Genomic DNA, 72,089 nt, shown 5'->3' with positions numbered 1-72,089 from the left:
CTCTCACTGCCTGCTTGCCTTCCTGCAGCACCTGCCATATAGTGCCTTTCACATCTATCTATCTATCTATCTATCTATCTATCTATCTATCTATCTATCTATCTATCTATCTATCTATCTATCTATCTATCTATCTATCTATTATATTGTGCCTTTCCTATCTATCTATCTATCTATCTATCTATCTATCTATCTATCTATCTATCTATCTATCTATCCCTCTAGCTGTTTTTTTCTCCTGACAGTTTTATATGTAATATTATACAGTGCCTTCCCAATTTATCTATCTAGTAACCTCTGTCTGTGCATTTTTCAGTGATCTGTCTGACAGTGTGTGTCTTACAGAACTTAAAAATAAGAACAGTTATAAGGACACTTGTTCATGTTAATTGCAGTCTCAAATTTTCATTTTTTAAAAAGAGCATCCCACATCTATTATACAGTGACTTTCCTATTTATCTTCAGATCTATATGTACTCTAACAGCCTTCTTGCTTTCCTGCAGCATGTGTTGAATAAATAAATAGACTGAATCATTTTAGATTTATTTTATTGACATAAATCTCAGGTACACACACACACACATACAGTATTCCCTCCTCGATCGCGGGGGTTTCATTCCAGAACCCCCCACGATAGATGAAAATCTGCGAAGTAGAAACCATATTTTTGTATGGTTATTTTTAGATATTTTAAGCCCTTATAAACTCTCCCACACTGTTAACATTATTGGAGCCCTCTAGACATGAAATAACACCCTTTAGTCAAAAGTTTAAACTGTGTTCCATGACAAAGACAGAGATGACAGATCTTTCTCAAAATTAAAAGAATGCAAACATATCTTCCTCTTCAAAGAATGCGTGTCAGGAGCAGAGAATGTCAGAGAGAGAGAGAGAAAAGCAAACAATCAAAAAATCAATATGTGCTTTTGGGCTTTTAAGTATGCTGAAGCACCGCGATAAAGCTGCATTTTTTAGAGGAGCGTCCGTATCCTCTAGGCAAACAGCCTCTGTGCAATTATTTACTGAATACCCTGTTTTTTCTGACAGTTTTGTATCTGTTATACAGTGCCTTCCGTATCTATCTGTCTGTCTAGTGATTTTCACATCTTCTTCTACTCTCACTATCTGCTTGCCTTCCTAAAGTATCTGTTGATTAATTAAGAGGCTGTACCATTTTTTATTTAGTAGTGCTTTCTCTGTCTGTCTTTTATACAGTGAACTCCCTGTCTATCTATATAGTAATAACAGTCATTTTATTATTATATAGCAGATTCCCTCTCTGCCTATCAAATAGAGACTTTCCTTCCTATCTATCTATATACCTATCCCCTGTTCCACTCTAAAACTCCAGCAGTTCACTCACTCAAACAAGGCATGAGTTTTGAAAACTTAGTGAACATTCTGCGATGGTGGGGGGATGGAATAGCCGGCTGCTTGCTGCTTGTCTTAATTGGCACATTTACAGGACAAAAGACCCTGGCGGAGAGGTGCGAATGGATTTAAGGTGGTCCGTATTTATTAGCTTTCTCGTAGGCTCTATTAATTCTAGTGTTAATCAATTATGCCACAAGATTCCCAGAAGTAACAGTGCTGCAACAGGCACATGCCTAACTATTACAAAAGCACTCTTGGAAATGTTCACACGTATTGGTATCCCTCGCAAGATTCTCACTGATCATGGCACACCCTTTATATATCGCATCATGAAACAGCTATGCGAAAGTTTCGGAATTAAGCAGTTACACTACACGGTTTATCATCTGCAGATGAATGGCCTGACTGAACAATTTAATAAAACCCTAAAACAGATGATTTGGTGGGTTGTCCTCTATTGCGGTGGAACATCAGCAGTGTGAGCAGGAGGCACAAAAACGTAATTATGACAAGACGAGTAAACTCCATGAATTTAAGAAGGGGTATCACATGCTGGTGTTGATCCCATCTAATCCACATAAATTTTGGGCCAAATGGCAAGGGCCAGCAGTGATAGAAGAGCGTATGTCTCCAGTGAATTACAAAATCATAGAACATGTTGCATATTAATCTTTAAAGGAGTGACACAACCATCACGAAGTCCTGGACATGGCTTCAGCGGTTCCCAGACTGAAGTCGCCTTTGAGGATGATTTAACTTACATCCAGAAAGACGCCTGGCAGGATGACGGTTGCAGAACACAAGATTGTCACTCCACCCAATGTTACTATACAGGTGCCCCCATATTGCCTACCAGGAGCAACAAGGAAAGTGATACACGAAAAAGTCCAACAGATGCTCCAATTAGGCATTATTTGGCCAAGCAAAAGTGAATGACGAAGCCCAGTTGTACTTGTCTCAAAGTCTGATGGTTCGGTTCGGTTCTGTATTGATTTTAGGTGTTTTAATAAGATGTCCAAGTTTGATGCATACCCGATGCCGCGTGTGGAAGCACTGTTGGAAAAGCTTGGGCAGACTTCATATATCTCCACCCTTGACCTCATGAAGGGTTATTGGCAGCTCCCCTTGGAGGAGTCTTGTTGTGAGAAGACCACGTTCACCACTCCAGACGGGTTGTTTGAATTTACTGCACTCCCTTTTGGTCTCCATGGTGCACCGCTGACCTTTCAGCGAATGATGGACCAGATCCTGTGTCCCCATTCTGCATACGCAGGAGCCTATCTTGACGATGTAGTCATTTTCAGTAATGACTGGGAATCCCATCTCGTCCGCCTTTGGGTGGTGCTTGATAGTTTACAGCTGGTGGGGTTGATGGCCAGCCCTAAGAAATGCAAGCTAGGTATGTCGGAAACCCACTATCTGGGATATTCCATGGGGAAGGGTTTACTCAAACCTCAAATGGATAAGGTGGAGCAGGTGCTTGCACATCCCCAACCCGAAACACAGAGGAAGGTTTGTGCCTTCCTTGGGCTTGCGTGGTATTGCAGACAGTTCATTCCCAATTTTGCACATCAGGCTTACCTCCTTACTGACTTGACAATGGGCAGAAAGAATTGTAGTGTTGTCTGGACTGACGCCTGTGAGAGAGCTTTCGCGAACCTAAAAGCTGTTTTATCATCATTCCTGATTCTGCGCAATTCAGACTTTTCAAAGGATTTTATTCTGCAAACAGATGCTAGCGCTTTCAGGTACAGAACATCAGTCTTAAGGTGGAAGAACATTACGTTTCTCAGCAGAAAGCTGCTACCCAGGAAACAACTATTGAAAAAGAATACTTGATGATTAAGTGGGCAGTAGAGGACCTCCATTACTTTCACTGGGGACAATGGTTTACCCTGGTGACTGACCACACCCCGCTACAATGGGTGTATAAACAGAAGGATATGAATGCCCGGCTCACTCGGTGGTCTATTAGTTTGCAAGCTTTGGCTTTTGATGTTCGCCACTGTCCCAGGGCTGCACAAAACTTTGATGGTCGCTTTGCCCACACTGGTGAGCAGATGTAAAGTTTCTAAACTCTTTTGGGTCTCTCCCCAATGGGACGACATGCCGAAGAGCATCCCAAAGCACGATTGCCGCGTCTTTGGAAGACAGCTTCTCCATTGCCGGGGCAACCACAGGCTCCTAGTGCTGTAGTGGCTCACCACGAAAGCAAATCCGAGCTGACCGGAGTCGTGGAATAAGTGCCTGCTGTTGATGGGTAATGCAAAGAACATTATAAATGCTGGCAACAGTATTACATGGCCACTAACCTGGTCATGACCCTGCCTGATTGCTGTGACTGTGTATAATAAAATGGTAAATCCACAAAATAACGTGCTGTTCCTGTTTCAAGCTGATTTTGCTAAAGTACTGAGACTCAGCCTCGTGTTTTGGGGTGGAAGACAGGGACTCAACGTCACACTATAAACCAATATTTTTTGTTTTAGTTCATTGGATCAGTAGCCAAAGGAAATACACTCAGGCACTAGTCAAAAACTATTCCCAGAAATAAAAAAGAGGCCTGGTATGCAAAAGCAAGGAGATAATACATGATTTTCTTGAAAGACATTTAACACTAGAAGTACCAGAGCCTACGAATAAACTCGTAAATTCATCCCACCTAAAATTGCTTCTTAAAATCGTTCACAACTCTCCACCAGCGTCTTTTTCATTTAAATGTGCTGATAAAAATCAGGCTGCAAGCAGCTGGCTATTCCATCCCCCCACTGACTTAGAACGTGCACAAACATCTCCCAGCTCATGCCTTGATTGATTTTCGGCGACATTGACACCAGTTTATTATGACTGCCTCCGTGGCGCAATAGAATCAGCTGCCGACTGGGAATCAAAAGGTTGCGAGTTTGATCCTGCACCCCTCTGTTTTGAGAAGTAAATTGCTCTTAGTTTTACTATTTTAGAATAAAAACATACATTTGATTTCAGTCTGTAACAGCCGGTGTAATTTATGATACTTGTAAAGGTTAGCTTTGGTTTTTTTTTTTTGGTGTCAATGTCGTATGTTAAGGCGGCTTTTTGTTTCTGCAGTTGTATTTTTGAATAAAAGCGCAATTGTTGTGTTAGATTTGTACCTTTTGTGAAAGTATTTCTTAGATACTTCAGGCTTCATACATTATATAGTTTATGCCTACATTTTGTCATCTACTAGTCGAATATAAAAAATGTTTCTGTTTTAACAATGTGCTTACACAGATTACTGTAGAAACGGAACAGACATGAAATGCGTGTGTTCCAAACAACAATCTATTATTTCCACTCCAAAACTCCACTTCACTCCCAGATAATCAATCAAGGCATGAGCTGGGGGAAGTTTGTGCACGTTCTAAGTCGGTGGGGGGATGGAATAGCCGGCTGCTTGCAGACTGATTTTTATCAGCACATTTAGATGACAAAAGACGCTGGTGGAGAGCTGTGAACAATTTTAAGAAGCGATTTAAGGTGGGACGGATTTACAAATTTATTTCGTAGGCTCTGGTAATTCTAGTGTTAAAAGACCCACGACACAAAAAAGGCTTGTCACGGAGCATCTCGCGGGGACCGTAAACATGAGACTTGGTGCCAAGAGACAGTGCCAGGGCCGTCTCATGGGGACATGGAACATGACATTCTTGCAAGACACGCCCTACTCACAAATGATATCATACAAGAGCACATGCATCAAAAAACAGTCAGTCGTGTAAAAGCATGTAGTGCACACACATACTGTGCTCCAAATCATATAAAAAGTATCAGGACAATATGGAGAATAGACACCCAAAGGCGTTGGAGAGAAAAAAAGGCAGATAAGAGATTATGAAACCAGTAAAATTGGAAAGTATTGCAGCGTCCCAGCCTGGTTGCGGCCTTTTTGGTTTTAAGTGACTGTTCGGCCCAATTGAGCGAGTCGAGTACAGCACGGAAGACTGATAACAGGGTATTGATTGATACGGTATAGGGGCAAGACACGGGGATGAGGGATTGGAGAGGGTGCTAGAAAGTTGTGTTCGTGGTTACAAAGTCAGTGATTGTTCAAGTAAAACTTTTGTGACACTTCATATCAGTTGCTACAGTACCAAAGAAAAGATAGAAAAGATCGCATTACTGCAAAACAAAAGGTGATTAATCATCAAAACCAGGTGTAATTGAAAAAAGAGCAGGACAAATCGAGGTCAGAAATAAAAGGCAAAGAGTAGAGTCTTTTCGAATTCGCATCATTCTTATGCACATAACGTGGATTTACACAATAATAGACCATACGCTATGAGAATCTGTGGTCCCGAACAGTTAAAGCAACAAGTTGAATTTGAAAGAATACACAGTTCGGTCAGTTGTATATTTATGATCACGGAGAAGCGATGCAAATTTTAACAGGCAAAAAGAAAGGTAATGTATATATTCCGCGAATAACATTACACACCAAAGGAAATCATGACATGCCATTCGTATTAAAATGTTTACTGTTTACTGTGAGAATAGCTTTTGCTATGACAATCAATAAATCACAGGGACAAACATTAGAAAAAGTCAGATTATTTATTAGAGAAACAGAAACAATATTCACTCACAGGCAGTTATACATTTCATTGTCATAAATAATATACTCTAATATACTAATTAATAATATTACAAATTAAATCACTCTAATATTTAAATAACCACAGGCTACAGATAATAATCAATTATATATTTCTTTACATACATACAAGTATTATCCCAAGGATGAGCATTAAATGTGAAAGAAAAACAGAGTGCAAAAAAACTGTAGAGGAATTTGCTTGTCAGAATCTTTATTTCTTTACTCTTGCAAGCATATCTGGTTGAGTCAATGCCCGCCATTTCCACTAATGTCCAGTAGGTGACAGCAAAAACCATAAAATAAAAAGACTATGTAAATGGAACTTAAAATTGTGAATTCCAATTTTAACACACTAAATGCCCAAAGCCAGTTAGGTAACTCAATGTTTTATTTAAATAAAACAAAAGTGATGACCAAAAATTGAAGCCTGCAGCTCAGCTGTGCACCTTCAGGCCTGCAGTACAGATATGAAATTCAGTGCTAAGGCTGAAACCACCTTTGGTGGACAGAGAAGACAGCCATCTCATTTGCTTATCAGTTATCTGATCACAAATTTAATCTCTGTACCACGTTACAGTTAGGAAGAAAATTATGTTTTATAGTTTGACGTGACTATTTCATTGCAATAATCAGATACATTTAATGAAAACTCCAAAATCAAATTAAAAGCACTAGTAGTAAAATTCAATTCAGTTTATTTTTGTATTATGTTGCTCCCTATATGCAGGCATAGAGCACTGTGACAAGTTCTCAGTTAAAATGCAAGTATAAATTATTAAATTAAGTACACATAGAGATACAGATTTCCTAAATTTCATATTAAACAAAGTGCCTGACATATAGGGAAACCAACAATGTCTGTCCATTAATTCATTGTTGAACAATGGTCAGTTGACAATGCAGGGAAAATATAAACTGTGGTCAGCAGTATCTCTGAAGAAAATAAACCTCTTGGAGTGTTCACAGTTAGCTATAACAGAAAACATCAAACACAATCGCAGTCATGGAGACCTCGGTCAACTAGCCACTCGGCAGAGAGCCAAGAATAGAATGTTGAACCTGAAGGGTTTAGCAACACTGTATATCCTTTTTAGACCCATATACAGTACTTTCTAGAAGAAAATAAATGGACAAAAATGACATTTGGAAATTTGGACATTTGGAAATTCAATATGCACAAACACAGCACACAATGTAAAAAAATGACATACTGTTTGAGAGAAGCTGTAATCCAGGAAGACACAAAATTTGTTATCGAGATAAGATGTGAAGAAACATTGTACCTGTGGACTTAGATGAGAATAGATGAGATTCTACTTTGAACTTATATAAAACATTGCACACGCTGATAATGGTGTCCTTAAAACAGCCCCAGCTGAAGTCTTAGCCAGACATTTGAGGCAAGTTTGGATTTCTCCATCTATCTTCAGTAAATCCTACAGGTGTACAATGTAGTTCATTCTTACTGACTGCATAACATCCTGGTATTTATATATACTTATATGCATATCTCTCTCTATATATATATGTATATATGCCACCCGTATAATTGGTATCATGGCTGCAAAATTGTAAAAATGTTACACAGCACTGATGTGCAGAAAACCAAGTCCAAAACAGAACTGAGGGAATAGGAAAAAGGTGTAGGCTTTTAAAGGAGAAAACAGGAAGTGAGGTCAAAGGGGTCAGATTCATAAGTGTCATCAGCCATAGGTTTGAGCCCGGACGTGACATCACAGGGGCCGGAGCCAGCAAGGTCTTCTTCCATAGGCTCGGACCCGGAAGTGACGTCAAGAGGGCCAGGTGGAATCTCCTGTGAATGGTCTCAAGGGAGAAAAAGAGACAGTGCACTCTGCCACATCCCGGTCTGGTTGGAATTGCCGGCCCTTGCTGTATCCCATGCACACATGCTATATATATATATATATATATATATATATATTCTGTTACTGAAGCCCTTTAGCTGTATCCCATGCACACATGTGTGACTATATATATATATATATATATATATATATTCTGGAAATGCTTTTCACAAGATAGTGGAGTGTGTCTGTGAAAATGTGTACCCATTCAGCCAAAACAGCATTATGGTACTGGTACTGATGCACTACAAAAAGACATGACTCAAAATCGGCGTTCAAATTCACCCCAAAGGTGTCTAGTAGGGTTGAGGTTGAGGCCACTGAAGTTCATCCAAGTGTTTGTGGACCTGGCTTTGTGTACAAGGGCACAGTCGTGCTGGAATAGAAAAGGGCCTTCCCGAAATTGTTGCCACAAAGGTGGACATTCACAGTTATCTAAATTTTATGTTGTAGTATTAGTAATACCCTCCACTGGAACCAAGGCTAACCCAAACGCTAAAAATAGCGCCAGACCATTATCCTTCCCCTATCAGTCTTTCCAGAAGGTACTGTTCTCCTGGCATTTGCCAAATCCATATTCATCCATTAGAATAAATACCTTTGACCTGAAAAACACCAACTTTCATTTAAGTAAATATGATGATACCAATAATTTTAATGTACAGTGAGTAATACGTGCAACCTGTTACCTTGCCATTTGGTTGAAAATGTCACCTTGAAGACCTTCAGCTCTCATCATGACATTTTAAAAAACTGTTGAAGATATCATAAAGCCATATATCTTAGAGACCCATTTCACTTCTAAACATTGACAAAAGGGTTTTGGCAAAAACACTCTTCAGTATGTTGAACTGAATAGCCCTTCAAAACAATTCTCATGTTTACATCTTATATACTTTCTATACTTTCTTGACTTTATTATCTCCGATCCTCTTTAGGTCAAATTATTTTTAAATATATCATTTACATGCATATCATTTTGAAGGTAATTTATATTTTTAATTTCTACTATATTTTGCAGAATGATCAAAGGAGTTTCAAAATCAAGCAGACAATTTTTTACCAAACTTTAATGGAAAAGATGTATTTAAGAACAGAATTTCATTTTAACTTTTAGGTAAGTCCCTTTCCATACTGTTAATGGAATTCTTGGTATTTTGTGGAAAAAGAGTTTTGAGCTGAATGTATCTTTTTGCTGCATCTTTCATCTTTTCATTTCTTAAACTATAAATCATAGGGTTCACCATTGGCATTAAAAAATAATTCAAACCTCCAATAAAAATACGTCCGTCATATGAGAGTCCATCAATTTTCATCCCTGCGTACACAATTGAAGCAGACACATAATACATCAGCACCACTGTCACATGCGAAGAGCACATTGAAAAGGCTTTTGCTCGGCTCTCCGTTGTTTTAAGTTTTAAAACAGAAACTATAATTCTGATATATGTCCACAGTACAAAAAGTAAGGGTACATAGTTCACAAATAATGCAAGACCAAAAGCTCCATTGGCATGATCAGTAATGTCAGCACAAGCCAGGGAAAGTACAGCTGGATAGTCACAAAAACAGTGCATGATTTTATTTGAAGCACAGTATGGCAGTTTTGAAGCTAATATAATAGAAACTGCTGGAATTAGAAACCCAAGTATCCACACGGTGGTCATTATGACCATGCATTTTTTCAGATTTATTATGACATTATAATGTAAAGGCTTAACAACTGCAACGTATCTGTCATATGCCATCGCTGCCACCAAGCAGTTTTCTGCTGAACCAATAGAGATTATGAAATACATTTGTCCAAAGCAAGTAGCAACCAAAATAGTACTTTCATACCCAGAAAGAACTGCAAGTAGTTTGGGAATAATTGATATTGCCGTTAGCAAGTCTAAAAGGGATAAATTACAAAGGAAAAAGTACATAGGTGTATGAAGCCTGTGATCCAGTGACACTAGGAAGAGAATAAGAAAATTTGCAGTAACCGTAATTAACAGGAGTATGAGGAATCCTATGAAGAGTAACACCTTGTAGTCCTGCAGACCCGGAAAACCCACAAGTTCAAAGTGTGTGAAAGATGCAGCTTTGGATCCATTCATTTGCATATCACTGAGATCATACTGAAAGACAAAGAAAGATAAAAGTGTACAGCATGTTATATAAGACAACCCTTTTAATTTAAAATGTGTTTTTAGAAATACAGTGTAACCTGTGCACCTGCCTAATTTTAATATGCGGTAATGGTGCATGCATACTCAAATTATATTACTTTATTATGCCATGTATACTCAAATGAAATCAGATTTTTTATATGTAATGCTGGTGCACATACTGAATCACATACAGACACAGTGGTTTATTCAGAGATATGCACTCAAATCATGCAATGATTTTTTTCTCTGAACCACCTACTTTTTGCCTCTTACATTCTGAGTTGTTATTTTATGTAGCCTACAGAGCCAGGTTCACACCAAATGGCAGCATGGTGCAAATCTGGTTAAAGGTGAACATAAGAGTTTAATTGTACTTCGTACACATAACAATACATATGAACTGCACTGATTGCACTGCATTGTATTGTTAATAAAATCCATTGATTTCTGAAAGAGCCAAGGTGGCACAGCAATACTAAGTTCACAGTGCCAATCAACACTCCTCACAGTGCACTTTCTGTGGGGTGTCATGTGTATAGATGCTAAAAAAAAAATTACTGAGAAAACAAAAAAGGCAGATTATAAGATGAAGCGAGATGAAACAGACAGAAGCACCACAAACCAATTATTAAAATTTATAGCAAATGGTGATTATAAGTGTGGCATTCTTTCAGTGATGTAGAACAGAGACATTGATTCACCTCTGGGCATCAACCTTCAATAATGTCAATTCTACCAACATTTGAAGACGCCTTTTTGAAGTAAAGCCATAGCTGTGGGACTAAAAGTAATAATAATAATAATAAATTTTATTTATTTGTAGGCACCCTTCTAAACGCCTAAGGACGCTGAACAATAGATAAAACACAGATTATAAACAAAAGTAAAATACAAAAGTTAAAATCAGACAGAGCAATTGTAATTGTAGCCGCTTTGCGTAAGGTGAAGTCAGGCACGGGTAAGACGCGTGTCAAAGAAATCTCTCAGTCCAAAAGTTTGTTTTAAAAATATTTAGTGAAAGTTAAAGGCAAGTAATCCATACAAGAATAAAAAGAAAAATAGTTACACACAAAGAATAAAGGCAAAAAAAAGGGAAAAATGTATCTTCTATAAACTTAGTTTTTCTTATGAAGCTTTGGTTACTTCTGTACTTAAAGGTTATTTATTTCTTCTTCTGTATGCTTTAAACATACGGTTCAAAACTTACATCTTTTAATTTACGAGTTACTTTACACTCAAAAGACCCTTAGGCCGTTGGCACTTAGATATGCGCCAGGCTCAGTACCGTGCATAAGCACTAACGCAGCATAAAAAGAATTCTTTCAAGGACACGGTTAAAAAACCGTATGCCTCTGTACCTTACACAAGGTAAGGCAAAACACTTACTAAAGAACATTGTTTACTCAAAAACTGTTAAGAAATGACAGGAAAATACCAACTTAATTCTATTCACGGAGTTTTAGGAACCTCCCATATTTTATGCATTATCATCTAATAAATATTCATACATTTTATAGAACTAGGAAAATGGCTCTTACAGTAATCAAAGAGATAAAGCAGTCTTAAACAGATGAGTTTTAAGTTTAAATTTAAAAAAGTGAAAATGATTTCATATTTCTAAGCTCAGGTGGTATTGAGTTCCAAACCCGGGGAGCAGAGCAACTGAATGCTCTGCTCCCCATAGTGGTAAGACGGATGAAGGGGACAGTCAAGTGGATGGAGGAAGAGGATCTAAGGGTATGGGAGGGAATGGCAACATGGAGGAGGTCAGACAGATGTGGAGGGGCAAGGTTGTGGATTGCCTTAAAGGTTAGTACGAGAATTTTGAATTGAATTCAGAACTGAACTGGAAGCCAATGAAGGATGACACCCAGACTCTTAACCTGTGGGGAAGGGGAGACAGAGGAATCATCAATAACAAATGCAAAATGATCAGTTTTGGATAATGTTGATTTTGTACCAATGAGGAGAACTTCAGTTTTGTCACTATTTAATTTAAGAAAATTTGAAGAAAACCAGGATTTGATTTCTGCTATTCAATCAATAAGTGAGGAGGGTGGAAAGGAAGCAATAGGTTTGCTAGTGAGGTAGAGCTGGGTGTCATCAGCATAACAGTGGAAGCTAATGTTATATTTATGAAAGATGTTACCAAGGGGAAGGAGGTAAATAATGAAAAGGAGCAGCCCCAGGACAGAGGTCACCTAAAGTAAAGTGGTGGGATGGGATGTGGAAGTTTCAAGCTGAACAAACTGATTGTGGCCTGAGAGGTAGGATCTGAACCAATCTAGAGGAATGTGAGTAATGCCAATCGAAGATAATCTATTCAGAAGAGTCGTGTGACAAATAGTGTCAAAGGCCACACTCAGATCAAGGAGGATGAGAATAGTAATTAAACCAGAATCAGCTGCCATAAGGAGGTCATTAGTAATTTTTATAAGTACCGTTTCTGTACTGTGGAGGGACAAAACCAGACTGGAACTGTTCATAAGGTTATTTTGAGATAAATGAGAATGAAGTTGAATAGCCACTATTTTTTCAAGAATTTTGAAAATTAAGGGTAGATTAGAAATAAGACGAAAATTACTGAAATTAGTCGGATCGGCACCAGGTTTTTTCAGTATTGGGGTTATTGTAGCAGTTTTAAAAGATAATGGAACAGTACTAGTAGTGAGAGAAGAGTGGATTATAGCAGAGATAAGGGGGACCGGAGAGGGGAGGCAGGCTTTGACCAGAACTGTATGGAGGGGGTCCAGTTGACAGGTGGATGGCTTAGACTTACAGACAAGATCTGAGATTTCTGAGAAAGTAGGAGGCTGAAAAGAGGAAAATGAGTGAGTTGGTGGATGAAATTCAAATGAAGTACTGGAGGAATCCGTACCAAGAGACTGATGAATCTTCTGGATTTTTTTCATTAAAAAAGGACATAAGGGAATTGCAAAATACAGTTGAGTAAAGATGAGAAGGTAAAGAATCCAGGGGTGTTGTAATATTATTAAGTAGTGAAAACAATGACTTGGTGTTGCCTTCATTAGAAGAAATAATGTGAGTATAACAGTTAGATTTAATTTGGGCAATACAGTCCTTGTAATAAAGTATATGGTTTTTGTACATTTCTTTGTGAACAAAGAGTCCAGTTTTTTTACATAACCGTTCAAATTGCCAGCCTTTGGTTTTCAGAAGCCGAAGTTCAGGCTTGAACCAGGGAGCAGAAAAGGATCTAGTTTTTAATGGAGTGACAGAGTTAAGAATACCATTAAGTCCAGTGTTATAGTGTGAGACCAGTTCTTCAGGAGTGGATAAATGATGAATGTCCATAAGAGAATCAATACTAGAGGAAAGAGAGTCTAAGTTAATCTATATAATAAAAGCCCAGCGCGGTGTCCGTGTCCGGGTCCGCGTTCCTTTTGGCTGTATAGCCGCCCCGTAGAAAAGCCCCAGTCCGTCCCCTCTCAGAATTCCTGCTTACCCCCCTCCGTTCTTTCCCCTTTGCTTTTATTTTTCCTGTTTCCGAAAATCTTTTCAAAACAAAAGTAAAGAAATAGAGCATCACATTAACGTCTTCTCCCCTCTGCCTATTAAATAATCAATAAAATGAAATAAAAAAATCACAAAAGAAACAGAAACCACAACCTACCCTTACAGCGTCCACCGCGCTTCTGGCGTTACAGCCAAACACGTGGTGTTTGCAGGTTATGAGGTGTGATGCTAATTAACGCCCGTACTACAACAGATTATATTGTTCATATACTATTAACTATTTACAGGGATCAACTCTTTTGGGGAAGTTCATAACAAAAAAAAAAAAAATTATAAATAACATGTGCACTTGAGTATTTCGAGCCCCGCGTCTGAGTCGGATGGTTCCCCTGGTCACCAATTCGTGTGTTTCACTATGCCCACTATGCCTTTCTGTCTTCAGCTACCCATGTGCACTTGTACGGAGGAGACCTTACGGAACAATGCCGAAACGAAACGCAACTAAACCTGCTGCTGCGAGAGAGGACACATTACAGCGTGATCACGAAGCAAAGAGGCAAAGGCGTGACAGTCGCTCGCAAGAAACGGACACTCAACATTCACACAGATTAGCTCAACGACGCGTCTCTGCCGCACAATGAAAGGCAACTGAAACCCCTACAGAGAGAGAAGACAGATTACGCCATCATCGCGAAAGAAAGAGGCAAAAGCGTGCCAATGAGACACCCGACAAGAGGTCCTTACGATTGAGTCCTTCAACTGTGGTCATTCAAAGCGCAGCGTAGCGCGCGGCAAGTTGCTAGTATACTTAATATTACGGGTCAGGTGAGCGTTGAGATCTAAAAATATTTATTTAACCAAAGTAAGGAATACAAAAAAGGGAGAAATTTTTTAAATAGTGAAAGAATTGGGTGACTTTTTCAGTTATTACTTTTTAAATATCTACAGAACAGTGACAGCAATTCACATCTGGACATCAACATTCAGTAATGTCTATAACAATGCTTGGTGATTGTTTTCCGAGGTGAATCAACGCCTTTGATCGTGAAGGTTGCCACGCAGAAAGACAAGCAGCAAGATGAAGCACACAGATTGTCCACTTTTAAAATGGCTGAATCTCACAAAAATGTTTTCCTTTTTGCTTTTTGTTTCCTAAAATGACATGGATACCCTGTATGACAGCATATGTGCAATCTCAAGACGCGGATCCAGTGGCCTTGTCTGGCATAGCCACTCATAGGCAATTTCTTAGGATAGCTTATTCTTGGGCCCCGCCAAAGCCCAACTCCCACCCCTGTCTTGATGGGGCATTCACTCAGTGGGCAGTAATAATAGATTATAATAATCTGTGTATTTTCCTTCCGAGGCAAAGACATATTATGGAACTACAAAATGCAAATACAACATTTTCATTGTGCAATTTGAAAAAATCCAGTCAAGCTGTTATACTCTTTCTTAGAAGAGAGCGTGCGTGCGTCTTCCTCCTACACTGCACCGACTGAAGTGAGGAGGGTAGGCTTAAATTATTAATTACAAAGAGGTAAAGAACTGTTTATCATGAAAACGATAAAGCCTTCAGCATGAAAGCTTCAAAAGAAAGAAAATGAAGAAGGTGAGAAGTGTGCTAAAATTAAAAGTATTCCATCATGTCATCTATCATGAACATTTTATGTTACATTTGTAGAATAGTTCTCCATTGTGTCAATATACAGTATACTGAAAGTTACTATGTAAGTAACACAAAGCCTATATATGCAGCTGAGTTTCTTAAAACATTTTGAGAACCACATAAACTGTCAAGTTTTTTCTTGTTTTTATCACACCATAATTGTAAAAACATACAGCACTTATAATAACTTCCCAGCTTCTGCTGTTTTGCTGTAAACACTAAATCACATGAATATTATGCTGTGCAAAATGACATTATTTAATAACCTAATTAAAAACAAAGCAACTATGCTTTCATCAAAACATCTTCTTTCTAAATCAATTCTGATGTGCTTCTAAAATATTTAGGAGCACCAACCTCTAACCAATATTCGATAAAGTAACTTTTAAAAGTAACATTAGTTACATTACTCGTTATTTACTAAAAAAGGAACTATGTTCTATAATTACTTATTATAAAATGTAATGTGTTACTGGGAGTTACTTTTGCATTAATATTTTTGCATGAAATACTGCACATTTCACTTCCCAGCATTTGTTATTAAACCCTAAATTTATATATGAACCTTCATGAAACATGGAACAGACATCCATTATCCACCTGCTATATCCTAACACAGGGTCACGGGGGTCTGCTAGAGCCAATCCCAGCCAACAAGGCAGGAAACAAACCCCAGGCAGGGTGCCAGTCCACCACAGGGCACACACACCCCCCAGGGACAATTTAGAATCACCAATACACCTAACCTGCATGTCTTCGGACTGTGGGAGGAAACCCACGGAGAGATGGGGAGAACATGCAAACTCTAAGCACGGAGGACCCAGGAAGCAAACCTGGGTCTCCTAACTGCAAGGCAGCAGCACTACCCACTGCACCACCATGCCGCCCTCTGACACAGCCAAATTTGATTATTTTCTTGTGTTTTAAAATTATGTTTAGTATTTAATATGTGCTGTGAAGTAAATAACATCTATCCCTGTATTTATGGCCTAATCAAGGCCAAAATTAGTTTTATGAACTGGCCACTCTGCTTCCAGTTCACACTGTTTCAGCATATCAGTAGCATATTAACTGGATGAAAACTAAACAGACACTTTATCAGCAGGCTTCTGTTATCAGACAGCCATTGACCCCTGTAAAGGACTGGTGTACTGTCCACCACATTTATTTCTTCCCTTACACTCAGTGATGCTGCGATAATCATTGATTCCCTGTGACCCTAAAGTGAGCTGATTAAATTTACCACTCAACACATGCAGGATTAAATAGAAACTTGTGACTTTTGTTCAGTTCTTTTAACTTGATTGCATGCTACACTCACTGAATAAATACAATACTTCTGTGAATTAATGCAGTATTGTTTATTTTCAGCAATAAGTTTCGGCTGTAATACAGTAATGCGTATTTATAACTACATTTTTGACACTTTGTAAAGAACTTTGAGCTACATCATTTGTATGAAGATGTGCTATAGAAACAAATGTTGTTCTTCTTCTTCTTAAAGTTACGTTACTGTTAATGCGTTACCCCCAACATTGCTTCTCACCCCTTGAATGAAGGATCATCTGCCTTTGCAAGTCACACTGTGACAGAAGAATCCAAGAGTTCTGTTTGTGCCATGTGGGTCACATACATTAAATCTTGTTGATGACGCTGCTATATGTATATATATTCATATATACACACTAGCATTTACAATTTTGGAATAACTCAGAAATTTTCATGTTTTTGATAGAAATGTGTACCTTTTCTATCAAAATTCCATTAAAACTGATTTTAAAAAATAGCCAAGACATCACTAGTGTTTCTAAAGGCAATTACTGCTTGAAATGATTGATTTTTTATGTACTATTCACACAGGACTGCAAAGTCTCATTTTTAGCAACCATTCCTTCATTTTCATAATGGTCCAGTACCTTACAACCCATAGAAAAACAATTCCCTCACTTTTTAAAACAGAATAACAGGTTTCAGTGGTGCTAATACAATTACAGAGGTTTCTATAATAACCAATTAGCATGTAAACTAACTAATTAGGGGTGAGCTAAACAAATTTACCATTAGGACACTGTTGAAAATAGGATAGTCATATGTGAAAAATAAATTAAAAATTGGTTTAAGCTATATTAGCCATTGGCAACACTAGTAATGTTTTTGTTGCAATTTGAAATCATTTTAAGATAGATAGATAGACAGATAGATAGATACTTTATTAATCCCAAGGGGAAATTCACATAATCCAGCAGCAGCAGCAATGATATTGAAAGATTTATGAACACTGGCCACTCTGCTTCCAGTTCACACTGTTTCAGCATATCAGTAGCATATTAACTGGATGAAAACTAAACAGACACTTTATCAGCAGGCTTCTGTTACCAGACAGCCATTGACCCCTGTAAAGGACTGGCGTACTGTCCACCACATTTATTTCTTCCATTACACTCAGTGATAATAGCTAATAAGCTATCCTAAGAAATTGCCTATGAGTGGCTATGCCAGACAAGGCCACTGGATCCGCGTCTTGAGATTGCACATATGCTGTCATACAGTGTATCCATGTCATTTTAGGAAACAAAAAGCAAAAAGGAAAACATTTTTGTGAGATTCAGCCATTTTAAAAGTGGACAATCTGTGTGCTTCATCTTGCTGCTTGTCTTTCTGCGTGGCAACCTTCACGATCAAAGGCGTTGATTCACCTCGGAAAACAATCACCAAGCATTGTTATAGACATTACTGAATGTTGATGTCCAGATGTGAATTGCTGTCACTGTTCTGTAGATATTTAAAAATGGTATTTTGATAAGAAAATGTATTAATTTCTATCAGAAACATGAAAACTTCTGGGTGATGACAAATTGTTGAATGTTAATGTATATATATATATATATATATATATATATATATATATATATATATATAACTGAAATAATAATAGTTCAACAAAATACACACGAGTATAAAGTAATAGGAAATGATAACAACAAAGCCAACACCTCCACATACCTGACTCATTTTTATTGTCCACTCGTTCCTGAGAGTGTGATGATCATCAGTCACACACAAGGCAGTATTTATTCTTGTAATGGTTTGGGTGTTTTAAGCTTTCACAGAAGTCTCATTGGTATTCAGTAAATCTCCACCAGACAGCAATATTTGCTTTTACGTCTCCTCAACAGCATCAACAACAACAGAAAGAAGGTCTCCAGACATGAATACATACTCAGTAGAGAATTAACACCAGACAAGAGTGTAATAAATAAAAAAAGTATTTTTTGCCTGCTGAAATGCTATTTTATATTAATGATTAAAAAGTCTGTATGGAATTTGGAAAGATGAACATTTAGCAGAACATCTATAAGTACTTATCTGAGAACCTTCATCATACAATATAAGGTTAGTTTAGTTTTTAAATGCAGCATCTTGGCTTTTCAGCTACAGCTATAAACCAATATTCTTTCATATTTTATGATAAATTTTGAAGAAAAATAAAGACTACTTTTTGATTTAGTCAGCCGTATCATCTGATTAATTTTGAGTAGCCACATATGAGCACTTAGGTACTAGTCAATATCATTTCGAGAAACAAGGAATAGACTATTTAATAAACTGATTTTTGTTTCTAAATGCTAAAAGCCAGATGGGTAATCAAATGTCATATTCAAATAAAACAAAAGTAATAACAAAAAAGCCTGCAGAACAGCTGTGCACCTTCAAGCCTATGTGTGAAATTCAGAGCTAAGTTTGAAGCCATCTTTCCCATTTGGCTGGCAGGGCAGGCAAGACAATCTGGTCATTTGCTTGTCATTTGGCTGAACACAAAGTTGATGAAGTTGACCTCCTAAAGCACCAGTGCACTCCTGGCACTGGTTTTTGAGTTGCTATCAACCCCCCCTTTATAGCCCCTCACTTCTTCCTCTTCCCAGTTGACCATATAGCCTACATTATAGCTTGGCCCACAGCAACACACATGTAAAATTTGTAGCATCCCACCCCTAGTTTTACAACTGCTAAACTGTGTTGTCATTTAAACATCAGATAATTTAGAAAGGGCAAAGAACCACTAAAAAATATGTCACAGCACATGTCTTCCTGGATGTGCAATGTTACAGCGTTTTTATGTTCTCAATACTTAACACTAGAATCCCTGAAGCCTATGAAAATATTCATAATGCTGGGCCACCTTAAATTCTCTCCACCTCTTCAGCAGGGTCTTTGTTTTGTTATAGTAATAATTGACAAAATGTTGACATGAAATGTATAATGTGTGAAGACTGAAGTCCAAATATCCAATAAGCACTTTCACAAAAGGTATAACAAAATTGGTGTGCTTTTATTCAAGAATTACATTTTCTTTTATTTTGTACAGACTGATAGTTGGGGTTCAGCAACATGTCAATTGACCAATTTATTTTTTATTGGTTTTATTCTTGAATAAAAACATACTTGTTTTATTACACCTTTGTGAAAGTGTTTCTTGGTTATTTGGGCTTTACAAATCCTATTCTTCACGTCAAAATTATGTCATTATTATCTATAACATATGAAAGCATTTTCTGTTTTAGCTGTGTGCTCAGCATTTCTTGCCTTGCAATTCCTCTGTCATTTCATTTTTACACAGATTGTTGTAGACATGGAACACACATGAAATGTATGTATATCAAATCATAATATTTCATTTCCTTAATTCCTTACAAACACATCTCCAGATAAAAACTTCAACACAGACTTAAGCTGTGAGGATTGCAGCAGGGTGATGCCTTCATCTGACTGAATTGGTAGCGGTTGTGTTCGGCTGAACCACACATTTGCAAAACAAAAATGGGCTATTAGCGCATTGATAAGGAGCTACTAGCTTCTTGACGTATGTTAAGAAAATTTAAGAAAGTCATGGACAACGAAAAAAATCATAAGCTTCAGGGATTCTAGTGTTAACACTAGAATTACCAGAGCCTACGAAAAAACTCGTTAATCCGTCCCACCTTAAATCGCTTCTTAAAATCGTTCACAGCTCTCCACCAGCGTCTTTTGTCATCTAAATGTGCTGATAAAATCAGGCTGCAAGCAGCCGGCTATTCCATCCTCCCACCGACTTAGAACGTGCACAAACTTCTCCCAGCTCATGCCTTGATTGATTTTCTGGGAGTGAAGTGGAGTTTTAGAGTGGAAATAATAGATCATTATTTGGAATACACGCATTTCATGTCTGTTCCGTTTCTACAGTAATCTGTGTAAACACATTGTTAAAACAGTAGTAGATGACAAAATGTAGGCATAAACTATATAAATGTATGAAGCCTGAAGTCCAAATATCAAATAAATACTTTCACAAAAGGTACAAATCTAAGACAACAATTGCGCTTTTATTCAAAAATATAACTGCAGAAACAAAAAGCCGCCTTAACATGTGACATTGACACCTGTTTATTATGACTGCCTCCGTGGCACAATAGACTCAGCTGCCGACTGGGAATCAAAAGGTCGTAAGTTTGATCCAGCACCTCTCCGTTTTGAGAATGCATGCGCTGAATAAGAGACAAATATAAAGTCTGACTGAGAGAATCAGACTGAAAAAAGCAAACATTTAGAAATGCCATACTTTTACAGCTGATCGGACGCTGTTCGTTTTCAAATAATATTGCATTTCTCTATATGCTGTGGTTTTTATTACACACCTGAAAGAAAGAGACAATATACTGTATGTGAAAACATCATCGCACAAATGCCAGATGCTGTGTGCTACAACATGCTGACGGTGATCAACGCACATTTAAAAAAAAGAAAGAGACAAATATATGTGACATTTTGAAGAAATCATTTTATGACACGATTTACCTTTATTTATTTACTTACTTCCTAAAGCCTAAAGTCACAAGTAGTGTGCAGAGGGCATGCTCAAAAATGTGTGTAATGCCACGAAAAGTGCCTGCTGACACTTTAGTATGCAAGCAATGATATGTGCATTCTTGCTCCGATGTAGAAGGGAGCTGAGTTTACCTCTGTTACAGCGCTTCTATGTGAAAACAGCAGTGTCTGATGCGGGGTGGGGTGTGTTTGGGCTCATGAACGCGGCTGAGATAATAAAACTGACTAAGAAAAAAAAAACAAAGCTACCCTTTACAAGTATTATATATTACTCTAGCTGTTACAGACTGAAATCAAATGTATGTTTTTATTCTAAAATAGTAAGACTAAGAGCAGTTAACTTCTCAAAATGGAGAGGTGCAGGATCAAACTCATGACCTTTTGATTCTCAGTTGGCAGCTGATTCCATTGTGCCACAGAGGTAGTCGTAATAAACGGGTGTCAATGTCGCATGTTAAGGCGGCTTTTTGTTTCTGCAGTTATATTTTTAAATAAAAGCGCAATTGTGTTAGATTTGTACCTTTTGTGAAAGTATTTATTTGATATTTGGGCTTCAGGCTTCATACATTATATAGCTTATGCCTACATTTTGTCATCTACTACTAGAATATAAAAAATGTTTCTGTTTTAACAATGTGTTTACACAAATTACTTTAGAAACGGAACAGACATGAAATGCGTGTGTTCCAAACAACGATCTATTATTTCCACTCTAAAACTCCACTTCACTCCCAGAAAAACAATCAATACATGAGCTGGGAGAAGTTTGTGCACGTTCCAGGTTGGTGGGGGATGGAATAGCCGGCTGCGTGCAGCCTGGTTTTATCAGCACATTTAGATGACAAAAGACGCTGGTGGAGAGCTGTGAACGATTTTAAGAAGCGATTTAAGGTGGGACGGATTTACGAGTTTTTTCGTAGGCTCTGGTAATTCTAATGTTAATACTAGAAAGAGTATTATAATGATGGTAACATTTCAATGTTACATTTTTAACAGTCTGGCATGTTTAGTCACTGACTATCAGTTATGCCTCTACTTTGCCAACCATCTGAGGAAAGCTTGGATTTCTCCATCTATCCACACTAAATTCTGCAGGAACACAGTGGACTCCATCTTTGCTGGATGCATACTATCCTGGTACAGCAGCTGAATGAGTTTATTTCATAAATCACTGCAGAGGATGGTGAAAGCAGCACAGAATATTAGTGACACCAGGCTGTATTCTGTTCAGAACATAAATTACAAACACACACTGTCTTAAAAAGGCAAACAGAATTATTAAGTACCTCAGCCATTCACACTAGCAGATTCAGTTTCTATCTATATGTCTATATGAATGGATAGTCATGATAGGAAATACTTAATTCTCCTAAAATAACATCAAGTTGAGTTTTGAAAGTCTTTAAAGTCCTACTGTCCTCCACACTACTTGGTCACTTATTCCATTTGTCTGTGATTCTCTGTGTGAAAAAAGACTTCCTAATGTTTGTACAAAGTTTATCCATAACAAGTTTCCAACTGTGTCCCTGTTTTCTTGGTGAACTCATTTTAAAGTAACAGTTCAATCCACTGTATCAATTTGCTTCATAATTTTAAGCTCTTCATCATGTCTCATTTTATTCTTCTTTTGCTTTAACTGTAAAGGATCAGCTCTTTTAATCTTTCTTCATAATTCATCCCCCGTAGCCCAGGAATCAGCATAGTCACTCTTCTCTGGACCACCTCTAGTACTGCTATGTCTTTTTTGTAGCCTGGAGACCCAAAGTGCACTCAATACTCCAGATGAGACCTCACCAGTGCATTATAAAGCTTGAGCAGATCCTCCTTGGACTTTTACTGTACACATCAAGGCGCTATATAACCTGATATTCTTCAAGTCTTCTGAATGGTCTCTGATCACTGTCTGGAAGTTGATAGTGTCAAGACCACTACGACTCCTAAATTGTTCTCATAAGTTGTACTTTTAATTTTCATACCTCCTATTATTTATTCAAATGTAACATTTTTACTTCCTACATGTAGTACTTTACATTTACTGACATTAAATTTCATTGTCCACAAATCTGCCAAAACCTGTCCATGCTGTCCATGTCTCTCTATAATAATTCAATGGATACTGGGTTATCTGTCAATCCACCTGTCTTGGTATCATCTGCAAACTTAACCAGCTTGTTATTTATATTCCTATTCAAATCATTTATATATATTTAAAATAGCAGCATACCTAGCATGAATCCTGTGCAACGCCACCCTTAACTTCATCCTTCTTACGTACACAGTAAATATACGTATCTTATATACACAGGGCTACTAAAAAGAACTTGTTGGCTTGATAATTAGCTAGCAAAACATTTCACCATAGGTAGAGTAAAACTGCACCAAGGTTGATGTGAGATATTGCTATGTCAGAAGCAAATGCATATAAAGACAGATGTAAAACTAATGAGACTCACAATTAGGAGTGTTGAATGTGATGAAATTGTGATCTAAATCTCTGTTGTAGTAATGTGATCAAAATCATCAGTAAAAGAACTGAACCTGGCAAGTCTGGGAGATGAACTGCTGTATAACTACAGTATATAAATATAATAACTGTCAATATGGAAAATTGCCTAGGAAATCTACAGAATGTCGAAAAAGGGTTGTCAAAGTATGAAACAATTAAAATTTCAGACATTTACTAGGCATTCTATGCAATGCCAAAAAGCACACTGGCAAGTCATTCCAAGATTGCTTACTGTCCTCTGTCATTACCCTGGGTTTAACTCAGCTATCGTATGACTCAGCTGTCTTCCCATTTTCTTCCTAACCTTGGTCTTTGTCGGAGTTCAGTGAGCACATCTTAACACTAGAATCCCTGAAGCCTACAAAAAAAATTGTAATTCAGGGCCACCTTAAATTCCCTCGCACCTCCTCATCAGCGTCTTTGTTTTTCAAATGTGTCAATCAGCACTGGCAGCAAGCACCTTGTTATCCCATCCCCTGCCAAGGCAGCTGAAATCAAGTCAGATGCAAAATGAAGTGCTGAGTTGCAAAATCAGCTAAGTACAGGAGACAACTTTTTATGAAAAGGAGAAAAATAATTTTTAAGTATTTGAAATGATATTTTTAAAATTCTTTTTGCAGAATGTTGGTTGTTACATTACTGAAGGTCAATTGCTGGACATGTCAGAAATCTGAATATTTTACATTTTTCTAAAAAATAGAAAAAAACATAGTTAGCAGGTTTTGACGCTAAATCAATGCTATTCCATAAACCTATATGTAGAAACTTTAATCAAAAGTGCTCTGGATCTTGAAATATTTTTATTATATAACAAAAGAAATTCAGAGCTTTTAGTCTCTAAACTATTTAGCTAAAAAGTAATGCTAAAAGTCACGAATTCCTGTTAAGCATTGTTGAAGTAGTAAATTAAACAAGTTATAAGCAATCTCTAGAATGTCAATATTCTACATTGTCTTCATCATATATTTCAGTATCACTGTCTGTCATTGGTTTAGTGTTTTTGTTGGCTGTTCCAATGATTGGGAGGTAGAACTCTTTAACTTTTTCTGATTGCGGATTGTCCATATTGACTCCCATTTTGCTAAGCAACATTTCAACATCCTTTGCTTTTACTGGATTAACACAACAATTCAGTGGAAGTGGGTCAGCTGACAAGTTTTTTTATTTTGCTGCCACGTTTCACAATACTGTGACTGCAAAAGTCGCCCGAATACGTGGTCTTTATGTTTATGTTACTTCTTGTTATTTCTGCCACTCGAACTTTTGTCAAGTGAAATGGGAGCATTTTTTTGCAGACTTTTGCAGTTGCAGACTTGTAGTTAAGCACCTGCCAGTCTCTTCCTAAAACTCTGAGTGTGGCATATTGAGATGATTGGCTGGTGTACTTAGTAGCTTTTGGAACTAAGCTGGTTATGTATTTAACAGGTTTTGGAACTCACATAAAAATTTCACTATATCACTATATTTTGGTACTTAGCAGGTTTTGAAGCCCAGTTCAATGCCAAGCACATAGCCGACCCTTTGATGAGTCAGAACCATGCTTCACCTAAAGTTCGCCAAAAAATGTACTTAACAGGTTTTGGAACTCACCTCTTCAAATGCTCTCAGCTCAACTCTCTTAATTTGTGAGTTAGCTGTAGGATGACAGGAAACTTAAGGTAAGAAATTGTGAACTCATAACTAAAACAGAATTTTTTTTTATGTTGTAATAATGACAAAATGCAAATTTGAAATTTTTAATTTGTGAATACTGAAGTCCAGATATCAAATACTTTCACAAAAGGTACAACAAAACAAGTGCTCCTTTATTCAAGTATATAACTGAAGAAAAATAAATTATTCAATATTCATTTTGCTGTCAATATGTAAAACCAAAAGCCCATTTATCAACTGCATGGGTTTGTTAGAGTTAAGAGCAGCTGCCTCTAAATCAAGAGGTTGCAGATTCGATCCTGAGTCCCCCATTTACAGCCTGAAGAAAACACCCACTGAGTGCAACTGGCTGCACCCTTTCTGGTCCAGAAGAATTAGAAGGACGACCACCCAAAGGGAGGCGTCTTTGACCAAGGAGACAATCTAGAGAGAGAACCTCCTTATAGGAGTGTACTTTAGCTAGATAGATAGATAGATAGATAGATAGATAGATAGATAGATAGATAGATAGATAGATAGATAGATAGATAGATAGATAGATAGATAGATAGATAGATAGATAGATAGATAGATAGATACTTTATTAATCCCAAGGGGAAATTCACATAATCCAGCAGCAGTATACTGATACAAAAAATAAAAAACAATATTAAATTAAATAGTAATAAAAATGCATGTAAAAACAGACAATAACTTTGAGTAATGTTAGCATTTATTCCCCCGGGTGGAACTGAAGAGTCGCATAGTGTGGGGGAGGAACGATCTCCTCAGTCTGTCACTGAAGCTACTCCTCTGCCTGGAGATGACACTGTTCAGTGGATGCAGTGGATTCTTCATGATTGACAGGAGTTTGCTTAGTGCCTGTTGCTCTGCCACAGAAGTTAAACTGTCCAACTTTACTCCTACAATAGAGCCTGCCTTCTTAACAAGTTTGTCCAGGCATGAGGCGTTCTTCATCTTTATGCTGCCTCCCCAGCACACCACCGCATAGAAGAGGGCACTCGCCACTACCGTTTGGTAGAACATCTACAGCATCTTATTGCAGATGTTGAAGGACGCCAACCTTCTAAGGAAGTATAGTCGGCTCTGACCTTTCTTACACAGAGCATCAGTATTGGCAGTCCAGTCCAATTTGTCATCCAGCTGCACTCCCAGGTATTTATAGGTCTGTACCCTCTGCACACAGTCTCCTCTGATGATCATGGGGTCCATGAGGGGCCTGGGCCTCCTAAAATCAGAAGCCTGACAATCTGGGAGTACTTTGATACATGGCTTTTGCTTTACTGTAGTTTTCATGCCATTGTGCATTGTTTTTTTGTTTTGTTTTAAAGAACTATTATTAAACTGAGACGGCCATGAGGTCACCCCAAACTACTCTTGGCTTATCGACCCTTCTTCCCTCGACCACCACAAGTTACATCTGAACCCACATATGCCAAGGAGTACATTCAATCTTCCCAGTAAAATGTCAACTAGGAGCCATTGATTATTGGAGCAGCACTGGGAATAAAGTAAAAAACCAACATGATGGATGGTAAGTCAGTCCTACGTAGGGTACAATCGCACAGCCAATCAGAAAAGAGTGTACTGTGTGCAATCCAATTAACAGAGGCATTTAAGAAAGGATCTGTTTACTTTTAGTCCAGTAATTTGCTGGTGTAGTCTGGTGGCTCAGTAGCTGGTATTCATACCTTGAATCTTTGGGGGCTCGGGTTTTGCGTGGAAGAAAGGAATGGATGTTATTTACTAAGGGGCTTAACATATTTTGTTAATTCAGAAGTATTACTGACACATTTCCAGTATTCAGTGTTAGAGCAGATAAGCGTATGCAGTTAAACCCAATCACTGACACCCATTAATCCACAAATGGGAAGAACATGCAAGCCACAGTCAGACCCTGGTGCTGTAATGCAATATTGCTAACTCGTGTTACCACCTGCCTATATGTTAAAACATCTGTACTAAACTTTCTAAACTTTAAGCTGATGAAAACTAAATATAGACCTGTAACTTTAGTTCAGCTCTTATCTCCTTTAGTGGTTGACTTTCACAAAGTATCAAGGCACAGTTGAGGCCAGGAGAGTATCTGGTTTAGGACCTTATCAGAACTGGCCGATGTTAAGAGTGGTGTTCCACAGGGTCAGTGCTAGGGCCGCTGCTATTTTTAATATATATAAATGATTTAGATAGCAATATAAGTAAGCAGGTTATGTTTGCAGATGACACCAAGAGAGGTGAATTGGCAGATAATATGGAAGCCACTGAATTATTACAGAGGGACTTGGACAGCACACAGGCTTGGACAGATTTGTGGCAGATGAAATGTAATGTGAGTAAATGTGAGGTATTACATGTCAAAAGTACACCTTAGAGAAGGATTTAGGTGTCTTAGTGGACTTGACACTGTCAACTGTGAGAGAGAGTTTGGAAGCCATGAAGAAGGCTAACAGCATGTCAGGTTATATAGCGCCCTGATGTGCATACAAGCACCCTTGTGTGGAGTACAAGTCCCAGGAGGTTCTGCTCAAGCTTTATCACACACTGGTGAGGCGTCATCTGGAGTACTGTGTGCAGTTTTAGTCTCCAGGCTACAAAAAGGAAATACAAGTGCTACAAAAAGTCAAGAAAAGAGCGACTAGGCTGATTCCTGGGCTTCAGGGGATGAATTATGAGGAAACATTAAAAGAGCTGAGAATTTTTAGTCTAAGCAAATGGATATTAAGAGGTGACATGATTGAAGTGTTTAAAATTATGAAGGGAATTAGTACAGTGGATCGAGACACTGACTTAAAAATTAGTTAATCAAGAACACAGGGACAGAGTTGGAAACTTGTTAAGGGTAAACTTCACACAAACATTACAAAGTTTTTCTTAATACAGAGAACCACAGACATATGGAACAAGTTACCAAGTAATGTGGTAGACAGTAGGGCTCTAGGGACTTTCAAAACTCAACTTGATGTTATTATGGAAGAATTAAGTGGATAGCAACAGTGAGCTGGGCTGAATTTCCTGTTCTGGTCTAGAATGTTCTAATGTTCTAATGTTGCAGAAAGAGTGGTCAACTTATTTGGAAGTAAAAGAGCTTTAGAGCAGACTCATTCATTTATTTTCACTCTTTCACTGGTGATAGTCACCCTATCCTTAGCTCCTCCTGGGGAGTTCCCAAACATTTCAGGGCAAGTTCAGATGTATAGTCTCTCGTGTCTTTGGGCTTTGTTACCCTAGGTGGTCATGCATAATACACCACTCCATGAGAGACATGCTAACCACATGCCCAAACCACCTCAAATGGTTCTTTTTGATCCACAGAGATGTTTCCATACTTTTGAGCACTTCATCTTGTCATGGAGAATAAGCCAGCATCCTAGACAAGAAACCTAATTTCAGCTGTTTGCATTTATGATCTCATTCTTGCAGTCCATAGGAGAGAAATGCAACTTGAGATGTTCATTAGACGACTTTGCGCCCATTGTACCTCAAGATACTTTTAATTTACCACCATTGATTTTTTAAAGCTGAATTTTCCAGATTCAGTTTCACAGGTATGTTGTGCCAGCAAATTTAAACTTAACACATGAACCAACCATAACTTTGGTGTCAGCCCAACCATTGGGCACGCTTATACAGAGGAAGCTTGGAGTACCAGGGGGAAACTGATGTAAACACAGGGAGAAGTCCACACCAAAAGCAGCCAGGTAGGCATTTTAACTTCATTACTTGGAAAGGTTTTTAATATAGATAACTAGGAAATGGCCATTTAATTAACAAAATTACCAATTATTTATTTGACGTGATATTTCATAAGTTAACACAAAGCCAGGGTGTTTTTGTTTTTAAAGTATTCAGCTACAGTATTTCCAAAAGCATTCTGTTGAATTAATTATATTTACACATAAAGATAGAAGTTACAAATAAATAGAAATAAAAATAATACAAATTAGAATATTTCAACTGCCAATTAATGGCAATGTCAGTCCATGTTTATTCAGAGGAAAATATTTGATTTTGGACAAGGACAATATTAAAGGTTTAGTGTACTCTTCAAGTTGAGACTTTAACGTACTCCTGTTATGAATTACCAACAGATGTTTTTCTGTTTGTAGGAAAACTGATGACAAAGTTAAAGTATTTTCTAGCTGCTTCCTTCATCTTTTTATTTCTTAAACTGTAAATCATTGGGTTAACCATTGGAATTAAAAATAATTCAATCCCCAACAAAAATGGGCCATCATATGAAAGGTTGTTCATTTTTAATCCTGCGTATACTACGGAAGCAGAAACGTAGTAGAGTAGCACCACAGTCACATGTGAAGAGCACATCGAGAAAGCTTTTGCTCGACTTCCCGTTGTTTTTACCTTTAAAACTGAAAGCACGATTCTGACATACGTCCAGAGGACATACAGCATGGGCAAATAGTTACCGAGCATGCCTAGTCCAAAGGCTCCAGTGGCATGATCAGTAATATCAGTACAAGCCAGGGAAATTACAGCTGGATAGTCGCAAAAACAGTGCATGATTTTATTAGAAGCACAGTAGGGCAGATTTGAAGCTAATATTATGGAGGTTGCTGGAATTACCAACCCAAGTATCCAAGATGTGGCTAATATTATGAAGCACATTTTGACATTTATGATTACATTATAATGTAGAGGTTTCACCACAGCAATGTAACGATCATACGCCATTGCTGCCACCAAACAATTTTCTGTGGTTCCAACAGAGATGATAAAATACATTTGCCCAAAGCAGGCAGTCACAGTAATTGTACTGTCATATCCAGAAAGAACTGCTAGAAGTTTTGGTAAAATTGCAATTGCCATCAGTAAGTCCAAGAGGGATAAATTCCAAAGAAAAAAGTACATAGGCGTGTGTAGCCGGTGGTCCAGTGAAACCAGAAAGAGGATAAGAAGATTGGCAGTCACAGTGATTAGCAGCAGAATAAGGAATCCAAAAAACAGAAACATCCTGTAGTCCAAAAGACCAGGGAAACCCACCAGTTCAAACTCTGTGAAGTTTGCAGCTTTGGAATCGTTCATTTTCATGTCTCTCGGATCATACTGAAAAGAAAAATGGAAATTACATATATTATATATTATATTCTTCAAAAGATGAAATGTATGTGCAAGAAAATAAATAAGAAGTAGATGCTGACATCCATGTGTGGCAGACCACAAATTACCAAATCTTAACATAAATGAGAGAACAGGCATCAATGGAAAGAGTAAGGAGTTGGAATGAACTGTGAAATGGGAATATGAATATAGGAATGTAACACCATCTCAATGAACTGGTATTTCAGATGAAATATGAAAAGGATAACTTGAAAAAAATGAATTAATATTTAATTAAAAATGAAACTATCCAACTAGCACTTTGTTCGGGATTTCTTCCTGTATTGCATCCAGTACTGCTGGGACAAGCTCCTGATTTTAATTATCTCAAATTTTATTAACACATTAAATGCTATGAAGAGGATGAAAAATGGAAAAATGGAAAGGCCGTTGGTCCAGATGACATACCTGTGGAAATATGGAGGTGTTTAGGAGAGATGGTAGTGGAGTTTTTAATCAGATTGTTTAATGGAATCTTGAAAAGTGAGAGGATGCCTGAGGAGTGGAGAAGAAGTGTACTAGTGCCGATATTTAAGAATAAGGGGGATGTGCAGCGCTGTAGTAACTACAGGGGAATAAAATTGATGAGCCACAGCATAAAATTATGGGAAAGAGTAGTGGAAGCTCAGTTAAGAAGTGAGGTGATGATTAGTGAGCAGCAGGATGGTTTCATGCCAACAAAGAGCAACACAGATGCAATGTTTGTGTTCATGATGTTGATGGAGAAGTTTAGAGAAGGCCAGAAGGAGTTGCATTGCATCTTTGTGGACCTGGAGAAAGCATATGACAGGGTGCCTCGAGAGGAGCTGTGGTATTGTATGAGGAAGTCGGGAGTGGCAGAAAAGTATGTAAGAGTTGTACAGGATATGTACGAGGAAAGTGTGACCATGGTGAGGTCTACGGTAGGAGTGACAGATGCATTCAAGGTGGAGGTTGGATTACATCAGGGATCAGCTCTGAGCCCTTTCTTATTTGCAAGGGTGATGGACAGGTTGACAATTGACATTTACAAGTTTCAGGATCAGCTATTCATTGACACAGCAATTTTACTGCAATATACATCGGTGGTCTCTGAATTTATCGATTTATCTTATGCTACTTTAACAATGCAGCCTGCTTTGCAATTATATCTTATAATTAAGTTTATTTTGATGGTAATTGTGTCTGGAATTTGTTAGATGTATCGTCAAGCATCTTGTTAACACTGTCAGTGTGGCATTTATTGTTTATTAATTATAAGCAATTATATTAATTATAACTGCTGGCTATTTTTTGTATTGTTCTGGTCACTATTCAAGGAGTGGATGTCGAGGTGTTGCACTGCTACAAGTACTTGGGTGTTCCACATCAATTGATTGGTCTCGTAACACAGAGAAACTATAGAAGAAATGACAGAGTAGATTTTTTTGTTTTTTTATCTGATGACTGTGTTCATTTAATGTGACATCCTTCACATCCTCTACAATTCTGTGATTCTCGCATGATTTTAAATGTTGTGTTATGCTGGGCCAGTAACATCACTTCAAGAGAGGTCCACCGAGTCAACAAACCAGCTAACCCTGGCAGTAGTAGTGGAGGAAAGAATGAAGGCAAAACTGAATGCCATTATGAACAACGCTGCACAGCCTCTCTCTGACACACCAACACTGTGGACGTTCAGAAAATGAATTATTCAGCATTAGTGTGTCAAGAAATGCGACTGGCACTCCTTTATACCAACAGCAATACACTTGCATAATGCCTCACTGGGACTGGGATTGCTTTTTTAATCTTTAACCAAATCAGTGGTTTTTCTTTGATTCTTTTTTAAATTCTGATGTGTATTGGGGCAAGATACAGAGGACAGAAAGATAAGGAAGAAGATGATCCGCTGTGACGACCCCCAATGGGAGCAGCCGAAAGAAGAAGAAGTTGTTGTTATTGTGGTTTGTCATAATATTTCTTGAACTTTGTGACAAATAAAGCAGTATGTGCCTTTTGTTTCCATATTTGATCTTTCATTTTAATGTTGTCTCCTCCACAAATCACCTTGTCATGGTGTGCGTGTCTAACAGAGTTGTATACAATAAAAACTAAGCCATTGACTGATTGTTCTTTTTTCTTTTTGTTTTGCCCCACAAACAGATAAATGTACTTCCTAGTTTGAGGTATGTTGTTTCATTTCAAGTGTTTAGATATTTCTAAGGTTCATATTAAAGAGTGTACCTTCTGTTTTTTATATATACTGTATATATATATATATATATATATATATATATATATATATATATATATATATATATATATATATATATATATATATATGCTCTCTATTGGGGTAAGATGTATCATTAATTTAATACAGAACTGCTTTTAATGCTTTTGTTTGTTGGAAGAAATTAATTCACACACAAAAACTGGCACATAAAGTAATGTAGGCTGAAATTCAGGCAATCATCCTCTATCAGCAGAACTGATGCCAGCTCCAATGTCAGGACTTATTGCCTTGCAAAATGCAAACAGAACATTGACTTTGGCCAGTCATCTAATAATAATATGTGATGGCATGTCAGAGTTAGGCGGCATGGTGGCGCAGTGTTAGCGCTGCTGCCTCACAGTTAGGAGTTTGCATGTTCTCCCCGTGTCTGCGTGGGTTTCCTCCGGGCGCTCCGGTTTCCTCCCACAATCCAAAGACAAGCAGGTTAGGTGGATTGGTGATTCTAAATTGGCCCTAGTGTGTGTTTGTGTGTGGGTGTGTTTGTGTGTGTCCTGTGGTGGGTTGGCACCCTGCCCAAGATTGGTCCCTGCCTTATGCCCTGTGTTGGCTGGGATTGGCTCCAGCAGACACCCGTGACCCTGTGTTCGGATTCAGCGGGTTGAAAAATGGATGGATGGATGTCAGAGTTAGGGGTCTTAGTGAAAGGAAAGCACAGAGCTTTCCAGATGACACTTCACAAACATTAACATTGCTTTTATGAATCCCATACCAAATAGCATATAACAGAGACATGTGCATGACATGGGGCACAGCCAATGTTCATGCCGAGATCTGCATTGATTACTTAGATTTCAACATGTCTTAGATGGTTAGCACAGTCGGTGACACAATAAAAGAGTCTGAATATATTTGCTGATGCAAAGGTGTAAATAGGCTGCCATTCTCTTTTTATAACCCTGACTAAGGCTTTGAATGAATTTCTTTGTATGATTGCACCCACAGTGTACTATCTATCAATCCACAAGGGTTACTTAAAATCCACCTGTGGTTATAACAGTATCATACTTGAGATATTTACAGTGATGTTACTGGCAAAATATATACATTTAGAAGATAAATACTGTATATTAACTTACTACACGGAATATGCTACAGTTTTTTTCTAGGAACAGCATGCTTAAATATAACTACCAGATAATGTCAAGTAAAAAACATATACATTGTAATAGACAGCATGCTGGGACTGGCATCCCGACCAGATATGAACAGGGATCCTTACCCGGCCGGGAGGCCACTGCAACAGGACTGGGGGAGATGAAGAATGCTGATTATTCTACCCCCAATACGCTAAGTGGCTGCCTCCAACACAGATGCCTGAAGGACATGCTGGGAGCTGTAGTCCCATGGGGCAGCCCTGTTGGGTTCTGTGGGGGCCGCCAGGGACAGCTGAAGAGATTCACAATCCCTACTTGTTGGGACTTTTGATAGACCTGGAAGTGCTCCTAACGGACTATACTGTAGTAAAAAAAAAATAAAAAAATGAAAAATGAAAAGACCGCTCAACCTCCTCCAGGGAGTCAGGTGGATGAGGGCGAACAGGAAGGAGAGATAGATAAAGAGACTGATTGTTTGATATTTGGTTTATGCCACTTTGTTCATGGTATTTTGTGTGAATAAACCTTTTTATTATACTGGGACTTGTGTCTGTGAAGTTGTGGTTGGGTTTGGGGTGCTACACCACCCCCTGGTGGTCACAACATTTAGGAGATAAATATATTAACATGCTGGACAGAATACAGTACAGTTTTTCTAGGAACAGCATGGGCGGTCTCATGGTCTGGAATCCCTGCAGATTTTATTTTTTTCTCCAGCCGTCTGGAGTTTTTTTTTGTTTTTTCTGTCCTCCCTGGCCATCGGACCTTACTCTTATTCTATGTTAATTAATGTTGACTTTTTTTATTTTCTTACTGTGTTTTTTATTTTTCTATTCTTCATTATGTAAAGCACTTTGAGCTACATATTTTGTATGAAAATGTGCAATATAAATAAATGTTGTTGTTATCTTTAAGTAATAGTATGATGCTAACTGCACACCTATAAATTTAAAAGATAAATATTTTAACACGCTGTACAGAATAAAGTACATTGTTTTCTAGAATGAGCATGCTTATGTGTAACTAGCAGCAAAAAATGCTCAGAAATAAGCAGGCATTCTACTCCATCTAGATAATCTAAAGACAATCATCATGTGTAAGAAATTCAGAAGTATGAATTGAATTGGAGTTAAACAGCAGACTAACTCAATATGGAGCGACTTTAAATCACATTATTCAGAATTGTACTGACGCACGTGTTTGTTATACACCGATGTCAATAAAGACCTCACTGCGGTTTTAGCACCCATCCATCCTTCCGTGCTCCAAAACTCCAAAAAGTCATAAGGAGCCCATGCCTGTCCAAACACTTTAAGTTGTATTTGTGATTTTGGTGATACTTGTTAATAAATGACTGTAATCACTATAAGTGATTTGTCTCAATGAACGACATACCGATTTAACAGTTTAAAAGCAGTATGAAAATGCTTTTTGTAGAAATATTTGGGTCACGAGGGTGGGGGCTGCTGGAGCCTATCCCAGCTAGCACAGGCGACAAGGCAGGAACAAACCCTGGACAGGACGCCAGTCCATGGTAGGGTAAACACACACATCCACACACACACACATCAGGGCCAATTTAGTATCACTAGTACATGTAACTCGCATGTCTTTGGACTGTGGGATGAAACCAGAGCACCAGGAGGAAATCCAAACAGACACGGAGAGAACATGCAAACTCCATGTGAGCCGGACATGGGACGTGAACCCTGGTGAACTTACTGCGAGGTAGCAGTGCTTCTACTGCACCACCATGCCACCCATGTTTACATATACTGTATAAATATATATACAGAATATTAATTATTGACAAATTTATGTTTTAGAAGAAGTACAAAATTAACGTTTCTCCTACAAACAGCATTTACTAGTTATGCTGTATGTGTGATCCTGGTGTTTTTTTGACAGTTAATAAATGTCTATGAGGTTGTCTTTTATCCAGATATAAGCAACGAGTAAAATGTGTTACACTGCAAAAAATGAAATGCTGTGACAAGAAGGGAACGATGTTTATGTCAAGCCATCAAATCTTGTTTTCCTTACTGTAAGATTTATCGACTTATCAAGAAATCTGTGTTTTAAATTATTGTCTTATTTTAAGAAATCCTGTCAAGTACATTTTGCTTACCCATTGGCAGATTTTTCTTTTTTGCTAAATAAAAGGTAAAAGGTAAAATAAAAGGTTGTGTTGTTATTATTTTTTTTTAATTTTTGTACATGATTTTTTTTAATGCAGGAAATACATTTTGTATACAAGTAATATCTACAGAATAATGTGAATTATATATGAGATGCCAACACCTCCACATACCTGATTCATTTTAGTTCTCCACTTGTTCCTGGGGACATGATGACGGTCAGATCGGGATCGTAATATTCTTGCAATGGCGTCAGACTTTTAAGCTTTCACAGAAGTCTCAGTGGTAAACAGTGAATGTCAATCACACAGAATAGGAAGCCGTTTTGTTTCTAGACATTAATTAACTCTCTGCAGGGGACTGACATCCAATACACCAAAAGCTGTATCAGAAGTGTTAACAAAACATTTACTGCCTAGCAGAAAGATTTTTATATTTTTAAATTGATAAATAAAAAAAGGGCATAGAATGATCAATGACATATAAAAAGCCAACTAAAATGATCTCCTTTTATTTTTGATGTCATCCAGGATTTACTGATTCATGCATATCTTTACTTATTTAGATGAGTCTACATTTCATCACATACTTTTGTGCTTAAAATGTTTAAAATAGACATAATTTTATATTCCTTCATTTTCTGTGATGTTTTAATCTCTCAGACTTACACAATGCACACTCAGCACATAGCTAGCCGTTACAATATACACTCGTATCAGCTGAACTTACTTCTGTTGTCCTTTTCAGACTGTAAGTGTCCTTTCATTTCCTTTAATATTCTAATTTATGCTTAATCTAATGTTTTAGATGCTTTTAACTACTTTTTATAGCTCTATATATGTTAATTTGCTATCCTCTCATGCTAATAAAAAATTTTCCTTCTACATTCCTCCCTTTTGACGTTTAATCAAACCTCAGCATCTAACCTGATTCCAAACGAAAGGTAGGGGATGTTGATTCAGTTCTTCTTCGGAGCCCAATACTGACCTTTCACAGTTCTTCTCAATCTTCAACATCCATACCCCTCCTCTGGTGGCACAGGTGCCAAACATCCCCCCCCCATCAATCAACTAAGAGGAGTAAAAGACTTCCTGGCCCTACCCTAACAGTCAAAAATATGCATAATCAATCACAGGTGCAGATAAATTTAAACATCATAGGAATATCATATAATCCATGGAAGTCACAAAATAGTGTTATTTTAAAGCAGAAAATAATAATAATAGTAATAAAACAATTGTCCATAATAATCGCTTTTACTTCGCTTGGAGAGATACACTTCCAGTGAAATAATCATTTTTTCTTCAACCCAGGTACTTTGTGCACCGTAGAGGGTCACCTCCCTGGGGAGCGGTTACTAGCACTTCACCCAAGGAGTTTCTTCTGGTTTGGTATTTCATTATCCACATTGTCATCAAGAAGAGAATAAAAATCTGTAACTGAAGATGTCCATGGTTCAAGAAATTGGATGCACACCTGTTTGACAGCAACTCTAGTAATAACTAATTAGAAAACTGGTAATAAGCAACATAATACCATTCAAATATATAACAATACCATTAAGAGAGTAATTTCTGCTTCACTAACATGAACCCCCATGATTCCCAGGTTCAAATAAAGCTAATACTAATTATATTGGTTTTACCTTTCCTTTCTAAGATGGATTTACACTAAACACATAATGTGTATGTCCCAATTCCTAAATATGGCGAAATAACTATTTAACATACCTAATTCTTTGTGTTCACCTACAATCAGAACTATAAATAATATTGTTGGTGGTGATAGAGATGGCATAAATATTTATCTAAAAGAACTCAAAAGTTCTCAGTTTTAGGTTGCCACCGCTGTGCACAATGATAATCAGAGATTAAGTCCTTACACACCTCACCATGCTCACATCTTAACACACTCATTCATAAAATTGGCCAAAATTACACCCAGCTGTGGTCTCAATCTTGAGCCACCTTTATCACATTAATGCAGCCATTTTGTGGACAGTAGGTGTCAATCCTCCCTTCGGAAGACGTCAGCACTACTTTCCAAAATGCAAATCACTGGGTCATTTTTGAGGTCACATTCACTTCAATTTCAGTTTCAAGGGTTATACCCAAGCTTCTTATTAAGGATTCATATCTTCAGAGATCTTCAGACCTTATCTGGGCTTTTTAATTCACAGACCACACATTCATCACTGTATGTATAAGACACTCCATCTCCTATGGGCCGAATTATTACTTCATTTCACTGATTTCTATAACATATATACTCATCAAGCCATGATGTTAATCATTTGACCTGTATCACCATCAACATGCTAGCCTAAACTGTTTTATCCTATTCTAAAAGTTATGGATGTTCTGACCTATAGTAGGTGTCCCTTATCCCCAAAATACTAGTTATGTGTGTCATCCCATATGCTTACTATTATTCTTTTCAATTAATTAAATTTACCTAAATGTTAAACTCCACATTATTTGCTACAATACTACAATCAATAACCTAGAATATCTAAACTGGACTGACCCTAACTAGTAATAGTGCATTGTCTCTGCAATGACAACCACTTAACAATCTCTAATAGATCCCTTATGTTATATTAGAATCAATTCTGATGAACTTTACAGATCACAAAATCATTGGTCCTTAAAGGTGACTTATTATCTCATACTAAATATCAGAAGGCATATCAAAGCATTTATCTAAAAAATATCTATTCTTAACCACTATGAATTCATAATAATCATGTAGTTTTCCCATTAATGCAAACATTCATTACACACATTATTTAGGAGTCCTTATATTCTGCTTTGCTTGCAAATAATTATAGCTTTCCCTTCTATATCTTTCATAACTTTACAGTTCGAATATTTTTAATTTAAAAGATGTTGCTATTTGTCAAACAAGTGGACAGTAAAAGTAGGCTCCAGCAAGAACATTGAGCCCTGCAAAGTAAAAGTGTGACAAATGTTCTTCTCTGATAAGGATTAAAGCAGGTGTTGGGGTCCAATATCCCAGGTAAAAAGGACCCAAGTAGGCAGATGTCATCTATGATTCGGAATCCACGATGATCTTTTGAGCTCAAACATCACCAGCACAGTTGAGCTCTTGGCAGGCATCAACCATGATGCCTGGAACTGGAATCAAAGTGCGTTGTCCAGTAGTCAGCTGATCGATGGCCTGATTCATGACTTGATTCCATTTTCGGTAAGGCTGGGTTCTCCTTGGAGTCGGATGATTAGTTTATCTGCAGACCTTTATCACAGCCCAACCTCTGGTTCAACTTGAAATGCTGTCATCTACGATGCACTACGAAAAAACAGCTTTCACCTGCAGATGTAAAGACTTAAAAATGCTCATTTAAATAGTCAGCATATTAATTCTACATTGGTAGCTACTTATGGATCCAAAAAATAATATGTCATAAGATGTCAGTTTTGTTGGGGGTACCCCTATTAAAAATATTGCTAACAGTGAAACAAATGGTCATTTCAATCCAGTCCGTGCTTGTCTAAGTCAATTTGTCTTTAAACAGTCAGAGTAAAAGTTTAAATTGATAAGCACGATGTTCAAGTCCTCCTTTATAGCTGTTTCCAGTTTGGCTGCGGTTGCAATTTCCACTCAATTAAAAACATGTCCCAAGTCAATATAAAAATAAAGTCAATCAATGTATCACAAAGAGAAATGTACTCAATAATAAATTATTACAAAAATTGGTCCCAATAATATTAGCATAATATTCAAATTATCTGCATTTGTTCCATAATAATTGAAAAATAGCTTCAAAATTTAAACTGGTTTCAAAATTTAAAATTTAAACAAAATGAAACATACTTATACCAATACTTATTATACCAATCCTTCCCCCCTTATTGACACTTGTGTCAATATTGCTGTTTTTATTTTTACAAGTAGAGCAGATGTGGAGCAAGAGGGTAACTAAAACTGATCCCATGAATATAATAATAAAAGCCAAATTTTATAGCTCCCGTACAGGGAAGACAAATATGTCCAGGGATAGAGAACAAACAAAACCAAAGAGAAGGTTGAGTATTTATTAGTTAAAGAGCCATGCTCCGTGGAGGTTGGTGTAAAAAATGCAAGAAGACTTCAGTCAATTTTTATAAATTTGTCATACTGTTCATTGTACCCCTCTCTTATATGATCATCAAGTATACCAGCAACCTCCAGAGAACATCTCATAGTTAGCATAGCAAGTAGAGTCAAGAAAGAAATCCACAATCTGGACGGGTAAATTCTTAATTACTTTTACTTTTTGACATTAAATATATATCCAAAAATAATTAGGCTCCACATTTCCTCTCCCATGTATCTAATTATAAAGCATTCTTCAAATGTACAAAGTCCTAAAAACATTTTTCTTTTTACACAAGGTGTTCATTTTTAAGTATATTTGGACCATATCTAAGATTAACAAGGTCAGTGAAGTAAAATATTTTATCCCTTCCCACTCAAAGCCCCTTAAATTATTTCAAAGGTTATTTAGCAGCAAAAAATAATCTTGGACTTCATCTCTAACCCCTTATAAAAAGCTTAAGGTTTCTATACATGTATCCCAAATAATATTTCTTTCTTTCTTTTTATTACTAATTATTTAATTAAAACACCACATACATGTGGACCTTAGTTTTTTAGAATCTTAATAAAATTATTATTATTATTAAAATGTCTCATTCAATATTTCATTAATGCATCAAAAATATAAACATATTGACAAACATGTCAATATTACACACAAAGGAAATGAGGAAAGAAATCAATATATCAGAATGCCCTATAATGCAAAATGTTCCTTTATTTATTCACTATAAGGCCCTCTAAGAAATTTGCACATTCCCACCCATATTTAGAATGAAGAACCCACTTCTTTATCAAGTAAATTTTTCCCAGAATCTCAAACTAAGAAAATACATTAAATCTACTTCAGTTACATACACTGATTCCGTTTCCTCATAACCTACTGCTAAAGTCACTTGATCTTGCACATTCTTTCATTATTATCTTTCAAATGTTTATTACACGTTTTTCAGAATGTTGACTCCAAAGAGCACAGTCTGTTTTTCTCTTAGTTAACTCCCCTTTTTCCCTCTTTTTTAGCATATTTTAGCGTGGAACACTACCTGGACTGGAAGCCACTGTTTTTCTACAGCTTCATTTACTATATTAAAGAATGTCTCCTTCAATTGAATTTTTATTCCTTTTAATTCAAATCCTCTCTTTTATCAGAGTCTGGCCAGTACTCAGATGAAAGGGGTCCTCATATAATATGCCTAATCTGGAGACTTTTTACACCACCTGTTCATATCTTTTTAATTTAGAATTAAAAGCTCTTTTAATTTCAACATTTACATTCACATTCTCACACACATTAATATCGATTATTTCATCCTTGCAAACAACACCACATATTTTTACACATATTCTTAAACACACTGAAACTTATTTAACATGCACACATAGGGATCCCTTTAATACACTATATAACATAACATAATATCACCCAAACCATTGTTTTTGTTACTTATTATTACTTATTATTTATTATTACACACTATATTTGGAAACAATGCAGCAAAGGAATCAGAAAGAGAAAATGAATTCTGAAGAAGAAAAAGTTCCATTGTCACTTAACATTACCAATCAGGACAAACGAATATAAAACAGCCTCTAATGACGTTAGCTGGTGTTAACCCTAGGAAACTTAACAGGATTCTACTCAGCTCGAAACGGCGCTGGTTTCTAGATCAAGGAGACTCCATTGGCGAAATGACTCAGCGACAACGAGGAATTGCTTCCATGGCGATCCTATTCCTGCGTCAATTAAGGCAAATCCAATTATTGAGAAATCACGCGGTTCGATACCACAGCAAGACGGCACTCCCAGCAAAAAGACTAAACTGTCATTGAGAATATTAACTCAAAACAAATAACATGTAAGCTTCAACACAAATCACAAATAAACTCAAATCTTAGCGTAAGTGCTAACCACTGCGCCACCACACACTCCACTGTAATATTCCCTATAGAGCACAATTTCACATACACACATCACAAGAAAAAGAAAAGGACAGAAGAAAATTGAAAGACATTGTTTCCCTTGAATGTTATAGTTATCAAAAGTGCACTTTTCCTTAAGACTTGATCAGGGTCCGAAGGAAAGATGCCTCGCATATTTTATAAACTTTATTTATTATTAAAAGTGAATGCATTTTTAATTTTATCAAATTTTACAAATACTCAAATTTATTTTAACCCATATTTACTCAGAGCTCTGGAAATTTATATGCACACGGCAGTTTCGGCAAATCATAATTGAACTACATTACCCAGAAGTCTCCATGTTTCGGCTTTCTTACTCCCAAACACACGCATGCACCCACAGAACAAATAATAGGCACGCTCACACATTTTTAGCACAATACGGAAGCGTATTAGGGCCACGGGTGAAAAAAAAATACGGACACAGTGAAGAAAAAAAAAATCTAAATGTCGAGATTAAAGTCGACATGCTGACTTTATTCTTGACATTTCCACTTTATTCTCGACATTTACGTCGAGATTAAAGTCGACATGCTGACTTTATTCTCGACATTTCCACTTTATTCTCGACATTTACGTCGAGATTAAAGTCGACATGTTGACTTTATTCTCGACATTTCCACTTTATTCTCGCCTTTTATGTCGAGAGGGAAGGAGAAGAAAACACATAAAAATGGAGTTAATGGAAGACTTAATACAAATGTATTTTAGGAAGTGGTTTCAATAATCAAGAAATTCTAGCTCTTTTAGCCCATGAGCACAGAATCATAATTAGCATAAGGTGTTTGAAGAGACTCTGCCGAAAATTGCATCTCTTTAGACGGAGGAATCATACAGATGTAGATGAAGTGGCTGAATTTTTGAGAAGCGAAATGCAGGGATATCGCTGGTTACATCTTCGAGCAATCCAAAGAGGGTACGTTGTAACACAAGACGTGGTGAGACAGTTGATCAAGCTGATTGACCCCGAAGGCGTAAAGCTTAGGCGGGCACGACGGCTGAGAAGACGGCACTATCACACCCAAGGTCCAAATGCACTGTGGCATATGGACTCTTACGATAAACTGAAGCCATATGGTATTGCAATTCACGGTTGTATTGATGGCTTCAGCCGCTATGTTTTGTGGTTGGAAGCGTATACCACTAATAATGACCCGAAAGTAGTTGCAGATTACTTTATCTCGACAGTTTCGAGGTTGAGAGGATGCCCGCAGCGACTACGCGCAGACAGAGGCACAGAAAACGGACATGTAGAACAAATGCTTTTGTTTTTGCGAAGAAATCACGATGACAGGTTTGCAGGTGAAAGGAGTTTCATTTATGGGCGCAGCACCGCAAATCAGCGAATTGAATCGTGGTGGGGAATCTTGAGGAAGCAAAGTATGCAGTTTTGGATTAGCTTGTTCCAAACCCTTCACGATGATGGATATTTCTCTGGCGATTTCTTGGATAAAAGCCTAATACAGTTCTGCTTCCTCAACCTTGTCCAGGTAATATTCTTAAATAAAAAATGAAAATAAATATAAACACAATCTTTTGTGAGCATAAATAATTTATTGTATTCCAAAATGTGTTTTTGTACATTTCTTTATATTTGTTAGTATTTCTTCATTTATGTATTTCAGTGACACCACACATAACATAAAATTCATGAAGAAAAAAATAAGCAACAAAATTGTACATCATGACACATTTGAGTATTATTTTTAATAATTAATTATACATTAATTTATTTAAGTAGTTAGTTACTTATTTTATTTTGTCTGAAATATTCCTTCATAGCCTGCAACCATGCTGTCATTCATCTGTGCTGATTGAACCATATAATATGTTCATTTATAACATAATGGGCTGGATTCAAGGATTTGGATTAAGCCAAGCCTGGTCTCTTTGCAATGCAAAGCAGTTTTCTTTAGTCTAGAATTAGACTTAATCTGGGTCCAACAATCCAGAGTATGTAAACAACAATAATAGTCAGTGTTGTCTTGTTTATGAGTAAAACATTGAACTGTTACTTATTTATTTTGTGCAGTCTGAACTCAATGAGGTTGAAAAAACATGGAATTTTCACAAGATCAGACCTAGGACAGGCCATGGTGTCATTGGAGGTCGACCTATTTTGATGCACAGTGTTCCTGAGATGTATGGTGCAGAGGACAAACTCATGGAAGTGGACATGGAGGAGCTGGCTTTGTGTAAGGGGGAATGCACACTAAAAAGCCAGTACTCTTGTGATGAGACAGTTTTTGAGCTCTGCTGTCTTCTGATGGAGGAAAAGGGTTGTAATGCTCCTACAGATCCCTTTTCTGCTGCTGAACTGTATACTTTGTTGAGAAATGAAATACTGAATGCGATATCTGATTCGTAACACTCTAGTACATGTATCAGTGTTGACATAAAATTAAGCATATCTCAATTATTAAATAAGATGATCTCTCTAATGACATGCATATGGACACTGTAAAGGAAAAATTACTGTATAAATCTGTAAAGTGCTTATCGTGGCCCTAATATGCTTCCATACTACATAGACTTATCATATGACATGTTAGCTTTTTATTTTGTTCTTTGATAATAATTTACATATAAGAAGTCCTGTTTAATGAATCACATATTTGCCAAAGATTTTCAACCTGTTTAACTATTTTGGGACCTTTAGATAATGTTAAGCTATAGGAATGTTTAAAGATCATACCTTTTATCTGTAGTTATGTAAATTAACCTAATTCATAAAAGATGCTGCACTGTTCAGATATGCTAGTCTGTCATGATGTATTGAACAAGAGCACGTGGCAGCACCATCAGACTGATGTAATAAAGAACATCCATCTTGACTCACAACTATTCTTTATTTACAGAATATTTTCTCTAATAGACACGATTTCATTTTGTGCACACATACACTGGGCACTAGTTAAGGCTTAAGGTTTTTAATGCACAATTCATATTAACATTACCCTTACTAATGACATTGAATGCTTCCACCATTTTAAACACGTAGGGAATTAGTTATTTATGGTAATGTTTACGCTGAAGTGAGAAATAGTTGTCTGTAGTACAGTATGTTTGGCAAATATGATAATAAATTCAGTATTGTGTCTTTGGTGGGTATTGACAATAAACATCTGACCCTAGAATAGCATTTAATATATGATTTGGTGACACCAAAATATACCAGTGGTTAGATGACTCAAGAATGTACATGAGATGGAAAGAAAAATGTGTTTTAACAAAGTATTTATTCCCGTTCAGGTAATATACCATCAGAAATACAAACTCTTCATGAACATTGAAAATAAATTATAAAACAGTATTAGCCTTTGAACAGTCAGTCTTTTCTTATAACATCATCTTATAACATCATCACAAATAGTTCTACAGTATAAGCTGAACAATAAAGCAAAATTAACAGACATACTCTGCACTGTCCCTGTTTCAGAGTATTCAGTATACTTCAAAACTTTTATCAAAAGATTTAGAACATAGTTTGAATGTTTATTTCACAAATTTGGATTACAGAGTCACGGAGTATTAAATGTTATTGATGCTGATCATTCACAAAAAAATGAAAAGGCAACACTTGTAATTGTGCAATATATGTTTGGTATGATTTAGCAGGATAATTGCTATTTAATTACTGAAAGTCAATAAAACAATGTACAGCACAGAAGGAAACTCTGAGTAATTTGAATCGTTATCTTCTAGCTGAAGGATTACCCCACATGTACAACATACTCAGTGTAGTGAAAACACATACATTATAAACACAACAGTAGCATTATCTGCCAAATTCAGATGTGAACCTCTGAAAAACAAGTACTTCTTTATATTATTTCTTGGTGTAACTTCTGAACTTATGCTCAAACTCATTTTGTTCTGTTGTTATATTCTGTCTAGGAATTTCAATAACCAAGACTTTTATTTTTGGCATTCTTTTGACTTAATTCTATGTATACTTCGGTTGTCTGATCCTAATTCAGTTCTTCACAAGTTCCTTATGTGCAAACTCTATTCAAACGGCTTGATTGACAAAGATTTTACCACAGAATAATTGGGTTTCTACACAATGTCCATCACCCAAATGTTACTCTCTAGGACATCATTGAATTCAGCACGAAAGTCTGGAAAATTGTCACAATCGTCAGATAGCTGCAGGATCATCCCACAAGTGTGTCCTATTGGCCGCCTTGTAAAAGAAGACATAGCCACAAAGGCAACAGTGATGTTTACTGACACAATCAAATCTGACCCTGTACAAAACCTCAAAAACTTAGTTTTACTTCATCTACTTCCCTGATATACCTTCTAAGTTGATGCTCAATATCTTTCTGTTTTGGTGTCATTATCACTGGGAATTTCAACATCTTTGACACTTTTTTGGACGTTGGTTTAAGATTAGTATACATTTTGGTCAACTGGTCATAATTAAGTGCATTGTGATGCTGGATATTGTCCCTCCAGCTGTCTATCACAAACATTGGTTTCTGTACAAGTTCTTTATGTGCAATCTCCGTGAGAACTGCTGGAAAAGTGTCACTGGAAGCCCTTTTTCTACACTCATAATTATCTAGAACATCTAAAATGTCATCAAGCTCAACAGAGGAGAAATCCTTCAAAGCTTGTTTGAGGATTTCTTGCTCTTGGACACTTATAAACTGCAAAAAGTTTTCAATTAGGTCACTGTAAACCTTTCCAAACAGAACCTCCTCCAGAAAGGGAAGTGCAAGCTTGATTGGAATGTATTTGCAATCTTTGTATCCTCTCCAGAAAATGCGGGCAATAGCTTTCCAAGTGTCAGCCTTAAAATCGTGTCTAATGAATGGTACTTTGACTGTTGTTCCAACTGTGCACCGATCATAGAATTCCTCCCAAAAAGAACTGTACACGTCTCTAACAAGTCCTGATCCACAACCAGCCTCTAAAGAGTTATCTGGAAGTAACCTGGTCAGTGTCAGTGGTCTGGTCTGGTCAAAGTCTCTGGGTCAGAAAAGGATTCAATCATGTCACTGAGGCAGTGTGCATAGCGTATAGTTATTACTTTTGGATGTTTCATGTTTTCATTGGATTCACCCTCATAAATTTCTGTGTCATTTAGGTGATCTTCGAGATCTGTACATGGACCAAATGTAATTTCAGGATCAGACACATTATTTACAGAAGCATCGGCATGTATTTGGTAAACAATTTCACTTCCCTCCATCATCTGATAATGGATGTCATATTGATCTGTACTGAGTGTGTGATTTGGACTGACTTGGTTTTGATCAGAAACTATAAAAACATCAGGCACATCCTGAGGGTCACAATCCTCAGTAGTAGTCTGCCTGGAATCACTACTGTCCTCAACATCACTAGTACTCGCTTCAATATCTGACTGCTCCTTTGTTTTTGTGGCACGGTAGAAACGCAGCTTTTGTAGTTTGACGGTGTCATATATTAAACCAATTGTGACATGATGATCAAGTGAAGTTTGTTTGAAGTCCCAGATATCAAATATGAATTCGGATTCATGCCCTTTGCTTGAGACACCATCAGGGAAAAAAAGACTCCTTGCCTCTTTCAGGATTTCAGTGAATCCAGCACTCATTGGCATGGAAATCTTTCGTCTGCCCCCACCTTGTTTTGCTCTAACCTGTTTAGTTTCCCCCTTGTTAGTGTGTGTCCACCCTAACTCTATGGTGCGTATTTTTTGCCTTGGTCGGGAACGTGATTGAGGATGTTGAGGTGTCTCTTCACTTTCGTTGTTTTCTTTCCTTAACTTCATTTTGTCACGGAGCTTCTCAAGAAGGCCAGATTTTCGTATTTTGGTGGTATTTTGATTTCTGCAGAAATTGAAAAGTGCAAGTCTGTCTCCATAGGAGGGAATGTAATTGGACAGTGTTGAATCATCCATGAGCAAGACAACATCTCGGTCAATCTGTGAGACAAAATAAAAACATTAATGCTAAGTAATTCATAAGTATATTCAAATACATAATAAAAACTTATTTGTTAAAAACATAACTGCCTTGTAAAATAACACTTCAAAAAAGGATATTTGTCAATCCTTTACATCAGGCTATGCACAATATATTGTAAATTTAAATATAAATAGCAAGGCAATCTCCTGTAGGATATAATCGAATCCATCCATTCATCCATCCATTTTCCAACCCGTAGAATCCAAACACAGGGTCACAGGGGTCTGCTGCAGGCAATCCCAGACAACACAGGGCACAAGGCAGGAAACAAACCCCAGGCGGGGCACCAGCCCACTGCAGGGCACGCACGCACACACACACCAAGCACACACGAGGGACAATTTAGAATCGCCAATGCACCTAACCTGCATGTCTTTGGATTGTGGGAGGAAACCCACTCAGACACGGGGAGAACATGCAAACTCCACGCAGGGAGGACCCGGGAAGAAAACCCAGGTCTCCTTACTGCGAGACAGCAGCGCTACCCACTGCGCCACCGTGCTGCCCTCTAATTGAATTGCCCTGGTATATAATCAAGAAGCTGTTCTGTTTATAAGCACTGTGATGATGGGTTCAGACTACATTTTTAAAAAGATATTATGGGTTTTTTTTCTCTTTAAAGGAGCATTACATTGGTATGCAGGTACCAGTTTTGTTTTTTTTGTTCTTTATTTTGCCTTATACAATTTCTTATATTAGGAATTTGTTAGTTTTCACATATCCCTTGCCGTCAGAGCACAGGGTCAGCCATTGTACAGCACACCTGGTGCAAGTGCAGGTTAAGGGTCTTGCTCAAGGGCCCAGCAGAGTAGGGGATTCAAACCGGAAACCTTCTGGATACCAGCACAGATCCTTAGCCTCAGAGCCACCACTCCATCCTGCAGTTTGCTTTGACCAGATTTAGCTTTACAAATAAAATAAAACTAAATGGCTCCAATCTGATCTCTATTATCACATACCTTTTGTTCCTCAATTAGAGTCAGGGCATCCTGGGAGACACCTCGTCTTCTAACAAACTCTATTATAGACATTTTCAGGTCAGGGAGATCAAACTTTACAGCTGCAGTAGACCTTTAGAATTTAAAGAGAACACAAGTTTGAAATATGTGTATGTGGGTATGGGAAGAAATGCAATAACATCTCAAATTTTAACACAAGGTGGAAATGTGAACTCATAAGCATAATTATAAAATGTACCAAAATGCGAAAAAATGTTAATATCTTATAACACTTTGGAATGCCATATGAAAATGCTAAATGGCTTAAGATGATAACTGGACTTGATTAAATTACTGGAATATCTAATTCAAGGACTCCTAACAGAACTAACGTTAACATTACCTACTGTAGAAAATGTATTTACTGTAAATACAATAGGGGTTTGCTATGTTGCACTTAGTTTACATAGTTTTCTCAATTTGGGCTTTTTGTGAAAACAATTAAGCTTGGCGATTCACGATCAATATGTGGTATGTATACGTAACCTATGAAATACTTCTTTGTGCAGCGGCCACTTCACGAATAAACAAGTACTACTTAGTTAAAGATGCCACCGAACTTGCATACAAAATGCATTATTGGTAGATTAAAAAGCAGTTGATCTGGAATAACATTATATGTTTTCATTATTAGGCCTTTGGTAGGATGAAGATAGTTGTGAAAAGTATTACAAAGTAAACATGATTTCATAACCTAATACCAAAATGCAACTAAGTATATACATAAACACAAAATCAGACATGTATTGTTTCTGAAACCAACACTATATACATGACAGATGCACACCATTAAAGAAAATCAGCTTTTCTTATGACAAAAAAAGAAGAAAAGTGAGATGGTAAAAGGAGGTTTGCATTCCATTTATTCCCTTCATACAAAGTTTGCACGTTCTGCATGTGGACATGTGGGTTTCTTGCCATAGTCCAAACACATGTTGAATGAGCATTGCTAAATTGACCACTAATGTGTGTGTGTGTGTGTGTGTGTGTGTGCGTGTTCATGTTGCGGGCTGGCACCCAGTCCAGTTCCTGTTTAGTGTCTGATGGTTGCTGATAAAGGCTTTAATTGCCTTGCAACCCTGTTTTGAAGAAGTGGCTGTGAAAAGTGGATGGATGGACATGATACAGTGAAGAGAATAACCATGTACATTACAATTACTCTTTTTCAGACACAACAACCTCAGTGGGCCAACCTATGTGCAAATTTGCAGGCAGTATGATGTGGTTAAGGCTTACGTGGTTAAGATTGAGGTTTCAAATTCCTCTAGAAACACTGTGTGACCCTAAGCAAGTCACTTGACCTGCCTGTGCTCCAATTAAAAAAACTAGAGAAGTATAACTAATTTTATCATGAATGTTGTAAATCGCCTTTGGATAAAGACATAAGCAAAATAAGTAAATGATGCAGTATAGAAAAAAAAAACTACATGACACTTGAAAAAACGCATTTTTTCTTTTCTTTGCTTTCCACTGCGTTTGTTGATTTACTAGGCTCTTATTTTTTGGTCGCTGTCTCGGGTCAGTTACAGGTTTCAACAGACACGCGGATATACCTGCTGTCAACTAGTGGCCATACACCACTAATCTTGTTGTTTTGTCACGCTGTTGAATTAGTTCAAAGCAGAATACCTTTACAGCAGGTGTAACAAATATCTAAGTGGCAAGGTTTATGAATGGATATCAGATACAGCCCACTGGAGTAGCTGAGAATGTGCAAGTGTTGAGGTGGTGTTCGGAGACAACAATACTGAATTCAAATGAGGTTCTTCTGGGCGTGCATTCTTTATTGTACTATTGTACTGTAATTTGCCAAACATACCAGCTCTTAGAGCGGGTCTTTCAGTTTTCCTTCTTACCACTTTTACACGCATTACACTTCTCCATAGAAAGTAAAAACAGTTGTATGCATAAAACACGGATTCTTCAAAACTTATAAGTAGGAGGAGGAGGTTGGGAGCACGCGTTGATATACGGTATATAGCCGCACCCACCCCACGACGAACCGCCTGATGATCCCAATTTAGGACGCAAGTGCACTCAGGCAACAGGTGACACCTCAACGACACAGTAGTTCGAATGGAATGGAATAGAAGAACACAGAAAATATTTATTTTAAATGTTTAATTATTTGAGCAAATCATCCATCCATTTCCCAAACCCTCTTATTCTGTGCAGGATCGCTGGAGCCAATGCCTGCAAGCATCGGGCAACAATACAGGAACAATCACTGAGACTGGGTGCTAGATTATCGTGGGGTAAAAAGAGACACAAACATATGCTAGAGACAATTTAGCATTACTAGTTCACCTAACCTGCATCTCTTTTGACACCGAAGCACCTTGGCGAAATCCACGAGGAGAACATTCACAGTCAGCAACACTCACGGAACACCCGGGACCTCAACCCCTTACTGCGAGGCAGCAGCACTATCTCTGCGTGACTGTGCCTCACACGTTTAATTTTTAACAGCATAAAATATTTAAACAAAGTGAACAATTCATCTATAAAATGTTACACTACAAATTTATCGATTTCAGCATTAAAATTACACAATCTTAAGTATAAATCGCAGTTTTCCAAATACTCGCGAAGTTGCCATAAAATGCACATTCTGTATGGTGACGACTGCCTGTGAGTATAGGGTCTATGCAAGAAGATGACTGTTTAAGAAGCATTAAGTGTATTAATGCCTAGGTCTAGGAGAACTTAGATTACAAATGATTGAATGTGCTACTTTAGTTAGGATGGGGTTTGAGAAACAGCAGTAAATGTACGATTTCAATATGGAGTTTATGGCGATTTTAGCGATGGCATGCTTTCGGAAAGAGCAACTCAAGATATACACAATCTCCCTTTAAACCCGTTTAAAATGATATATGACATACACAAACTAACCTTTAATCGTTTAGTGTATTCCTAGACAGACTTGTTTGTGCTTTATCCGTAGTTTTCTTCAGTTTTCGCAAGTCCCAATCGTACATACGTACGGAAGTTAAACTTGTGAGAAAAAACAAGGGTTTGATGTGGAAATGTCGAGAATAAAGTGAACATGTCGACTTTAATCTCGACGTAAATGTCGAGAATAAAGTGGAAATGTCGAGAATAAAGTCAGCATGTCGACTTTAATCTCGACGTAAATGTCGAGAATAAAGTGGAAATGTCGAGAATAAAGTCAGCATGTCGACTTTAATCTCGACGTTTAGATTTTTTTTTTCTTCGCTGTGTCCGTATTTTTTTTTTTTACAGTGGCCCTAATACGCTTCTGTACAAACATATTTACACACACAGAGAGAACAATTAATGCTCACGCATACACATAATATACATGCACACACATTGAATAAGTCCAGCACAGACATATTCACATACACAGACATTAGCGAGCGCCAGGTACCTTTGAAGTTCTTTTCAACGCTTGTTATTCTTTCCCCACAAATATAAGTACAGATATATACATCTTTACACACAAATCTATATACTCAAACATTTTTCTATCGCTTAATTTTTCTTTTTGGTGCTATCCTCTTACATTTTTCTGAAGGCTGCTTTACTTATCAGACTGTAAAAACGACTCAAATTGTTTTTTAACAGGGAGCAACATGAAGCACAACTATTTGAATCAAGTTAAACTTTTTCAAAACTTCACATTTTAATATCCGAATTCTTATTATAGTACTTTTCTAATTTACCAAATGCTCGCACTTCTTCTAATTGTCTATATTTACGTTAATTACGCTTTCTTGATAATTTTACGAAATCCTACTGCTGCAAGGAAGGAAACCCATGCCAACTAAAAGTACTTAAATCATGGTATTAAATTTATTTTTTAGAAATTATGTCACTTGAGCTACGTTAATGCTTTTCTGGATATATTTTTATAATATATTCTTTCTCTGATCTTTAATTTATATTCGTCTTAAATAACTGCTTTGGCTTTCATATATTTATTTGCTGTACCTCCTAACAGTGACAGCGTCTCGATAAAAATCTTCTCAATGTGTCTTCCATGAAGAAATGCTTTGGTTACAAAATCTCACTCACAGTCGTTATGTGCTTGATTACTTTATTGTATCTCCTGGTACCCACTATTTGGGTCCGGAGCTCGCTCGCATTCACGCTTGTCTCCGCAACTGTGGCTTATTTTTACTACCACTAAGAAATAACGGAGCTTATGCAGTCACTCACACAATCATTCATTCCTTATTCGAGGGTGGGGCAATTAAAATATATATATATGTCTGGCTATACTTCACCTAGCTGCTTTTGCTATTTAATGATTCAATCCTAATTACTATTTTTCATTGTTATTTCTAATTTGGTCACAAAATCAGTTTCATCCACTATACTCAAATGCTCTTCCTGTCCCGTTTCTTTCTTTTCTCCTAATTCTTCCCCCTTATTTGTCACCGTTATTTGTACTTTAAATTTTCCTTTTCCTTCTATCAGGGGAAACACATATGACACACCTAAAGGTAGTGTCAATGAGATTTCACCCCCTATCTCTCCGTTCCCAAAGCACCAACTTGCTCTTTCTAATATGTTTCTTTTCATTGCTTCCCCCATAAACATTTGCATTATGTTCAGTTCGGTTCTCCTCTTATTTTCTCTTTGTTTGCTAACATCTTCTATTTTATGATTTTTTATGTGCTCTATCATTTCTTTGCACAGTTCCAGGTTAAATGAACCTTTTCGGGGCCAGCGGTTTTGAAAACGTTTTTTTCTCTTATGCCATTTTTGAGATGATTTTTCAATACGATGTTTGTGGAGGGGGTCGTTACACCCCAATTTATCCACGGGCAACTCGCTCGCACTCATTTTAACTCCCTGTAGCCGTGGGTTTCCTATCGCCAATCTTAATTTTGATTTCCTATTTAAATTAGGTTTGATTTCACACAGGACCTTTCTTGTTCCATAGATTTTTCTGCCTAACTTTTCCACCACTTACAACCACAGTAATAAATCTTGTACTATCCTTCTCCTGAGTGTCAACCTTCCAGTATTTACACAGCACTCTTCCTGTAATTCGATCTACAGCTCCTGCTATTTTTCTTGTTTCTCCTCAATAATCTGCAATATTTTTATTTCTCCTCCACTCTTACGTATATATTTATCTATTTATAGCACTGTTCTTTTATTCTCCTTCGAACACACATTGTAAAAATGTTCGATCCTATTCTGTCTTCTTTATTTCACAACTTATATCTTCCGCAATAATATTTTCTCCATACACGTCTCCAAATGGTATATAAAGGTCAAAACTATATAGTATATCTAAACAAAAGACCTCTTTCTCTATTCCTTACCGAGTGTCTTAGCTCTACACTTCCTCCTTTCATTCTGTGATATCTATTTACAGCTACTTTTATACGCTTAGGTTTCTATATTCTCTTAATCCATATAGTTTATTTTATACATAAAAAGTTACACCCCAAAAATCAATACTCAATCACACTTTTTAGCACCTAGTGTACTAATCCCTAATGCCCCGTTTTGCCCTGAAATAGTTTTTGTACCTCTGTACCATTCATTCTTCTCCAATCTGCACCTGTGTGCTTCACTCGCCGCATCGCTTTTTTAAAACGCTCTACGCATTCTGCGCACCTGTATGTGCTTCAACAATTGCCGCAACGCTTTTTTCTAAAAAAGCGCTCCATTCACAAAGCTAACCTATCCAAAGGTAAAAAAAAAATTAAATAAAAATGATAAAATAATAAACAAAAAGTTCTATTCCCTTATCTGTCACTTAAAACTAGCACACTCACTCCACCTGTTCCATCGAGCAGCCCTTCCCTTGCTCTCCCTATTGGCAAGCTGGAAGCGGTACCTAAACAGGAATTTCGCCTACCATGTCAGACTCCTGTCTCTACTCCAGGGCGATAATGATAGGCCTCCAATCGCACCTGAACTGACTTTCTTATTGCGGCACAATCAGAAGGAATTGTTGTTAGCTTTTCCCAAAGATTGGCTCCCTCTCGAGACAAGCAGGAATTTTACGACATCTCACCTGTCTCACTGGCGAACATACAGCCACAGCAAGTGATGCCAGCTCAGGAATTTACACCTATCTATACTCGGAAAGCCGTCGTTACGATAACTTTAGTATACTCTCGGTTCGCCGTTACTAGGGCAACCTTCAGGATTTCAACACTACCCGTTACAATACAGTTCCCTGACTCGTCTGGGTCAGAGCGCTCCCGACTCGCCTGGGCCGGAGCTCCATCGTCTCTCCTGGGATGGAACCATATTAAGTACTGCACCTGACATTGATTCAATCACACTCATATTAGTTGTACAACCTTCACACATTCCATTAAGTCTGTCTGCTCATCCTTTATTCATACCTGTTCGTTTTAGAAAGGCCAAATGCTGCTTGTCTCCGTTGGAGGGGCAGATGCTCTCTGAAACTTTACACAAATTAGTTTAGCGAAAATATTGCTTAACTTACAGTATAGGTGGCCACCAACTGTGCGCGTTTCGTAGAGCATTGCCCCTGGCTCTGGATTCACGCAGCTGCCTTATTAGTCTATCATGTCGGAAGGTCACCAATATGTCGTGGCGAAAAATTCATCATCAGAAGGCTTTTTACCTAAAAATAAAGACTATTAGGACTCGAGATAGACAGGCAGAGTTTTAAGGCTTTTTTACAATAAATCAACAACACGGACTCAACCCAATTCGGCCGAATGTGATTGAGCGCCGATCATTACAGCCATTGAAGTTTTTATAACAATTTCTTATCATTTTTGTTCATTCAATTAGCACATTCTGCACCTGGTTTGCTATCCATTGTTCCTCTTGGTGTCTGTTTGGCTTATTTTGATTGCTCTAAGACTGGGTGGATGGTTTCCTCCCAGTAACTCCTTTGTCTACCCTCTACTCCTGTCCGGCTGGACCTTGCGTTTCCATGGGAACCCTTATTATCTCCTTACTTTTCCTATTACTGGCCCCCTTATGGAATTTGTCATCTTTCTATGCTGTTCCATTTTCTCTAACTGGCCAAGGCTTCAATTCCATATATGGGTTTCCTCTCTTAAGCCTTCCAAACTTTTTACAATAGTGACCTGAAGCTTTTAAGCTTTAATTAAAAAGAAGTATAGTATGTGCTTTCATTTGATCATTGCGTGGCATGCTTGATTTGTCTTAATTTCTACACTAAAGTTAATTGCTAATATATTCTTATAATATTTTTTGCTAATGCCTGCATTTACTAAGATTTTCTCTTCATGCATTAGGTCAGCGTGACCCTGCTTACAGTAAAAGTCTTTCTGCTTATTCAGCAACCCAGCTGCTGTTAGAGGCCTCTTCTCTATGTTATCTCTTCCTAGCCTTAAATCACTGGTGTTCTCAAACTCTTATCCTGTCCAAAACTGGTTTCGCTGTATCAATTAGCTGTTCTTTTCTTTACTTTGGAAATTTTAATGTAAGCCTATAAAATAATGCAATATAACTGATTTTTAGTTAACTATTTGCTTAACATTCTAATTTATGCTTAATCTAATGTTTTAGAAGCTTTTAATTACTTTTATGACTCTATATGTTAATTTTGCTATTCTCTTATGCTAATAAAAAATTTTCCTTCTACAAGAACTGAACCTGGCAAGTCTGGGAGATGAACTGCTGTATAACTACAGTATATAAATATAATACCCGTCAATGTGTAAAATTGCCTAGAAAATCTACAAAATGTCGAAAAAGGTTTGTCAAAGTATAAAACAATTAAAATTTCAGACATTTACTAGGCATTCTACGCAATGCCAAAAAGCACACTGGCAAGTCATTCTGTGCAATGCCTAGGTATTATGGAATTATCTACTTTGCCTAGGGAAACTATATAGCATTTTAAAGTAACACAGACATTTCATGCTTTGCCTCAAAATGTCACACATTCTATACAATACCTGCTTTTCAAATATTGCCAGTAACATATATATTAGTCACTCAGCATATTTAGATTACACAATATTTGATCATGTCTTTCCAAGATTGCTTACTGTCCTCTGTCATTACCCTGGGTTTAACTCAGCTATTGCATGACTCAATAACCTTAATAACATCTTAACACTAGAATCCCTGAAGCCCACAAAAAAAATCGTAATTCAGGGCCACCTTAAATTCCCTCGCACCTCCTCATCAGCGTCTTTGTTTTTCAAATGTGTGAATCAGCACTGGCAGCAAGCACCTTGCTATCCCATCCCCTGCCAAGGCAGCTGAAATCAAGTCAGATGCAAAATTCTCCAAGCTCAAGTCTCTTTATTTGGGAGTTAGGTGTAGGATGACAAGAAACTCAAGGTAAGAAATTGTGAACCCATAACTAAAACAGAATTTTTTTTATGTTGTAATAATGACAAAATGCAAATTTGAAAATTTTAATGTGTGAATACTGAAGTCCAGATATCAAATACTTTCACAAAAGGTACAACAAAACAAGTGCTCCTTCATTCAAGTATATAACTGAAGAAAAAGAAATTATTCAATATTCATGTTGCTGTCAATATGAAAAAACAAAAGCCGATTTATCAATTGCATGGGTTTGTTAGAGTTAAGAGCAGCTGCCTCTAAATCAAGAGGTTGCAGATTTGATCCTGAGTCCCCCATTTACAGCCTGAAGAAAACACCCACTGAGTGCAACTGGCTGCACCCTTTCTGGTCCAGAAGAATTAGAAGGACGACCACCCAAAGGGAGGCGTCTTTGACCAAGGAGACAATCTAGAGAGAGAACCTCCTTATGAGAGTGTACTTTAGATAGATAGATAGATAGATAGATAGATAGATAGATAGATAGATAGATAGATAGATAGATAGATAGATAGATAGATAGATAGATAGATAGAAAGATAGATAGATACTTTATTAATCCCAAGGGGAAATTCACATAATCCAGCAGCAGTATACTGATACAAAAAATAAAAAACAATATTAAATTAAATAGTAATAAAATGCATGTAAAAACAGACAATAACTTTGAGTAATGTTAGCATTTACTCCCCCGGGTGGAATTGAAGAGTCGCATAGTGTGAGGGAGGAACGATCTCCTCAGTCTGTCACTGAAGCTACTCCTCTGCCTGGAGATGACACTGTTCAGTGGATGCAGTGGATTCTTCATGATTGACAGGAGTTTGCTTAATGCCCGTCGCTCTGCCACAGATGTTAAACTGTCCAACTTTACTCCTACAATAGAGCCTGCCTTCTTAACAAGTTTGTCCAGGCATGAGGCGTCCTTCATCTTTATGCTGCCTCCCCAGCACACCACCGCATAGAAGAGGGCACTCGCCACTACCGTCTGGTAGAACATCTACAGCATCTTATTGCAGATGTTGAAGGACGCCAACTTTCTAAGGAAGTATAGTCAGCTCTGACCTTTCTTACACAGAGCATCAGTATTGGCAGTCCAGTCCAATTTGTCATCCAGCTGCACTCCCAGATATTTATAGGTCTGTACCCTCTGCACACAGTCTCCTCTGATGATCATGGGGTCCATGAGGGGCCTGGGCCTCCTAAAATCAGAAGCCTGACAATCTGGGGGTACTTTGATACGTGGCTTTTGCTTTACTGTAGTTTTCATGCCATTGTGCATTGTTTTTTTGTTTTGTTTTAAAGAACTATTATTAAACTGAGAAGGCCATGAGGTCACCCCAAACTACTCTTGGCTTATCGACCCTTCTTCCCTCGACCACCACAGGTTACATCTGAACCCACATGTGCCAAGGAGTACATTCAATCTTTCCAGTAAAAGGTCAACTAGGAGCCATTGATTATTGGAGCAGCACTGGGAAAAAAGTAAAAAACCAACATGATGGATGGTAAGTCAGTCCTACGTAGGGTACAATCGCACAGCCAATCAGAAAAGAGTGTACTGTGTGCAATCCAATTAACAGAGGCATTTAAGAAAGGATCTGTTTACTTTTAGTCCAGTAATTTGCTATAGATATTTTAACACGGTGTAGTCTGGTGGCTCAGCAGCTGGTGTTCATACCTTGAATCTTTGGGGGCTCGGGTTTTGGATGAAAGAAGGGAATGGATGTTATTTACTTCACAACACATAAGGGACTTAATATATCTTGTTAATTCAGAAGTATTACTGACACATTTCCAGTATTCAGTGTTAGAGTAGATAAGCGTATGCAGTTAAACCCAATCACTGACACCCATCAATCCACAAATGGGAAGAACATGCAAGCCACAGTCAGACCCTGGTGCTGTAATGCAATATTGCTAACTCGTGTTACCACCTGCCTATATGTTAAAACATCTGTACTAAACTTTCTAAACTTTAACCTGATGAAAACTAAATATAGACCTATAACTTTGGTTCAGCTCTTATCTCCTTTAGTGGTTGACTTTCACAGAGTATCAAGGCACAGTTGAGGCCGGGAGAGTATCTGGTTTAGGACCTTATCAGAACTGGCCGATGTTAAGAGTGGTGTTCCACAGGGTCAGTGCTAGGGCCGCTGCTATTTTTAATATATATAAATGATTTAGATAGGAATATAAGTAAGCAGGTTATGTTTGCAGATGACACCAAGAGAGGTGAATTGGCAGATAATATGGAAGCCACTGAATTATTACAGAGGGACTTGGACAGCACACAGGTTTGGACAGATTTGTGGCAGATGAAATGTAATGTGAGTAAATGTGAGGTATTACATGTCAAAAGTACACCTTATGAGAAGGATTTAGGTGTCTTAGTGGACTTGACACTGTCAACTGTGAGAGAGAGTTTGGAAGCCATGAAGAAGGCTAACAGCATGTCAGGTTATATAGCGCCCTGATGTGCATACAAACGCCCTTGTGTGGAGTACAAGTCCCAGGAGGTTCTGCTCAAGCTCTATAACACACTGGTGAGGCGTCATCTGGAGTACTGTGTGCAGTTTTAGTCTCCAGGCTACAAAAAGGACATACAAGTGCTACAAAAAGTCCAGAAAAGAGCGACTAGGCTGATTCCTGGGCTTCAGGGGATGAATTATGAGGAAACATTAAAAGAGCTGAGAATTTTTAGTCTAAGCAAATGGATATTAAGAGGTGACATGATTGAAGTGTTTAAAATTATGAAGGGAATTAGTACAGTGGATCGAAACGCTGACTTAAAAATTAGTTAATGAAGAACACAGGGACACAGTTGGAAACTTGTTAAGGGTAAACTTTGCACAAACATTACAAAGTTTTTCTTAATACAGAGAACCACAGACATATGGAACAAGTTTCCAAGTAATGTGGTAGACAGTAGGGCTTTAGGGACTTTTAAAACTCAACTTGATGTTATTTTGGAAGAATTAAGTGGATAGGAACAGTGAACTGGGCTGAATTTCCTGTTCTGGTCTAGAATGTTCTAATGTTCTAATGTTGCAGAAAGAATGGTCAACTTATTTGGAAGTAAAAGAGCTTTAGAGCAGACTCATTCATTTATTTTCACTCTTTCACTGGTGATAGTCACCCTATCCTTAGCTCCTCCTGGGGAGTTCCCAAACATTTCAGGGCAAGTTCAGATGTATAGTCTCTCCAGTGTCTTTGGGCTTTGTTACCCTGGGTGGTCAAGCATAATACACCACTCCATGAGAGACATGCTAACCACATGCCCAAACCACCTCAAATGGTTCTTCTTTTTGATCCACAGAGATGTTTCCATACTTTTGAGCACTTCATCTTGTCATGGAGAATAAGCCAGCATCCTAGACAAGAAACCTAATTTCAGCTGTTTGTAATTATGATCTCATTCTTGCAGTCCATAGGAGAGAAATGCAACTTGAGATGTTCATTAGATGACTTTGTGCCCATTGTACCTCAAGATACTTTTAATTTACCACCATTGATTTTTTAAAGCTGAATTTTCCAGATTCAGTTTCACAGGTATGTTGTGCCAGCAAATTTAAACTTAACACATGAACCAACCATAACTTTGGTGTCAGCCCAACCATTGGGCACGCTTATACAGAGGAAGCTTGGAGTACCAGGGGGAAACTGATGTAAACACAGGGAGAAGTCCACACCAAAAGCAGCCAGGTAGGCATTTTAACTTCATTACTTGGAAAGGTTTTTAATATAGATAACTAGGAAATGGCCATTTAATTAACAAAATCACCAATTATTTATTTGACGTGATATTTCATAAGTTAACACAAAGCCAGGGTGTTTTTGTTTTTAACTTATTCAGCTACAGTATATCCAAAAGCATTCTGTTGAATTAATTATATTTACACATAAAGATAGAAGTTACAAATAAATAGAAATAAAAATAATACAAATTAGAATATTTCAACTGCCAATTAATGGCAATGTCAGTCCATGTTTATTCAGAGGAAAATATTTGATTTTGGACAAGGACAATATTAAAGGTTTAGTGTACTCTTCAAGTTGAGACTTTAACGTACTCCTGTTATGAATTACCAACAGATGTTTTTCTGTTTGTAGGAAAACTGATGACAAAGTTAAAGTATTTTCTAGCTGCTTCCTTCATCTTTTTATTTCTTAAACTGTAAATCATTGGGTTAACCATTGGAATTAAAAAATAATTCAATCCCCCAACAAAAATGCGGCCATCATATGAAAGGTTGTTCATTTTTAATCCTGCGTATACTACGGAAGCAGAAACGTAGTAGAGTAGCACCACAGTCACGTGTGAAGAGCACATTGAGAAAGCTTTTGCTCGACTTCCCGTTGTTTTTACCTTTAAAACTGAAAGCACGATTCTGACATACGTCCAGAGGACATACAGCATGGGCAAATAGTTACCGAGCAAGCCTAGTCCAAAGGCTGCAGTTGCATGATTAGTAATATCAGTACAAGCCAGGGAAATTACAGTTGGATAGTCGCAAAACAGTGCATGATTTTATTAGAAGCACAGTAGGGCAGATTTGAAGCTAATATTATGGAGGTTGCTGGAATAACCAACCCAAGTATCCAAGATGTGGCTAATATTATGAAGCACATTTTGACATTTATGATTACATTATAATGTAGAGGTTTCACCACAGCAATGTAACGATCATACGCCATTGCTGCCACCAAACAATTTTCTGTGGTTCCAACAGAGATGCCAAAATACATTTGCCCAAAGCAGGCAGTCACAGTAATTGTACTGTCATATCCAGAAAGAACTGCTAGAAGTTTTGGTAAAATTGCAATTGCCATCAGTAAGTCCAAGAGGGATAAATTCCAAAGAAAAAAGTACATAGGCGTGTGTAGCCGGTGGTCCAGTGAAACCAGAAAGAGGATAAGAAGATTGGCAGTCACAGTGATTAGCAGCAGAATAAGGAATCCAAAAAACAGAAACATCCTGTAGTCCAAAAGACCAGGGAAACCCACCAGTTCAAACTCTGTGAAGGTTGCAGCTTTGGAATCGTTCATTTTCATGTCTCTCGGATCATACTGAAAAGAAGAATGGAAATAACATGTATTAAATTTTATATTCTTCAAAAGATGAAATGTATGTGCAAGAAAATAAATAAGAAGTAGATGCTGACATCCATGTGTGGCAGACCACAAATTGCCAAACCTTAACATAAATGAGAGAACAGGCATCAATGGAAAGAGTAAGGAGTTGGAATGAACTGTGAAATGGGAATATGAATATAGGAATGTAACACCATTTCAATGAACTGGTATTTCAGATGAAATATGAAAAGGATAACTTGAAAAAAATGAATTAATATTTAATTAAAAATGAAACTATCCAACTAGCACTTTGTTCGGGATTTTTTCCTGTATTGCATCCAGTACTGCTGGGACAAGCTCCTGATTTTAATTATCTCAAATTTCATTAACACATTAACTGCTATGAAGAGGATGATAAATGGAAAAATGGAAAGGCCGTTGGTCCAGATGACATACCTGTGGAAATATGGAGGTGTTTAGGAGAGATGGCAGTGAGGTTTTTAATCAGATTGTTTAATGGAATCTTGGAAAGTGAGAGGATGCCTGAGGAGTGGAGAAGAAGTGTACTAGTGCCGATATTTAAGAATAAGGGGGATGTGCAGAGCTGTAGTAACTACAGGGGAATAAAATTGATGAGCCACAGCATGAAATTATGGGAAAGAGTAGTGGAAGCTCAGTTAAGAAGTGAGGTGATGATTAGTGAGCAGCAGGATGGTTTCATGCCAAGAAAGAGCAACACAGATGCAATGTTTGCACTGAGGATGTTGATGGAGAAGTTTAGAGAAGGCCAGAAGGAGTTGCATTGCATCTTTGTGGACCTGGAGAAAGCATATGACAGGGTGACTGAGAGGAGCTGTGGTATTGTATGAGGAAGTCGGGAGTGGCAGAAAAGTATGTAAGAGTTGTACTGGATATGTATGAGGGAAAGTGTGACCATGGTGAGGTCTGCGGTAGGAGTGAGGGATGCATTGAAGGTGGAGGTGGGATTACATCAGGGATCGGCTCTGAGCCCTTTCTTATTTGCAAGGGTGATAGACAGGTTGACAGAGAAAGTTAGAAAGGAGTCCCCTTGGACTGTGATGTTTGTTGATGACATTGTGATCTGTAGCGATAGTATTGAGCAGGCTGGAGAGGAGACCCTGGAGAGGTGGAGATATGCTCTAGAGAGGAGAGGAATGAAGGTCAGTAGGAACAAAACAGAATACATGTGTGTGAATGAGATGAGGTTAATGGAATGGTGAGGATGCAAGAAGTAGAGCTGGCAAAGGTGGATGAGTTTAAATATTTGGGTTCAACAGTACAGAGTAATGGGGATTGTGGAAGGAGAGGTGAAGAAGAGAGTGCAGGCAGGGTGGAATGGGTGGAGAAGAGTGTCAGGAGTGATTTGTGACAGACGGTTATCAGCAAGAGTGAAAGGGAACGTCTACAGGACAGTAGTGAGACCAGCTATGTTATATGGGTTGGAGGCGGTGGCACTGACCAGAATGCAGGAGACAGAGCTGGAGGTGGCATTGTTATAGATGCTATGATTTGCTTTGGGTGTGACAAGGATGGATATGATTAGAAATGAGTACATTAGAGGGTCAGCTGAAGTTGGATGGTTGGGAGACAAAGTCAGAGAGGCAAGATTGTGCTGGTTTGGACATGTGCAGAGGAGAGATGCTGGGTATATTGGGAGAAGGATGCTAAGGATAGAGCTACCAGACAAGAGGAAAAGAGGAAGGCCTAAGCGTAGGTTTATGGATGTGGTGAGAGAGGACATGAAGGTGATGGGTGTAACAGAACAAGATACAGAGGACAGAAAGAGAAGGAAGAAGATGATCTGCTGTGGCGACCCCTAACGGGAGCAGCCGAAAGAAGAAGATTGACTGCTAGACTATTTATTACCAGGATGCAGCGTTATTGGTCTGTGCTTATATGACAAATAATGAACTCAATCAGAACTTGTAAAAATATAAAGAAATGTATCATAAAACAAAGGTTTTATTATTATCAGTAATTCTGTTAAAAATGTAAAGAAACTTTATTTTCACCAGCAACACAACTAAAAGTCTCCGTATGAATTACAGTCCTAGAAGCACCACGCAAAGTACAGGCTTAGAAAAAGATGTACCAAAAATATAACATTTCCTTGTACTATTCAAGCCTTTTACAGGCAATTCATTTGGTAGTTGATGCCTGTTTGCGCTCAGAGTGTAGCACAATGTTCATGTAGTGCTGTCCTGTCAGTCATGACAAGTTAGATGTTTTGTGATGAAGAAACACCTACGAGGCAGCAATCCACATCAGTGCCAGAGCCTACAGTTTCTACATCATCCAATTGATTGTCACTGTCTCGATCACTGTCATTATCATCAAAATATTCAGCTGGCAGCAAATCTAGTTGTTTCAAAGTACAGTTTTATACTTTGTACTCTCCCCTAGATGGCAGCACTACATTAGCTGAGACGTGGCAGCAACACTCACCAGCAAGCTGGCGGAATCTATAGTGGTTGTATACTGAAATAAGAGTTCTCCAGTATATCACGTTTTGACAAGCTCAGTGTCTTAATTTGTACATCGTGTTCAAAGTGTTAAGTCATGTAGGAAAATAGGTAAATGAATGAAACAAATCCATGTACACATATGCTGTTTGATGTAAATGAATATATGACACTAGCCATGTGCGCCCAACTTCGTTGCACGTGTCAAAGTTGTCTATGAAGGAAACCCTGTTTAAACGCGGCTGCCAGTTGTGGACTGGTCCCTTCATCGAACAGCATTATGATTTTTTATAAGAAAAACAAAATTTACAAAAGAAAAAACCCTTGGACATTGACTTGATAGGAACGGCCTACTCGGAATCACTGTCCGAATAGTAATTATGTGGTGGTGTAGGAGCATTTCTGCTTCTGTCCGTTCACAGTCCTTCTCGTTTTCACGACGCTATCGTTTCCTCTCACGATGTCTTCTGAACCTTTCTCCAATCTCGCAAGTTGCTTTGTGGCAATCCAAAGAGTGAGGCAATATACACAGAGGAATTGTTATAAAATGGGGACACATAGGTATTCAGGCTCTTTAAAGCATAAATAGGGATCACTTCACTGACATGTGAGCAGGCCACGGTACAACTGTGAGACACGCAGCACTCGCCGGCTACAATGTAACAATAATAATTTCCGGAACGTGCTGTTACATTGTCATTCATTTTACCCATTGTCTTTCTTTCATTCATATGTTACGTAGGCACGTACCTTTTATCTTCGGCAATCTCTTTCTCTAACCAGGCCTCAGGAGCTAACCAGCGTAACACTGTCCACCACCCCTTTCGTTATTCTGGCACATTGTTGACATCCGTGATTAACAACAACGTACTAAAGTGGAAGATGGTCTACGCATGTGTGGAATTAGCGGACAAACAAAGATCAAGATCTAAATGAAGATCTCTTTAGTTAATTTAAAGCACAACAATTTGTTTAGTTTGAATGTCTGTGTTTTGAGGTGTGACTTGCGTACTACAGTCTTTAGTAGTATAAGCCTGGAGGAGATTCTAAATGCAATGCCTATGTTTTAGCTGTATCTCTACTGCCATCTAGTGCTTTTTCTTCTAATTCATTCACGGACAAACAAAGATCCAAGATCTAAATGAAGATTATATATAGAGATTTTATCAAGCTTTAGGTAGGGAGTTTGAACACAATGTAAATCTTTATAAAGCATTCTAAGTCTGCTTGAGTAAACCTTGATGTTATCAGCTCTGTTATTTAGTGCCCTTCTCAAGGCACATCTTGTAGGCTTATAAAGAAACTCAACCTTTTATAGATGTGGGATAAGTTTTATAATTAAAGGGATGAAAGTGTAATAATGCTCTTTCGAACAAGGTATACATCTAATCAGGTGGTATCTACTCAACTGTAAAGACAACCTGTAGCTTCCTCAATATTAAATATTCATTCAGGGCAAGTAGATAGACGTTCTGGTGTTTTTTTTTTTTTAAAGGTACGACAATTCTCACATTAACAAAGAGTGAAAGTTTGTTTGTTCTAGAATTTTGAGTGCAAATATATTCCTGTCATTTAAATCCAGACTGAATCTATGAAGCCTGATAAGTTCTTGTAACCAAGGAAGTCTAACAAGCCTGCATTTAGTTCTGAGCTCTTTGTCACCTTGTCTTTTTACACTTGTTCCCAAACTGACCCACAAACTAATGTTTACTCAAATATGTTGACCTCTTTTGGAAGTCAAGTTGTTAGTAAATAAAGAAGAGTCCCCAGCAATCATTTTAAATGAAATTCAAACATGGGTGTCCTTTATTTACATCTATAGGTGGCGTCCCACATGCTGTTGTTAATGCAGCATGGCAGACTGAAGAAATCTAACAGAGCACTCTTTTCATTTAGATGCATGTACACAACACATTTTAATAAATTTTAATTATCATCACTCAGCATTAAATATTATGTACACTCCCAAAGAAGTGAATCATTAAGAGTAATGTGTAATACCTGACTGCGGTGGGCTGGTGCCTTGCCCGGGAGTTTGCACCCTGTGTTGGCTGGGATTGTATCCAGCAGACCCCCGTGACCCTGTAGTTGGATAATGGATGGATGAATGGATGGATGGAATACCTGATTAAAAGAAAAACGACTTCTTATATGTAAACTGTAATCAGAAAATAAAATGTAAAGTGAAATGTTATACAGTATATGATCTCTTTTTCTAATTTGATTGGCACTGGTAGAAATGTCAGGATGTACTGTTTTAACTTTCACGCAGTTTCAAGTACATGTTTCTCTTACAGTCACTTTGGACAGAAGCATCCGCATAGCAAATAAATGTGAGTGTTAAAATGAATCTACGTGTTCTTTGTGGTGTTTTACCTTTTCATTTACAAGCTTCAGGATCAGCTATTCATTGACACAGCAATTTTACTGCAATATACATCGGTGGTCTCTGAATTTATCGATTTATCTTATGCTACTTTAACAATGCAGCCTGCTTTGCAATTATATCTTATAATTAAGTTTATTTTGATGGTAATTGTGTCTGGAATTTGTTAGATGTATCGTCAAGCATCTTGTTAACACTGTCAGTGTGGCATTTATTGTTTATAAATTATAAGCAATTATATTAATTATAACTGCTGGCTATTTTTTGTATTGTTCTGGTCACTATTCAAGGAGTGGATGTCGAGGTGTTGCACTGCTACAAGTACTTGGGTGTTCCACATCAATTGATTGATCTCGTAACACAGAGAAACTATAGAAGAAATGACAGAGTAGATTTTTTTTTTTTTTATCTGATGACTGTGTTCATTTAATGTGACATCCTTCACATCTTCTACAATTCTGTGATGGATTGATTGTCATGATTTTAAATGTTGTGTTATGCTGGGCCAGTAACATCACTTCAAGAGAGGTCCACCGAGTCAACAAACCAGCTAACCCTGGCAGTAGTAGTGGAGGAAAGAATGAAGACAAAACGGAGTGCCATTATGAACAACGCTGCACAGCCTCTCTCTGACATACCAACACTGTGGACGCTCAGAAAATGAATTATTCAGCAGAAGTGTGTCAAGAAATGCGACTGACACTCCTTTATACCAACAGCAATACACTTGCATAATGCCTCACTGGGACTGGGATTGCTTTTTTAATCTTTAACCAAATCAGTGTTTTTTCTTTGATTCTTTTTAAAATTCTGATGTGTATTGGGGCAAGATACAGAGGACAGAAAGATAAGGAAGAAGATGATCCGCTGTGACGACCCCCTAATGGGAGCAGCAGAAAGAAGAAGAAGTTGTTGTTATTGTGGTTTGTCATAATATTTCTTGAACTTTGTGACAAATAAAGCAGTATGTGCCTTTTGTTTCCATATTTGATGTTTCATTTTAATGTTGTCTCCTCCACAAATCACCTTGTCATGGTGTGCGTGTCTAACAGAGTTGTATACAATAAAACCTAAGCCATTGACTGATTGTTCTTTTTTCTTTTTGTTTTGCCCCATAAACAGATAAATGTACTTCCTAGTTTGAGGTATGTTGTTTCATTTCAAGTGTTTAGATATTTCTAAAGTTCATATTAAAGAGTGTACCTTCTGTTTTTTATATATACTGTATATATATATATATATATATATATATATATATATATATATATATATATATATATATATATATATATATATCTCTATTGGGGTAAGATGTATCATTAATTTAATACAGAGCTGCTTTTAATGCTTTTGTTTGTTGGAAGAAATTAATTCACACACAAAAACTGGTACATAAAGTAATGTAGGCTGAAATTCAGGCAATCATCCTCTATCAGCAGAACTGATGCCAGCTCCAATGTCAGGACTTATTGCCTTGCAAAATGCAAACAGAACATTGACTTTGGCCAGTCATCTAATAATAATATGTGATGGCATATCAGAGTTAGACACACGGTGGCGCAGTGTTAGCGCTGCTGCCTCGCAGTTCGGAGACCCGGGTTCGCTTCCCGGGTCCTCCCCGTGTGGAGTTTGCATGTTCTCCGCGTGGGTTTCCTCCGGGCGCTCCAGTTTTCTCCCACAATCCAAAGACATGCAGGTTAGGTGGATTGGCGATTCTAAATTGGCCCTAGTGTGTGTTTGTGTGTGTCCTGTGGTGGGTTGGCACCCTGCCCAGGATTGGTCCCTGCCTTGTGCCCTGTGTTGGCTGGGATTGGCTCCAGCAGACCCCCGTGACCCTGTGTTCGGATTCAGCAGGTTGGATAATGGATGGATGGATGTCAGAGTTAGGGGTCTTAGTGATAGGAAAGCACAGAGCTTTCCAGATGACACTTCCCAAACATTAACATTGCTTTTTTGAATCCCATACCAAATAGCATATAACAGAGACATGTGCATGACATGGGGCACAGCCAATGTCCATGCCGAGGTCTGCATTGATTACTTAGATTTCAAAATGTCTTAGATGGTTAGCACAGTCAGTGACACAATAATCAATCAATCAATCAACATTTATTTATATAGCACATATTCATACAAAAAAATGTAGCTCAAAGTGCTTTACAAAATGAATAGAGAAATAGAAGACACAATAAAAGATAAACATAAGTCAACATTAATTAACATAGAATAAGAGTAAGGTCCGATGGCCAGGGTGGACAGAAAAACAAAAAACTCCAAAGGCTGGAGAAAAAATAAAATCTGTAGGGGTTCCAGACCACGAGACCGCCCAGTCCCCTCTGGGCAATCTACCTAACATGTCACAGTCCTCTTTGTATTTAGGGTTTTCATAAAAAATTCATAAAAGAGTCTGAATATATTTACTGATGCAAAGGTGTAAATAGGCTGCCATTCTCTTTTTATAACCCTGACTAAGGCTTTGAATGAATTTCTTTGTATGATTGCACCCACAGTGTACTATCTATCAATCCACAAGGGTTATTTAAAATCCACCTGTGCTTATAACAGTATCATACTTGAGATATTTACTGTGATGTTACTGGGAAAATACATACATTTAGAAGATAAATACTGTATATTAACTTACTACACGGAATATGCTACAGTTTTTTTCTAGGAACAGCATGCTTAAATATAACTACCAGATAATGTCAAGTAAAAAACATATACATTGTAATAGACAGCATGCTGGGACTGGCATTCCGACCAGATATGAACAGGGATCCTTACCCGGCCGGGAGGCCACTGCAACGGAAGGACTGGGGGAGATGAAGAATGCTGATTATTCTACCCCCCAATACGCTAAGTGGCTGCCTCCCTGATTTAGAATTCCAACACAGATGCCTGAAGGACATGCTGGGAGCTGTAGTCCCATGGGGCAGCCCTGTTGGGTTCTGTGGGGGCCGCCAGGGACAGCTGAAGAGATTCACAATCCCTACTTGTTGGGACTTTTGATAGACCTGGAAGTGCTCCTAACGGACTATACTGTAGTAAAAAAAAAAAAATGAAAAATGAAAAGACCGCTCAACCTCCTCCAGGGAGTCAGGTGGATGAGGGCGAACAGGAAGGAGAGATAGAGAAAGAGACTGATTGTTTGATATTTTGTTTATGCCACTTTGTTCTTGGTATTTTGTGTGAATAAACCTTTTTATTATACTGGGACTTGTGTCTGTGAAGCTGTGGTTGGGTTTGGGGTGCTACACCACCCCCTGGTGGTCACAACATTTAGGAGATAAATATATTAACATGCTGGACCGAATACAGTACAGTTTTTCTAGGAACAGCATGGGCGGTCTCATGGTCTGGAATCCCTGCAGATTTTATTTTTTTCTCCAGCCGTCTGGAGTTTTTTGTTTTTTCTGTCCTCCCTGGCCATCGGACCTTACTCTTATTCTATGTTAATTAATGTTGACTTTTTTTATTTTCTTACTGTGTTTTTTATTTTTCTATTCTTCATTATGTAAAGCACTTTGAGCTACATATTTTCTATGAAAATGTGCAATATAAATAAATGTTGTTGTTATCTTTAAGTAATATTATGATACTAACTGCACACCTATAAATTTAAAAGATAAATATTTTAACACGCTGTACAGAATAAAGTACATTGTTTTCTAGAATGAGCATGCTTATGTGTAACTAGCAGCAAAAAATGCTCAGAAATAAGCAGGCATTCTACTCCATCTAGATAATCTAAAGACAATCATCATGTGTAAGAAATTCAGAAGTATGAATTGAATTGGAGTTAAACAGCAGACTAACTCAATATGGAGCGACTTTAAATCACATTATTCAGAATTGTACTGACGCACGTGTTTGTTATACACCGATGTCAATAAAGACCTCACTGCGGTTTTAGCACCCATCCATCCTTCCGTGCTCCAAAACTCCAAAAAGTCATAAGGAGCCCATGCCTGTCCAAACACTTTAAGTTGTATTTGTGATTTTGGTGATACTTGTTAATAAATGACTGTAATCACTATAAGTGATTTGTCTCAATGAACGACATACCGATTTAACAGTTTAAAAGCAGTATGAAAATGCTTTTTGTAGAAATATTTGGGTCACGAGGTTGGGGGCTGCTGGAGCCTATCCCAGCTAGCACAGGCAACAAGGCAGGAACAAACCCTGGACAGGACGCCAGTCCATGGTAGGGTAAACACACACATCCACACACACACACATCAGGGCCAATTTAGTATCACTAGTACATGTAACTTGCATGTCTTTGGACTGTGGGATGAAACCAGAGCACCAGGAGGAAATCCAAACAGACACGGGGAGAACATGCAAACTCCATGTGAGCCGGACATGGGACAGGAACCCTGGTGAACTTACTGCGAGGTAGCAGTGCTTCTACTGCACCACCATGCCGCCCATGTTTACATATACTGTATAAAAATATATACAGAATATTAATTATTGACAAATTTATGTTTTAGCAGAAGTACAAAATTAACATTTCTCCTACAAACAGCATTTACTAGTTATGCTGTATGTGTGATCCTGGTGTTTTTTTGGCAGTTAATAAATGTCTATGAGGTTGTCTTTTATCCAGATATAAGCAACGAGTAAAATGTGTTACACTGCAAAAAATGAAATGCTGTGACAAGAAGGGAACGATGTTTATGTCAAGCCATCAAATCTTGTTTTCCTTACTGTAAGATTTATCGACTTATCAAGAAATCTGTGTTTTAAATTATTGTCTTATTTTAAGAAATCCTGTCAAGTACATTTTTATTAACCATTGGTAGATTTTTCTTTTTTGCTAAATAAAAGGTAAAAGGTAAAATAAAAGGTGGTGTTGTTATTATTTTTTTTTTTAATTTTTGTACATGATTTTTTTTTAATGCAGGAAATACATTTTGTATACAAGTAATATCTACAGAATAATGTGAATTATATATGAGATGCCAACACCTCCACATACCTGATTCATTTTAGTTCTCCACTTGTTCCTGGGGACATGATGACGGTCAGATCGGGATCGTAATATTC

The 72,089-nt window shown here is 37.6% G+C and overlaps 1 protein-coding gene across 1 annotated transcript; it reads right to left on the bottom strand.

Moving 5' to 3' along the window:
• Positions 1-29,246: 29,246 nt before the first annotated feature.
• On the bottom strand, positions 29,247-30,215 carry LOC120524291 (olfactory receptor 6N1-like). The gene has a single exon (XM_039746151.1). The coding sequence runs from the start codon at positions 30,213-30,215 to the stop codon at positions 29,247-29,249; it is 969 nt and encodes a 322-aa protein (XP_039602085.1).
• Positions 30,216-72,089: the final 41,874 nt, after the last annotated feature.

The sequence above is a fragment of the Polypterus senegalus genome, chromosome 2, assembly GCF_016835505.1.
Source record: "Polypterus senegalus isolate Bchr_013 chromosome 2, ASM1683550v1, whole genome shotgun sequence".
Lineage (NCBI taxonomy): Eukaryota > Metazoa > Chordata > Cladistia > Polypteriformes > Polypteridae > Polypterus > Polypterus senegalus.
This window is presented reverse-complemented; position numbering and strand designations above follow the sequence as displayed.

Excerpts from the sequence above, each read along its gene's own strand:
- LOC120524291 (XM_039746151.1), bottom strand. The coding sequence starts at position 30,215 with ATGAACGATTCCAAAGCTGCAAACTTCACAGAGTTTGAACTGGTGGGT.